We start from the raw sequence: 70,564 nt of genomic DNA, 5'->3' as shown, positions 1-70,564 counted from the left end.
CTAGATACCTTATGGTTGGAGGGATCAGCCAGAGAAGAGGTTCCCCACTTTCTTTTGCTGAGCGCCCCTTCAGAGAATCATGTCCCATGTGTGCTCCCCTCTTTCTAAGAAACAGGGTGCCTGGAACCCCAGGGGCCAGGAACCCACGGGGGGTGGAGGGATACTCACCATGTGGCAGCTGGGGAACCTTCCACTCCCTGCTGCAGTTGGGTGGTCTCAGCTGCTGGGACACTGCTCCCTGCCCACCTTGCTCCCCACTACCATGCAGGGGAAGTGAATGGGGCCACACTGAAAGGGCTGGGGTCAGGAGGGGAACTGTGAGTACTGCCTCCCCTGCTGGGCATGGCCCCCTCCCAACCCTTCAGCAGAGCCCCGACTGCTTTCCCTGCGCAGGCTCTGTCTGGCAGGGGAAGTGGACGGGGCTCCGTGCCCCAGGGCCAGGGTCAGTAGGGGGCTCTGTCTGGTAGTGGGGTCAGTACTCCTGAGCTGCAGCCTCCTGTTCCTGGCTCGCAGAGTCCCACCGGCCTCACCCAGCAGAGGAGGGTAACAGTTGTAACAGCAGTGGGGGAGTGAAAGCAGCAGGAAGCCTGGTCCCAGCAGCCAACACCACCTGCACAGAGCCTCGTCCAGTCCACTTCTCACGCTGGCCAGAGCCCCCTGCTGACCCTGGCCTGTCAGCCTGGTCCTGTCAGGTCCTCACACCCCCTGATAACCTTTTCATGCCCCCCCCAGAGGGGCATGCCCCCCACTTCAAAAACCTCTAAGCTAGAGGCATCATTGGAAAGATTGTGGCCATCTCAAAGTTGGATGCCACACGGGAAGGGGGGTGGGCCTAGTTGCTGGAACTCACTAAGTAATAATCTGCACCAGACGCGCATCTGCCTTCTCAGATGCACTGAAGTGGCATTAAATGAGAAAGGGAAATACCAGGGACTCCTTCAACAGCCTAAATCCAGGGGTGGAACCTCTAAGAGCTCATATTCTCATGGGGCCTCTGATTCAGTGGGGGCTCTTCGGAATGGAAGCAGTGAAATTTAAAGCAGAAGCGGGCAAGGCAGGGGCCACTTCCTGCAGAGAGGGAGCATGGGAGGACAGGCTGGTGGGATTTTGGCTGAAGTAAGCAGCAGTCAGAAGGGTTATGCTGGATTTTTTTATTCAGGCAAAACCCCTTAGCGCCGCAATCTTATTCTACTCCTCCCCTAAGCTCCCTCTAGTGTTCCCAGGTGTACATTGCACCTGTGGGCTCTGCTCTACTCAAGCTAAACAAATTGACCCCTTGCACAAGAGGGTCAGTTGCACGTGTGAAAAGTGCGGTGCACAATGGGGGAATCCTCACATGCTCAATGAAACTGGGGTAGACCGGAGCCAGAGAGCCAAGCCGAGAGTGGCGTGCGAATGCGGTCGCTGTCGCACACCCTTGGGGTGACAGCTGGTGGAATAACTTCCTCCTTCCTTGTCTAATCTCCAGGCACAGCAGCTACTTGAAAATAATAGTAATGATGATTAGCCCCTCCGATAGACAGTCCCTGGTGGTTGGCTGGCTCCAGCACTCCAGACTGCCTGATTTTTAACTTGCCTGGTGATACACAACTGCAGATATGTGTGTTCTGCCCTCCGGCCAGGCCGGCTGTTACCTGTACACCTGCAGGGGTGACCTGCCCTATCTCCAAATCTCACACAACCGCAGGGATGTTCTGTCCTGTCCCCAGGCATGACTAGTACATCCTCAGGGGTTATTTGATCTGACTGCCGGTGCTTTAGGTATCTCCTGAGAAGCCTCCTGCCCTTTCTTCAGCTTCTGCTGATATGTCCACAAGGGTATTCTGCCCTGTCTGGGCACTGCTGATTTATCTACAGTCCCAGTGCTGATACCACAGCCCCAGTGAAGAACACTGATTCCACCTTTCGCCTCACTAGACTTGATGAAAAATGCGAACGCTTACTTACCCCACTATACAGATGGGGAAACTGAGGCCTGTCTTACGTACAGAATTACACCAGTTTAACTAAAGGTGAGATTTTAAACTGGGTTACTTAAACCAGAGCAATTCCCCGTGTGAACACTCTTAAATCAGTTTAAAAGCATCTTAAACCAATATAAGTTATGTTGGTTTGTAATCAGTTTAAGCTAAGTTGATTTAAGGGCTTGTCTGCAGAAGAGTTGTACTGCGTTAACTGCACCTTTATAGCCGCATGTAGTTAATGAAATACAAGGCCCCCTAATGGGGCTATAGTTCCACCAATATAAATGTACTTACACGGGTCTAGCTATTCCTGTGAGGGAAGGGGAATAAGCTATGTCAGTATATGTCTCTAGAGGTTGTATCTGTAAAATGGTACCCGCTTAAAAAAAGTAAAGAAAAATCAGACCTATCAAAATTAGTTCTACTAGTACAAAATCTGTGTGCAGACCTGTCCAAGGCACGTCCACACGGGGGTAGAGGTAGGGGTTGCACTGATCAAACTAAATCAGCTTCTAAATCCATTTAGTTAAATTGGTTCAAACACGTCCACACGGCAATCAGAAGCGTGAGCGCAGCTCAGGCAGGGATACCTGCAACGGCTTGAATGGAGCTAGCCTGGCTAAAAATAGCAGCATCCATGCACTGGCAAGTGCTTCAACAGAGCCTGCACACGCCCACCGGGACCCTGGGCACGTACTTGCGTTGCTAGCCTGTGCTGAAGCCCACGCTACCTTGTCTTTACTGCTAGTTTCAGCCTTGCTAGTTTGATGAAAGCTGGCACGGGTATGTCTCGCCAAGGCGCAATCACTCCACCGCTTGCAGTGTAGACATAGCCACTGTGTGCACACAAGCCCTCAGGGACAGGAGTATCTGGTCCAAGGTGGCAAACCCAGTCTGCAGCCGAGCTGGGAACAGACCCCAAGTCTCTTGACTCCCAGGCTGGTGCCCACGCCACTAGATTACACTGCCTCCCTCTGCAGGTGCCTGTAGACATTTTCCAGCCTTTACCGAGGCACTGCTGCCCTCGCTTTCCTCTGGAAACTCTCGCCCGACCCTTGCTGCCCGCTGTCAGCTCCCCGGCTCTGCTTCAAGCCCGGGGCCGTGCCAGTCTCATATCACCAAGGCCCTTCGGTGAAACCCAGCCCAGTCTGACGTGTAACAGACTAAAGCGACAGACCCATGCGAGGAGCCAGGGCATAAGAAGCTTGAAGCGACAGAGAATTAAATTTCTTTGTCGTCCCTTTGTTTTCACGGCTAAATACCCAGGAGGTCAATCAGCTAAAACACACTTGCGAAGGAGGCTAGCCACAGGGCTGTCTGGGAGTGTGCTAAATATCCCTCTGACATGGGCAGCATGGGAGCACCAGGCTCTGTCCTGGGGCTTATTACTTAATTATATGAGCCGGGCAGAGGAGCAGCTGTTTCAACTGACAGATTGAGCACAGAGCGGGGCTCCGGGCTGGGGAATTTTCTTCCATTATGCAAAGCGGATTTGAATAATTAAAGTTTCAGCGATACTTTCTGCCATTTTTTATGCTGTTGTGGGAGCAGGATCCAGAACAGCAAGCCCCAGTCCCAGGAGAGGGTCAGCAGGGCAGGGCTGTGTCTCTGGGGTAGTGTCCCTCACAGCAGAGAAGGGACGAGACTTGGGTGTTGTCATGGGTGGAGGGTGAACCCCGGGTTTGGGGAGGCTAGCCCCGGCCTGGACCACCCTTTCTACCCAAAGCCCTGCCCCTCTCGCCAGAACCCAGAGTCCTCCCCCTCCCAGTGCAGCAGCCAGCCCCCCCACCCCCCACCCAGGCCGCATGAGTGCTCCCAGACCCGGAAAACCAGGTGGGTGAGTGACCAGTGCTCCCCCTCCCGAGCCCCAGAGCACCGGGTGGGTAAGCAAGTGGGCAGCGCCCCCTCTCCCCCCCAGCCCCATGGAGCGCCAGCTGGGAGAGCAGGCAGTGCAGCCCCCCCTAGCCCTGGAAGGGCTGCAGCATGTCCCCCCCTGGTGTGCTGAGCAAGCAGCGTGGCCTCCCTCCCCCAGCCCTGGAGCGCAGGCCAGCCCCCCGAAGCCCCTCAGCCCCAGCCTGGGGCCCCAGTCACAGGGGGGAAGAGCCCCCTGCTGCAGTACAGCCCGGGAAGCAAGAAGGGGCCTGGGGGCCAAGTGTGAGTGGGGCTAAATAGGAAGAGGTTTCTTTATTGAGGCCTCTGGACTAGGGGAAACCTGGCATCCCATCCTGTACCACTTCATGTCACCACCCAGGGGCTTGTGGAAGGCCCTGCTGACTCCAAGGCAGCTATGTTGATCTCGAGCCCATAGAGGGCCCGCTGGGTATATTTAGTGTTCCAAGTTGATAAGGAAAGAAGAGAATCTGCTAACTGAATTTAAAATCCTAACACATCTCCTAACAGACAGGCTGGAGATTGGCCCTGTTCTGTTTGCCACGAAGATCTCTGGTGATACATAGGTAATATTGGCCAGAAGGACCATTAGGATCATCTCACCTGACCTCCTGCATCACAGGGGCTAGAGAACCTCCTCCCACCCCCATGATTCCTGACTCAAACCCAGATACCAGTGGCTTTTTTTTTTCTTTTTTTAGAAAGACAGCCATTCTCCATGTAAAGCACTGGAGAATCCATCACATCCTGCGGGAAGCTGTTCCAACCAGCTCATTAAGTGTCACTGCTCCCAACACGGGCCTTCGGTCAAACTGGAAATAAGGATTCAAGCCTCTCAGAAATGCAACGGTGCAGTACCCAGAAACCAGGCATCCCCATCCCAAATGACATCCTGTGCAGGGACTAGCCATAACTACTATTAACATGTAAAGCCCTCAGTTATGTTGGACTCCAGTAATTGATGGACAGTCTTTCACCTCCTCCCTCTGTGCACGGGACCCGAGTGCTCACTGATTCTCGTTGATTTCAACACACAGACCCTCAGCGGCTTTTTGATGATGGGCATTGACTCTATTGCGATAAATCTGACTCGTGACAGGAAGTATTTCCAGTGCTTTTGCACGGGGCTGGGAGACGTGGGCTCGTGCCATGGATTCGTTGTGGATTTGAATAAATCACTAATTCACTTCGCTTGCCGTTTCCCCATCTATAAAAAAGGAATACGGTTCCCAAGACCATGGTGTGCTGTAAAGAGTTAATTAATGTTTGTGAGGTGCTTTAAACAGGAAAAGTACTTTGCTTTATTATTACCAGACCCACAGATCCACTCTCGCAGGGTCTCTGTCAAGGCTGTCAAGAGCTGCCGAGTATCACACTGAATTGATTCCAGGCCTGCTTGTGTGTTTACATAACAGACGATGGACAGAAAATGTAACATGCAAATGCAAGGAAATGCACGTTTCGCAGACCTCCTTGCTGTCCATGGGAATCGGGGGGTGGGGCTCTTCTTCTGAAAGGAAGAGACGCAATCGCTCGGCCTTACAATCATAGAACATCAGGGTTGGAAGGGACCTGAGGAGGTCATCTAGTCCAACCCCCTGCTCAAAGCAGGACAGGACCAATCCCCAATTTTTGACCCAGATCCCTAAATGGCCCTCTCAAGGATTGAACTCACAACCCTGGATTTAGCAGGCCAATGCTCAAACCACCGAGCTATCCCTCCCCCCAGTTAAAAATGAAATAGCCTCCTCTGAGAGCCACTGAAATCCACGGACCAGAAAATGGATACAGTGTTTGTGCCATGCTCTGAAATGGAGCTTGCTGGCTTTCTTTGCTGCTGCTGCCCTTATGTTTCAGCACGTTGCTCCTACAAGGGGGTGTAAAACAGAGACACAAAACTCACAGGGAGGCAACAGAACCATCGGAAGTGGCTCGGAAGCTGCCAGGGTCCCGGGGCCGTGATGACTGGAGAGATCAGCCCCCACTGGGATACTGGATGCAAACCCACCTGCCTCTGACACGAAGGGCTCTTGGCGTTCAGAACCAGAGTCCACAGCCTGTCTCTCGTGATACCCAGCTGAAAGTTTACCGAGTGGCTGGAAAGGGTGTGGGAAAGGTCTGTATCCATGGTACTCGCCTCAGCTGCAGATTAACAGTGGATCTGTGGATCCCGGACCCAGGGTTTGTCACCAAAGAGTAGTAGCCAGCAGCGATCCTCACACCAGATTGGCACCTACCAGACCAGACACCGGCGTAGGCTGCAGTCCAGGCCTTAGGAGCAATGGATGATAGCAGAGCGTCTGCGTGGCCTGAGAAGTGCATGAGAGATGGAGCAGAATCAGCCCTGCTTGCTTTGAGGAATGGCCAGCAACAAGATCAGTGATGGGAGGAAGTGAATGGTCTTGCCCTGCCTTCTCCAAGGCACCTTCAGTCCACAGAAGCTGTAAGGTGGGCCAGCCCAGCCCTGCCCACCCAGAGAGCATCTGATGAGAGGCAGCAGCAGAAGGGGGCTGGCCTTGCTCCTTGCAAGAACCTGGTAACCAACACCAGCAGAGGGTTCTGCAGCCCTCTCACCTCGCAGGGCCCTCAAGCTCCAAGCCCGAAGATCAACACTGTAATTAAACCGCCCCTTTGCCCAAGTCCGAGTCAGCTGGCATGGGCCAGCCATGGGTGTCTAATGCAGTGTAGACATACCCTAAAAGGCTTGGGCTGGGAGTGAATGGGGAGTGGGAAGGCACACAGCAAGCTAAAGGCCTAAGTGACCACAGGGGAGCTTTCTGGCTCAGGCTCTCCACTTGCTATAGATGAGCTAATTCTATCCTTGCTTGAGACCTTCCAACACAAAGAAGCCGAGGCATTTTGAAAATCCCATGCGGCATCTGTCTACATCTTTAGCTTTCAAAATCTGCCTCCACCCTCGCGCATGGGCTGTTGCATCAACTTTCTTAGCAGTGATTGGCCCGGGTTGCAAAGTTCAGCTCCCCAGCACTCCGGGCGTTTGGCTCCAGGGTTTTGGTTCAGCTCATGGCACAGACAAAAGCCAGCTGGAAAGTTTAGATTCAGATCAGGCTCTGATATGGAAACAGCTATTTGGGTAGAACAGGATCTGCCACTCAAAGGGCTGCTGGTTTATTATGGCATTTCTTTAGAGTAAACTACAGGCTGGTTATGGTGAAAACGCCTTGGCCACCTGAGCTGGTAATTTAGAATCAGACCACGCCGATGTATCGGCCTCTCACACGCCGTGCCATCACATCGCAGTGTGGTGCGGTCACAGTGCAGCATTAGCTTTCAGAGTCGCAGCCGTGTTCGTCTGTATCCGCAAAAAGAACGAGGAGGACTTGTGGCACCTTAGAGATTAACACATTCATTAGAGCATAAGCTTTCGTGGGCTACAGCCCACTTCATCGGATGCATAGAATGGAACATATAGTTAGAAGATATATATATACATACAGAGAAGGTGGAAGTTGCCATACAAACTGTAAGAGGCTAATTAGTTAAGATGAGCTATTATCAGCAGGAGAAAAAAACTTTTGTAGTGATAATCAAGATGGCCCATTTAGACAGTTGACAAGAAGGTGTGAGGATACTTAACATGGGGAAATAGATTCAATATGGTTAATGACCCAGCCACTCCCAGTCTCTATTCAAACCCAAGTTAATTGTATCTAGTTTGCATATTAATTCAAGCTCAGCAGTTTCTCCTTGGAGTCTGTTTTTGAAGCTTTTCTGTTGCAAAATTGCAACCCTTAAGTCTTTTACTGAGTGGCCAGAGAGGTTGAAGTGTTCTCCTACCGGTTTTTGAATGTTATGATTCTTGACGTCAGATTTGTGTCCATTTATTCTTTTTTGTAGACACTGTCCGGTTTGGCCAATGTACAATGGGGAGGGATAGCTCAGTGGTTTGAGCATTGGCCTGCTAAACCCAGGGTTGTGAGTTCAATTCTTGAGGGGGCCATTTAGGGATCTGGGGCAAAAACTGGGGATTGGTTCTGCTTTGAGCAGGGGTTTGGACTAGATGATCTCCTGAGGTCCCTTCCAACCCTGATATTCTATGATTCTATGGCAGAGAGGTATTATATCACTCGGCCGATTTCTAACAAAAAATAAGAATTAACCTAAACAGAGCTTTCAACCCAGAAAGGATGGTGAGCCAGACGCTGCCTGAAATCCACGAGGGACTCTGCTATTCATTTCACAGGGAAGGTGATCGGCTACCATTGGGATGGACGGCAGTATAAACCCTAAGATAGAAAGAAAGATCAATAGACGCCCACCCACAGTCTCCGGGCACCAATGGTGTGGTGATATAACAATGGTCATCATATGACAGTTTTTTGCTGCAGGCTCAGTGAAGAAATGTAGCACTTCTAGGACTTCCACACATAAACCTTAGCAGGAGTGAGACAAGATTGTGAGAATTGACCCTTGTTGCCACCCCCACCACATGCTTCCCTCCCTCCCACCAGAGGGTTGGAATTCAATATCTGCGCCTCATAAGCTTTATGGTTTCCATCACATGCCCTGTTTTATCTTCATCTTCTGGTTAACAATGTGTTTCATTTGCAGCAAGGAAGGGTGGATCTCAAAGGGGGTTGTGCATTTTGAAAAGGTTCTGTAAATGCTCTGCAAGTGTCTCGTGATTCCCCCACACACAGAGGGCTGCAGGCTTTAAGGCTGAGATCCAATCCTTGGGTAGGGTTGAACCTTTCCCCAAAGCTTGTTCACCTTATTAAAATTAACTGTCATCCCACAACATGCTCTATGATTATCACCGTCTGTTCCACATTTCCTGAGCTGTGTTCTCAGTCGGGGTAACATATGCCTAAAAACCGTATGGAGATAGTCAAACTAACAAGGCATCTGGTGTGAATCTGCACATCCCCCATACACCAATCCCGCTGTTCTCGCCTCCTTCAGATCCAGGTGAGCTGAAAAGGAGCAGGCTGTCTTGAGGCATAATCTCAGAGGGCCTTAACCCTACGCTCCTCCTAGCAGGATCCTGTAGATTTCTAGAGGTAGCTCATTATTGAATGCATTTTCAATGACGAAGGCACCTCCCCCAGGAAGTGGATTGCAGCTTGCAGAAATTGCCACTGAAGTTGTATTCTACTTGATGCATCACTGCCCAGGGTCTGGTTCTGTTACATGGGCATATTTGATGTTGCAGGAGTCTGATGGAGGAAGGTCTTATCGCTGAAGATGATCTCTGGGTGTGGAACCCCTTCATGCAACTGCAGAACACAGGCTGAGTCAGCAATTTTATCTCTGACATGTACCGATGCAGCACAAATCTGAGATTTTGAGTCCCTAAAACACAGAGGATTCTTCTTGGGATGTGGGGGGAGGGGAAGGTTGCACGCTGCCCCTTCTCCAGTCTCCAGAGCAGTCCTGAACGCCCGCAGACCCGTCAGCAAACCAAGATAAACACAACGGGAGTGTACGCGGAGATGGGGAGTCAATGTTATGAATTTGCTGAAGTGTCAGCTAGATTTGACCGCCGACATCTACCAAACTAGGCATGCCAGCTCGAAGTGATTGCCAGCATCTGAATGGAATTAATTATGACGACCCCTTCTATTGAGACGGGGGAACGCTGGCTCCGGCTATGTCTACACAAGAGACCGGACAGTGGCAAGGCTGTACTCACGCCTCTGTGCCACTGTAAGCTAGCTACGTAGCTGCTCTGTGCCGACGAGAGAGAGTTCTCCCGTCGGCATCATTAAACCATCCCCACCGAGTGGCGGTAGCAATCTATGTGCCATTGTAGTGCTTTAATGAAGGCGCTCAAAGCCCGTGGGAGACACCTCTCCCACGAGCTAGTTAAGCCACCTCCCCAGGTGGCAGTACGTGTGTTGACAGGAGAAGCTGTTCCATCGACCTAGCTCCGTCTACGCCCGGGGGTAGGTCAATATAACTACATCGCTATGGGGTGTGGATTTTAACTGAAGTCGCCGTCACTTAGGTCGAGCATGTCTTCACCAGACCCGCTAAATCGACACCACTGCCTTGATCGCAGCAGTGCCAATTTAGCTGGTAGTGTAGACGTGACCTAAGTAATTCTCTGAGGAGTGAGGCTGCTCCTTGTTTTGAAGCATTTTTCAGATTGCAGTCCTTGCTATTCTTAGTGTTTGGTTTGAAAACATCCAAACAACGCTGACTGTTATTCTTTGAGGATCTCAAAGACCAATTTACCTGGGCTGGCAAAGGAGAAACACGCATTTAGCATTACTGGCTTAAAATTCAAAATATGGTTCCTTGGGGGATCTCACTAGAAAGAGCGTAGATTCAACCAGGGCACTTTTAGTTACTTCTATTAAAGAACACAAAGAGAAACGCAATCTCAAAGAAATGAAATCTCAACAGGGCAGCTCTTCTGGATTCTTGAGCTTCCCATATGGTGGTCTCAGTTTTATCACCTGTTTTTAGGGATGGTTAGAGAGGGAAACTCTCTAATTTCCTATTGGACACTTGGAAATCAGCTCTCGGATTTCAGCTCTTGCAGTTTCTTGCCTGCTTCTGTCAATATCTATAGATGTTGTGGGTGTGTCATAAAAGGACTGAAGGTATTTTTTATCAGAGGCTTTTTATGTTTTATTCATTTCAAGGATTGTATTTCTCTATTATCCAGACTAGTAATTGCAATTCCCTGCCTTTTAAAGGGATTTCTTGTCATATTTCAATGTTAGGTGTTTATATCTTTCAATATTCCTTGTCCTGCTGGTGCTATACAATCCACGTCACTTCTAGAGCGCAACCATCATTTGTAGAGAAAACAAAATACCTTATAATTCCTCTACTGTAGTGGACATAGTCCATACATTCTTTGATTATATCCAGTACCTTTCATTGCACGTCGTTCAGCACTTACTATATGCACCAGAGACATCATCCACATATAGAGCGACAGCATGTTTGATTCATAACACAGACAAATGTAGAGTTTCTAATTTGGGGTGAAAACTTGAACTGGACTTGAATCAGGAAACTTAACCCAACTAACACAGCAAGCTATTTCTAACTGGTTTAAGCTTTCCTGCCACCTCTCAAACTTGATTCACTCACAGGATTAAATGGGTCACTCTGCATAGGAAAGCAGGATGTTACTCGATCAACCTTTTGGGGGTTCTCACTGCAGGTGCAGAGAGACACATTTGAGCCGTATGTAAATTGTGAGATTCTTGTCTAAACGACTAACAATCCTTTTATTTAGACATCTCCATTTGTGTTCCTGGGGGAGGAGAAACTTCAAGTTTAGCTAATCTGGGATTCCTTAGACAAAGTGTCTCACACAGAGTGAATTATCTAACGTATCTAATTATCTAGACCATCCCTGACAGGTTTGTGTCTAACCTGCTCTTAAAAATCTCCAGTGATGGAGATTCCACAACCTCCCTAGGCAATTTATTCCAGTGCTTAACCACCCTGATGGTTAGGAAGTTTTTCTTAATGTCCAACCTAAACCACCCTTGCTGCAATTTAAGACCATTGCTTCTTGTCCTATCCCCAGAAGTTAAGAAAAACAATTTTTCTTCTTCTTCCTTGTACATACTTGAAAACTGTTATCATGTCCCCTCTCAGTCTTCTCTTTTCCAGACTAAACAAACCCCTTTTTTTTTCAATCTTCCCTCCTAGGTCATGTTTTCTAGACCTTTAATCATTTTTGTTGCCCTTCTCTGGACTTTCTCTAATTTGTCCACATCCTTCCTGAAACGTGGCGCCCAGAACTGGACACAATTCTCCAGTTGAGGCCTAATCAGTGCGGAGTAGACGGAAGAATTACTTCCCATGTCTTGCTTACAACACTCCTGCTAATACATCTCAGAATGATTGCTTTTTTTGCAACAGCATCACACTGTTGACTCATATTTAGCTTGTGGTCCACTATGACCCGCAGATCCCTTTCCGCCGTACTCCTTCCTAGACAGTCATTTCCCGTTTTGTACGTGTGCAACTGATGGTTCCTTCCTAAGTGGAGTACTTTGAATTTGTCCTTATTGAATTTCATCCTATTTACTTCAGACCATTTCTCCAGTTTGTCCAGATCATTTTGAATTTTAATCCTATCCTCCAAAGCACTTGCAACCCCTCCCAGCTTGGTATCGTCCGCAAACTTTATAAGTGGACTCTCTGTGCCATTCTCTAAATCACTGATGAAGACATTGAACAGAACCGGACCCAGAACCAATCCCTGCCGTAGTAGTAGAGGTCTAGTCACCCGCTGCTGGCTGTTCAGACAATCTCTGCGTTCCTAGCTCTTTTAGCCTTTCCTCGAGTGAGCCACTGCAGTTGATCGTTGATGCTGCTCTGCTGTGAATTCACTCCAGTTCTGCCCCTTCCTCGCTTCCATCGCACCGTACACTTGCTATGCAGCCTGCCTTGCAGCTCTTCCGATGTATCTCAGCCATTAACTTTCCGCCTTCCTGCTGCTCCAAGATGATGCCCCCTCCCCTCACATAACACTGACTTGGCCGCTCTATCGTGGATTTCTAAGGTGCTATCCCCGTGGTAGTGAATCACCGTCACCTGCCCATTCCCACGCTGGGCCTCTCCTTTGAATTCTGACAATCAATGACAAGCGGCAGTTTTGCAGTTTGGGCAAACATGCAGTGTCCTGTAGACAGAGACTGCCAAACTCATTTCGCTTGTGACCCAAGTCACGTTTGTCTTTCTTTCACCAGCGATGACAGGATAGGGACCTGCCCAACTCACAGAACCAAACAGTGGGAAACTGGTTTAGAATCATAGAATATTGGGGTTGGAAGAGACCTCAGGAGGTCATCTAGTCCCACCCCTGCTCAAAGCAGGACCAACACCAACTAAATCACCACTAGGTGCCAAACCTACTTCTGATTGCCCCCTTCACCCCCTGCGCTCACTCTATTTATGACTGAGAGGAAGGTCTGTGTCAGCCCAACCCCTCTGCAGGATGGAGAGAACTAAAGGTACATCCACACGGCAATTAAAATCCCCCGGCTGGCATGACTCGGGCTCACATGGCTCAGGCTAAGGGGCTGTTTAAGTGTAGTGTAGACGTTCAGGCTCAGGCTGGAGCCCTGGCTCTAAGATCCTGCGAGGTGGGAGGGTCCCAGAGCTCAGGCTGCAGCACCAGCCTGGATTAAAACAGCCCCTTAGCCCAAGCCCTGCAAGCCTGAGAACTTGCCAGCTGACATCCTTATAGAAGGTGCCTGTCCTGCAGCCCTCAGGGGAAGTACAAGTTAATGCAGCAGCCATGAGAGGTGTATCTCCTTTCCCTGCAATGGTACGTAATAAGGGCTGCACGCTTCTGAGCTTAGACAGGTGGAGCTCATTGCACACAGCAGGGGCTCCTGGCATCCTGCCATGCCCCCAGCAAGCTGACCGTGTGGCCCCCTCCGATCCTCCTTCCTTTCAGTCCTACTTCCCCAATATCTACCCTGCCAGCCACTCTGTGTCAACCCCCATTCCCATATGGCAAGGGCTCTGTGTTCCCCTGCATTCCTGCCTTTCTTCCACAGCAGGATCTCCCAGTCTCCCCCACACCAGGATTTCTGCGTGCCCTCACCCCTGCTCCTCCTCTATATCATTCTTCTCCCCCATGCCAGGGGCTGTGTGAATGCCCCCCCTTGCCCTCCCTTAATTTCTCCCCCCAACATTTGTATTGATCTGGGAGGAAGGATAAGCCATTCAGGGTGTCAGCATATTAAACTCTATTGGGAGGATGGGCTGAGATGAGACTGGTGTCTCGTTATGCTGGAGGATGTTAAGGGGAGCCACCAACCACCAGTTCTTTGATCCATAGATAACTGTAGAGGAGCTTGACTAAACAGCTGTACTAAACAGATGGCGGCTCCCCGGTTTCTCCCCAGATCAATAGGATTCTGGCCTAGAACGTTCCCTGAAATCCTGGAATTGATCAGATGCGGCATTAAAAAGCTATCACATTACAGACAGACAAACCACAGAAATGCCATCAAGCTTACTAGCTCGGACAGCCATCCTGGATTTGACTGACACACACAGAGTGATTGATTGGCAGTCGGTATTAAGCCACGATCAAGTTAAACAGAAAAATGTCAAGGATAAAAAAAAAGAAATGTATTCCCGTGCAGCTTGTGGGAGGGAACTCAAAAGCAGCAAACAGGAGGCAGAAAAGCAGAAACCAGAGAGGAAAAAAAACCCCACGTTTCCTAAGTAATGTAGGATCTATAAATAAATCAGCTAACAAACACCAGCTTTTGGGGAGATTTTAAATCTGCTGAAAGAGACCCTGTCACTATAAAAGTCAAGCAATTAAATAAAGATTCCTTACTGCTGGCACCAATAATATCACAGAAAATTAAAATGTTAAGTTTTGTGTTCAGATACCACAGAGATAATTGTATGATCATTAGAGACACAAACAGACAGATCGATAGAATTGCTACAATCTTTGGTACTGTACTTTTCACCATTTATGGTGTTTGTTTAATTCTTGCATTTCTCTCAGTTCTGAGGGTAGAACTAGACTGGTTAGTTTCATAGTGGTATATAGTCAGTTTCACTTCCCAGCTCTCAGGGACTACCTAGCACAATGCTGCTGTGGGGAGGTTCATTCATAACCTTTAAGAAGGAGGATGAAGTCACCCTTTCAACCCCCAGGCATTTTCATTAGGTTTAATAACCCCACCCCACTCCAAAAGCAAACACACAAACAAAACCCCACTACATTTTGGACCTGAGTTGGTAGACGCTACAATGTCCCTTTAAACATCCTTACGCTGCAGATAGGATAAAGCACATTCCAAACCAGAGCCCTCACATTAAAAGGAGGAACTTTAGAAACAAAGCCATTTTTGATTATTATTTTGGCTGCTTTTCTTTTATCCTAGTATTCTAGAGCTGCATTGCATTCTTGCTGGTGTCATAGCATATGCTGCCGGAAATGAAAGCAGGAGACTGTGCTTGCCTGGGTGTTATCTGTAGCGTGGGTGGGAATGGGAATGACAACAGTGTGTTTGCATGAATAGTGGATGTGTGTATGCAAATGTGCCATGTATGAATGTGGCATATTTGCATGCAAATGGGGTGCTTGTGTGTATAAACATGGTGTGTATGTATATGGATGGATGTCTGTGTTGGAAGGGGAAAGGGAGAGCAAGCTGCATGCTGGTACTTTATTTATATTGCAATAGTCCTACGCAAATTTCCTGGATTATGTAGCCCCAGGAAATTGGATTTCAACTGGGGAAGAATGCTTTGAAGGACTATCATCTGGAAATATGCAGTACCATGAGTTCCTCAGTGAGTGTTTGGATATGCCAGGCTCCTCTGGCTTATGCAGGAATGGAAACACAGGAACAAAGGCCTTATCCTTTACAGGTTTGGGAGCTCAGGGTGCCCATCAAGTATCCAACCTATTGGTTTTAACGACAATTATTTACACTTTGCTAAAATGGGGGTCTCTCCTTCCCCCCCATCTGAGAAGAGCTCTGCGGGAATGTGCTCTCTGCTCAGCAATATTAACAAGAAAAGGAACCGGAAACCATCAAAGGAGTTCAGGGAACTTACCAAGCAGAAGAACAGGAGAAGCAGTGCCTGGCTATAAAACAGCTTTCTTAAGCCTGCAGCTGGTTGGCTCTGCTGCATTTAAAGGAACAGTCCCTAGAAAAGCATGCTGGGAAAATAGTGCTTACAAGAGGGCAGGCAAGCTGGTCTCAGAAAGACACCAAAGGGATCAGGAAGTTACTATGAAAAGTGCTCTTGAGTTGTACATTTCCCGGCTATACCAAGAGCCCCTTATATGGGGATGCTTCCATCCTTGCTGGGCCCTTCTGTGGGTCAGTGTCTCAGTCCCCTCAGCACATGGTGCTACAAGCTGGGCGGAACCTGACCAATGGGTCCAGGGTTTTTACTGTTAACAAGAGCCAGCAGCTTTTAACCGCTGCTCTTTTAGACCGTATGTTGGACTGGGTTTGAAAGCTGCTTTTTAGAGTCATGTCTCAGAGATGACAAAGATCTGATGGCAGCACCAGCCATAACCAAATCCAGGATGAATTACTTCTGCCTGTAGTTCCCGCGGTTGTACCTAGACCACTTTGCACGGGGGTTTTCTATCCAGTGGTAGTGTGGTCTAGTGGGCTGAGCTCAGGGTTGGCCCATACAGGTGGCAATGAGCACAGTGTAAATGCCTGCATCCTGGGTAACCAGGAGCTCCTGAGTTTGAATCCCATCCCTGCCAATGATTCACTCCATGGTGTTTTGCAAGTCCCTGAGCATTTCTGTTTCCCCAAGTGTACAGTGGGGATGATAATAATGCTTCCCTCCTAGGCAGAGAAGTTTAGTTCATTCATATCTTTGAAAGCCTTGGATAGGAGACACTATGAAAAAGGCAAAGTATCATGGGGAAAAAATCTATGGCATTCAGGACACTGAGATTGTCTTTGTGCTGCACAATCAGATGGTTCGGAACGTTATGGTGACAACGTGGCTAGCAACTCAGAAGCCTCTGCTTCTGGAGAATCTCCGCTACCTGCCAGTAGTACAGGAGACTGACACATAGATGAGCAGTGCTGATTCGAACCAGAAGAAGGCCACGGCACGCTTGCAGCCCAGCAGATTCATTTAGGTTGGTAACCTTAGTTACAGTGTTGTTATTTATTCCTTTCCCTTGGTTATTAATTTCTATGAACTGTCCACTCCTGCTTCTGTCCTGTGGAGACAGTCAGCACAAACCCTGAACATCACTCACATGGGACTTACATTGTGGTAGCCCTGTGCACAGGGCTGGGCTTTTTCACGCTTCCTGTATAACTTCCTACGAAGAAAGGATGTGGGGCACAATGGCCCCACCACTTAGGGGTCAGGGAGGTGGAACGTAGGAAGGAAAATCCACCCCAGAGGCTATCTAGCACCATCCCACTCAGAGGGCTCTCCCTCCAGTCCCACTGATGAGTCAAATTCATCGTCCCTCTTTGAAAGGCCTCCATCCTCCCCGTGAAGGAAGCAGAACAGAGCCAAGCTACGGGCAGCGGGGGTAATTAACGTTGTCTTGCCCCAGGGGTCATCACGCTGCCATGAGTGTCAGGGAGGCATCGAGGCAGGCAGAGAGAAGGGAAGGAAATGGGAGACGTCACTGAATAATGTTCTTTATCCAGGGCTCCTCCAGGGCAGCAGCGCCAGTCACAAGCACCGCTGAGCAGCCCTGATGGTTTGGTGTGAGACACTCATTGCTCGTTAGGGGGCTGCTTCTCACCACCTCCTTCACCTCCCCTAGATCTGATTTGAAGGGATAGCCACAGGCCCTGGCTGGCTGCGCTGCACGTCCCATGAAGGAGCACGTGCCCCCGGTGCCTGTCAGCGTCACCCGGCCCAGATCTCTCATCGGTAATCGCCCCATGGCTGAGGAGAGCTGCTGGGCAATGTTGCTTCATGAAGAAGCAGCGAGCTATGTGCCTTTTCTGTGCGACAGCAAGGGTTTGCAGATTAGCAGCTCTGCCTTGACCGTCCGGCCCTCCCAACCCACCGTCCTTGGGAGGGGCGTGAGGGATGCTTGACACCCACTGAGGTGCTTAGCGAGGACTCAGAAATCCCTTTTCCCCAGACTTTTGTCCTGTTAAAATGCTGCTGTTCCCGGTGTGATGTTTCAAAGGGATTCTTAGGGGGATTATGTCTCAGGCTCGAACCGCAGAGTGAGGCGATGCCTTTGCCCTGTCATCGGGACGATGGAACGAAAGAGAGCTGAAACCTGATAAGCAGAAAGGATCCTGCCAAACTCATCCTGCAGCTCAGAGGCTTATTTCATTATCTGATAGTCCCTCTTTTGCGATCTTCTCCTTTCCGTGAGACGGCTCTGGGGCTGAAATAAACACAGCCTGGAGCAGGCCTGTTTGTGTTACCCATCCTAGCACAGGGTGTGTCAGGCTCCCCCTGCCAAGGGCTCGGCCATTAGAGGATAACAGCCTATTCCTGCTACCAGCTAATGAGGCTTCTCCTTTAAGTCAAGTGGTAAAAGTCTGTGTTGTGGTGCTGAAAATCCAAATTCATCTGATGATTCACGTGGGGTAGGTGGGTTGTCACATTTGCACTGTTCATGTTAAGAATGAGCTCCCAAATTCATAGATTCCAGAGCCAGAAGGGACCGTTGTGACCGTCTAGTCTGAACACAGGCCAGAGATCTTCAAAATAAACTGCTGGGCCCAGAAGCAAAGGAAGTGCTTTCAACTCTACATTCCTTTCCAGCAAATCCAATCCACCTTCCCGTCCCCATTTGCCAGTTCCAGTGAGGTCCTTAATGGCATAGGATAACATCACAGAGGTACTTTATAGGGCAAGCCGCCCCCCAGGCCCAGTGCACATTCTGGCATCAAGTGGAATGCACCAGCCACCGTAAGTGTAGAGGGTGCAGAGTTCCTAACTGCTTTCTCTGATGCTACATTTCTGCTCCTTTCCTCTCCCACCACAAGTACTCTTTTTTCCTTCTTCTTCCTTGAACCACTCTCCCACCTATGACAGGTTTCAGAGTAACAGCCGTGTTAGTCTGTATTCGCAAAAAGAAAAGGAGGACTTGTGGCACCTTAGAGACTAACCAATTTATTTGAGCATGAGCTTTTGTGAGCTACAGCTCACTTCATCGGATGTATACTTCTCCCACCTATGTGCGTCTCTCTACTTTTGAAGATCAATTATCGTTTAGTCCTAAAATGGGTGAAGATTGAATGAGGGAGGAGTGTTGATATTTTATCCAAGCCTTTTTCTTTCTTTCTTTCTTTCTTTCTTTCTTTCTTTCTTTCTTTCTTTTTCTTTCCATTCATCCCACGCTCAGGACAGTGATCTCAGAACCCTATCACCCCGGTACCTGAGCATCTGGGTAGTGCACCCAACCTTACGCTGTCCCTAGACCAGGCTCCTTCCAATAACTACAGGTACCTTGCAGAAAATCAGATGGATTGTCTGAATCCTGTGGAAGGTAAAGCAGGCTCCTGGGCACGGCTCCATTCCTCTGCATCATACCTATGCTTTGTCCATTCCTTCCAGAGCGACCCATCGCAGTAAAGAGAGAAGGAGAGGAAACAATTACTAAGAAAGAAGCAGCTGAATTCCAAAGGCCTGAGGATTTACTGCAGGACTGAAAACTCACGAACAGCTGAGTCTCCTCGGTAAAATGTCCGCCTGGCCCTCCCTCACCTCTGACCATCATCCTGCTAACTCCATTTCTGGTGTTTATGGCGGCAGTAGGATTATGTGGTCATGTTTTAGCACCCTCCTGAAGTGAGGTTACAAATCAAGGAGTCATCTTCACGATGAACAAGCACAGCAGAGCTAATGAATATTAAATCTTAACTTCATTAACGGTGACTTGGCAGGGTCCAGGTGTCTTATTTTTCTAATTAACAGTGTCCAGTCTCCCCCACTGCCAACACAGAGACAGGCCGTTGCCAGGCCTTGGTCAGAGTAGTTCGGGCAGTAGGAAGGCTCAACAGCAGGTGAAAAACCAAGAGGATCAGCGAACGAGGAGCTGCTGCCATGGAAATCTGGGAGTCTGCTCCTAGCGTTAGCACTAGCGAGGGCCAGAGATGGGTCTGACGATTTCTCATGCGACCTCTCATTTAGAGCCCCACTCCAACTGCCCAGCGAAGTCAATGGGAGCCTTTCCACAGTAGCTGCCTGCACACACAGTGAAAGACGGTCCATAGCCTGAAGCGCTTACAACTTAAATGAAGGCAATCTCATTAACTCTATTTTAGAGGAGGAAGCAAGGCACAGAGAAATTAGCTGACTTTCCAAAGGTCACTCAGGGAGTCAGTGGCAGAGGTCAGACTTGTTCTGTGTTTGCACGGAAGGGTCCTGGGGCATGATTGGGGCTCCTAGGCCCTACAGTGATACGAATAATAAATAAGGATAAGACGAATAAAATGTAGACCCCCCCCACCCTCGGTCTCTGGGCACATGGAATGGGAACCCCACTACTTCCCATGAACACAGTGCAAGAGAGAGCTCCGGCCCTTGAGGAGCACAGAAGGCAGGGGACTTTGTGTGTTTAAGAACATGGGTGGGTGTGTCTGCGTGAGAGAGAGAGGAAAGCGATCAGTTTGATTAAAGGCTTGTCTGTGCTCCAGGGCTTACAGTGGCATAGCAATGGGGCTGCAACGGTAACCCCGTGGTGTAGGCTCTACTGGGAAGTTGCTACAATGGAAGCACCCCTGTGGTGAGTGTACTAACTCCAGCTCCCCCAGAGACGGTAGGTAGGCTGGAGGAGGAATGCATCCACCCACCTAGCTGTGTCCACACTGGGGGGTTTTGCTCGGGGTAGCTGCCGTGCTTAGCGGGTGGATTTTCACACACAGCCCCGAATGCCATAGCTATGTCAACCTACGTGTTAAGTGCAAATCAGGCCTCCCCATCAAAGGAGGGCACTGGCATATGTCTGAGGCTACATGTACACGACGGGCTAGGGGTGTGATTCCCAGCTCGCATACATGGACTCGTGCCAGTTTGTTGAGAGCTGGCACCAGTATCACTAGCCATGTAGCCAGGGTAGCACGGCTGAAACACAGACCCCCAGAGGTCAGCTGGGTTTCCCCTGGCACGGCTGAGCCGCCCAGCCACTCTCTGTGGGGCTGTAACCCACACGCCACCTGGGTGTGGAGCTCTGTCCCATCTAGTGGCACCGTGACCACTTCGAGAGCGAGCGAGAAATGAGTCTGCTCTGCAGCCTCAGCTAACGGTGGGCTTTTAGCTCATGCTGGAGAGGCTCGTGCACTAAGCTCCAGAGGTCTGCGGTTCGATCCCGCCGGCCGCTGGCCAGGATCTGTCGGCTACTATTTATACTCGCACTAGTTCTCCTCACGCTAGCACGAGCAGGTGTACGCGAGCTGGGAATCACCCCCCTAGATCACAGTGCAGATTTGGGGGGGAGGGATAGCTCAGTGGTTTGAGCATTGGCCTGCTAAACCCAGGGTTGTGAGTTCAATCCTTGAGGGGGCCATTTAGGGATCTGGGGCAAAAATTGGGGATTGGTTCTGCTTTGAGCAGGGGGTTGGACTAGATGACCTCCTGAGGTCCCTTCCAACCTTGATATTCTATGATTCTATGTAGCCTAAATGTCGTCAGGCAGCAGCTCTCTAGTTGGTTGCAAGGGGTCTTATGGCTCAAATCCAGCAGCCGAACCCATCCTTGCACTCATCCAGGACCACAGCACAGAGAGCTACCAAGCTTAAACTGCAGCTCTGGCTTCCAGCAGGCAATTGTGTGTCAGATGCCTGACTCCCCCACTCACCGTCACACACACGTGCACACAGAGCATGACAGCATCGCCCTCGTAACCGCACACGTCACAGTTCTCAGGAACACTGAGGGCCTGATTCTCATTTACACTTAGGTCCCTTTCAGTGCAAAAGGGCCTTAATGTAAATGAGAATTAGGCCTCGCCAAAGTCTCCTTGCAAGTTCTGATGAAACCTGAATTATTTCTGGAGTGAACAACGTCTGCAATATTTACAAGATGTGCTGGTGGCAAACAATACACTATGTGTACACACAGCCTCCAGCATGGACAGACACAATTCACCTTCACTCTTTCATGTGCACTTGACACACACACACACAGCCATACAGGGGCACGCACACACCTTCTGTAGGTCATCTAGGCTAGCCAACTTTCTAATGGCAGGAAACCAAACACCCTTGCCCCGCCCCTTCCCTGAGACCCCCGCCCCTTCTCTGAGGCCCTGCCCCTTCACCGAGGCCCCAGCCCCCCGCTTACCCCATCCTCCCTCCCTCCGTCGCTCACTCTCCCCCACCCTCACTCACTCGCTCACTTTCACCGGGCTGGGGCAGGAGGTTGGGGTATGGGATGGGGTGAAGGCTCCGGCTGGGGGTGCAGGCTCTGGGGTTGGGCCAGGGATGGGGGGTTTGGGGTGCAGGAGGGGGCACCGGGCTAGGAGGTGAGGCTGAGGGTTTAGGATATGGGAGGAGGCTCCAGGTTGGGGCAGGGGGTTGGGGTTAGGGTGTAGGAGGGGTTGAGGGCTCAGGCTGGGGGTGCAGGCTCTGGGGTGGGGCCAGGGATGAGGTGTTTGGGGTGAAGGAGCGGGCTCCGGACTGGAGGCATGGGGCTGAGGGTTTCAGAGTGTGGGAGGGGGCTCCAGGATGGGGCAGGGAGTTGGGATGTGGAAGGAGGTATGGGCTCTGGGCTGGGGGTGCAGGTTCTGGGGTGGGGCCAGAAATGAGGGTTCAGGGTGCAGGAGGGGGCTCTGGATTGGGGTATGGGAGGGGTGAGGGCTCCAGCTGCATGTGTGGGCTCTGGGGTGGGGCTGGGGATGTGGGGTTTGGGGTGCAGGAGGGGGCTCAAGGCTGGGGCCAAGCACTTCGGAGTGCAGGAGGGGGCTGAGTGCTGGGGCAGAGTTGGGATGTGGGAGGAGGTGCGGGCTTTGGGAGGTCCTTCAGCAGCCCCATTCCCAGAGCGCCTTGCATCACTCGAAGACAGGGATACCTCGAACTCCTGGTGCCGGCAATGGTGTGACCGAGCACAGGGTAGCCGCAGGGGCACACACTGCAGCCGGAGGCCAGCCACAGGAGTGTGAGAAGTGGGCAGCAGTAGGAGCTTCGCATGCCATGGCCCCTCAACAGCCAACTCCAGCTGGAGCGCTCGTGGCCTGACACAGCCAATGGGAGCTGTGCCTGTGGGCGAGGAGCGGGGACAGCACGCGGAGCCCCCCTGGCTGCCCCTCCACCTAGGAGCCGGACATGCCGGCCGCTTCCCAGGAGCCGCGCGGAGCCAGGCAGGGAGCCTGCCAGCCCCGCTGTGCCACCAATCAGACTTCTAATATCCCAGTCCGCAATGCTGACTGGAGCCGCCAGGGTCCCTTTTCGACCTGGTGTGCTGGTCAAAAACCGGACACCGGAAACCCTAATTCCATACTCATCAACAGCCATAAATATTTCATTGAAATAATATTCAGAGGCTATTAGAAACTCACAAGAAGAAAATTACAATTGAGCCAAGATTTATGGTATTCCATGAACTGGGCTAAGAGGCATGATCTGAGCACAGATGGGGGTTAGGAACTCGTGAGTTAATCTCTGATCCTTCTGAGGCCTTGGGCAAGTCATTTCCACCTGCTCTGCCTTAGTTTCCCCATCTGTAAAACAGGATCCTGAAATTTACCTACCCCCTTGGTTTGTTGCGATGATAAATGTTCACCAAGTGCTTCGAAGATGGAGAGCGCTGTGCAAACGATGACACTGGCCTTTGTGCTTTGGAGCTGTGCCAAAAAAAATCAAATTTCTAAACGTGGGTGCCGAGATGCACCTTTAGGCCTGGAATAAGTCACCTGATTTGCGGGTGCTCAGAAGCTCTGGAAACGGGGCCACTTATTTACCTACCTAAATATTGACGCAATTGCCTGTCTTTAAGCACCCATGACATGTTTGCCTCCAGCATCTTTGAAACCAGCACTAGGAAGCTGGTATGAAAATCCCACAGCACTGACCCCGAGTGTACGTGGCAGGGTAAATATTTGTTTTCCCACCGTGGGCTAATTCTAGGTTCTTTTGCTTTGAGTGGACCACAGCACTGGTTTCTCTCTCCACACCCCCCCAAACCCCCTCACACACAGAGGAACCCTGGGCTCTCTAGTACTTAGACACCACAGGCCTGAGCTAAGGTTGCTATGGCAAACGTCCTTGGCATCTCTCTGATTTTGTGAGTGCTCAGAATTGTGAGTGCAAGGAACACACCTCACCCAGTCACATCCCCATGGCCAAAGCAATGTGTAGCCAAGAGCCGGGCGGGCGTCTGCTTGAGAGGCAGCCCCATGGCTGATGGGCATTGCAGAAATGGCCCAGGTGAGGCTGTGGGAAAAGTGGTCTCCCTGTGGGTGAGCTCTGAGCTGGTGTGTGTGTGGGTGAGCTCTGGGCTGATCTCTCTGTGTGTATATGTGTGTGTGTGAGTGAGCAAGCTCTGAGCCACTGTGTGTGTGTGTGTGTGTGTGTGTCCTCTGGGCTGATCTCTGTGTGTGTATATGTGTGTGTGCGCACGTGTGGTGTGTGAGCGAGCTCTGAGCCACTGCGTGTGTGTGTGAGAGACAGAGGCTCTGGGCTGGTGTGTGTGTGTCTATGTGAGAGCTCTGGGCTGCTCTGTGTGTATGGGAGAGACAGAGGCTCTGGGCTGGTGTGTGTGTGTGTCTATGTGAGAGCTCTGGGCTGCTCTGTGTGTATGGGAGAGACAGAGGCTCTGGGCTGGTGTGTGTGTGTGTCTATGTGAGAGCTCTGGGCTGCTCTGTGTGTGTGTCTATGTGAGAGCTCTGGGCTGCTCTGTGTGTGTGGGAGAGACAGAGGCTCTGGGCTGGTGTGTGTGTGTGTCTATGTGAGAGCTCTGGGCTGCTGTGTGCGTGTGTGGCTGCATGTGTGCGCGCCGTGGGCTGATGGAGCCGCCCGGGAGGGGGAGCAGCACACGCACCGGCAGGGGATGAATCCCCGCATCCTCTCCTCAGTGCTGTCAGGGCAGGAGAAGCCGCGGGACCGGGAGCCGCAGCCCGCAGCGGGACAGGGCGATCGGGATCGGCGCATCTCCCTCCAGCAGCAGTGGGGTAAAAACAGCGGGACAGGGGCACCCGCCCAGATGCAGGAGAGTGGGCGGGCGTGGGGGGGAAGGGCTGAGAGAGGGGCAAATCCATCCATTTGCAGTGGGGCAGGGCAGAGGGAGGGGCACTCCCAGCAATCTGCAGGGGGGTAGGGACGGGGCATCTCCAGGAGGTGCCGTAGGGTAGGGACCGGGGCCATTCCAAGCGGTGCAGTGGGGTAGGGACGGGGCATCTCCAGGCGGTGCAGTGGGGTAGGGACCGGGGCCATTCCAGGCGGTGCAGTGGGGTAGGGACGGGGCATCTCCAGGCGGTGCAGTGGGGTAGGGACCGGGGCATCTCCAGGCGGTGCAGTGGGGTAGGGACCGGGGCCATTCCAAGCGGTGCAGTGGGGTAGGGACGGGGCATCTCCAGGCGGTGCAGTGGGGTAGGGACCGGGGCCATTCCAGGCGGTGCAGTGGGGTAGGGACCCGGACATCTCCCGGAGGGGGTGGGGCGGAACAATGGCTCGGGGAGGAGCCGCGGGATCGGGGCCCCTCCCGGTGGGCTCGGAGGAAAGCCCCTTCCCTGCGCCGGGGGAAGGCAGCGATTGCCGGCCAGGACCGGGTCCCGCTGCCTCTCCAGCCTCTTACCCTCCCCCTTGCAGAGCCGCGATGCTGCCCTGGCGCAGGAACAAATTCGTGCTGGTGGAAGCGGAGCGCCGGGGCAAAGCGAAGAGCCTGGGCCCGGGGCTGAGCTACGCCTCCCTGCTCTCCAGCTTCCTGCGCTCCTGCCCGGACCTGCTGCCCGAGTGCCCGCTGGAGCGGCTGGGCAGCGTGTTCCGCAGCCGGCGGCACAAGGTGGAGCTGAACCAGGAGGACCCCACCTACACGGCCTGGTACCTGGGCAACGCGGTCACGCTGCAGGCCAAGGGCGAGGGCTGCACGGACGAGGCGGTGGGCAAGATCTGGGCCAAGAGCGACGGCGGGGCCAGCGGCACCAAGGTGAAGCTGACGCTGGGGGCGCACGGCATCCGCCTGGCCCCCTGCGAGGCGCGGGGCGGCGCCGGCGGGCGGCGGCCGGGCCACGCCTACCTGCTGCCCCGCATCACCCACTGCGCGGCCGACGGCCGGCACCCCAAGCTCTTGGCCTGGGTCTACCGGCACCAGGTGAAGAACAAGGCCGTGGTGCTGCGCTGCCACGCCGCGCTGCTGGCCAAGGCGGAGACGGCGCGGGCCCTGGCGCGGCTGCTCCACCAGACGGCCAGCGCCGCCTTCGGCGACTTCAAGCGCCTGCAGAGGCTCAACGACTCCCGGCGCCTCCAGCGCCAGCGCCTGGGCGACGCCGTCGTGCCGCGGGTGCCCGCCCGCAAGCTGCTCCACGGGCAGTGCCCCTACCGGCCCCGCGCCGACCGCAGCCGCGGCGCCCGCCGGCTCAGCTCCATCCTGGAGGAGGAGGAGGGCGGCGGCGAGGAGAACCTGGGCGGCTCCCGCAGCCCGGCGCCCTCCGGCGGCGGCGAGCCTGCGGCTGCGGGCGCCAGCGCCCCGCAGCGCCGGGAGCGGGCCGAGGTGCTGACGTTAGCCCGGGAGATGAGGGGCTGGAGCCTCCGTTCCCCGGCGCCCTGGAAGCCCGCTCGGGAGGGACCCTGCTGGTCGGGCTGCTGAGGCCCGGAGGCTAGAGACAGCCCCGCTGCCTTGGCGGAAGGGCCCGCCTGGCTGGGGTGAGGCTGGGCAGAAGGAGGCTGGAAACGCCACCGGCAGCTGGGCCCCTGCCCGGTGCCCCTGGCTGCTGCCTTTGCAGCCGGGGAGAGGCAGATCGCCGGAAGCGGACAGCAGTCAGCGGGCCCCGCGGGCTGGCGGGGCTCGCACACAGATAGACTGACCTACCCTGCCTGCCCTTAACACTGCTTCACTCCTGCCATCCGAGTACGGGCACCGGCTCCGGCCTGGCCCTTTCCCCTGATCTTCTTCTGAGCGGACACTGAAATGATCTCGACCGGTTGGTGCATATATCTCCATCTCTTACACACACACACACACACAGAGAGAGAGACACTTGCTAACCGGCTGGGAGAAAGACTGCCCTGACTCTAATGACTGGCATCAAAGCCATGGGCTGGCTCCTGCTAAACTGAGACATGCCCGCACGTTCTGGAAGGGGGAAGAGTTCCCTGAATGGGCAGCTGGCAGGGAGCAACTCTTGTGTGTATTTTGTACTTCCAGTGATTTCAAGAGAAAGAGAGAGAGAGACACACACACAAACTGCGGGTGGGGGATTATATTTCCATTTCAGCAGAGGGAAGCAGAAGCTGGTCCAGCTGAAGTGACTTTTACTACTTGATCTAAACTAAAATTTATATATTTAAAAAAAAGCCATCTATTTACAGAGAGATGCCCTTAGATTTCACTTCTATTACAACATGCAATTTTTCTGTACAGTTTTGTACATGTCACATAGGACAGGTGCCTGTATGTGTCTGACACTGGGGAGGGGATGTGGTTTGGGGACGGCATGTACAGCACTATGGGGCTGAGGGTTTGATTTTCAAAGGTGCTGGGCCCCCACAGCTCTCCAGAAGGGGTTGTGTGAGTGCTCCAGAGCTCTGCAAATCAGGACACAGTTACATGGCTAAAGATAAGTGTCTAAATTCATATTTAGGTACCTAAATAAGCATCCTGATTTTCAGTGATGCTGAGCACCAGTTGTCTTTGATGGGATTTGGAGAAGTTCAGCACCTCTGAAAATCAGCCCTCTTTGGTTTAGGTAGCTAAAGGAGGGTTTAGCTGTCTACAGTTTGGCACCCAAGTTTGGAAAATTTGGCCCTGGGGTGCCTAGCTGTGTCTTAAGGAGATGGGCTATAGAACACCCAGGAGCCAAATTCTTCATCTTGCTTTGGCTTCAACGGGGTTACATCGCGGAAAGATTTGGCCCACATGTGTGCGACTCTGGGGATGAGATGCAGAGCATCACACAGAGAGCACACACACACGCATATAATGTGGTAATTGTAATAAAGTTTCTCTGCGCGTTCTGCAATATGATTACTGTGCTTTATCTTTTGTAAACATTTAGCTGCCATTGTATCTCAAGAGCAGTAGTAGCTGGAACACAAACCAGCTCAGTGCTGGGTGAGGAATCGGGCTTCTATCTATTGATCTATTTCAGAGTTTTATACCGCTGCCCTTCACAGTAGTATCTGAGTGCCTTCCTGTCAAATTAATAGTGGTATCAACATTCCTAGTGGTCTTCATGGAGACTCTGGCACCTCTCCCTTTATGGGGTCCAGTCTAGGTTCTGGACCAGGAGGGTCATTTGGCTAGATTGCGTACCAAGCACTGATTATAAATGAGGGATTTTACTGCTCTGTTGGGATGGTGATGATGACGTTTGCGTGGGTGTGTATGTGGGCGAAGATTTGTTTGCTAAAAGGGGGTTGTGTGTGATTATTTGGGGAGGGTGCATGTGCATATGAATCTGTGTGATTGTGTCTCTCGGTGTGTGCCTATGCGTGTATCTTTTCCAAATGTGTACTCACACTTTGTGTGCATTTCGTGTGTCTGCCATGTGCACATGTAGGAATATAGCTATACATTTGGCTTCAAACTGGGGAGCTGTAGCAGGATGCCCAAAGCCCACATGCTGACGTTCAAATTAGCATGTACCGCCAGTAAATTACCTGCAAGTGCATAAATACCTCCTCTAAGTGCCAATTTCGATGACCAAATGTGGGATGTGGCTGTCCCATTCAGGCACTTGTTTGACAACACAGCCCTGTATTTCTCTGTGTGCTGTATGCAGGGTAGATTGTAGACATGAAAGCATCTCACCCTTTTTGTGTGGCGCTCTCTGGAGATCAGCCCCTAGCAACCAATTTCCAGAAAAGAGAGAAACTCTGGAATGATTCTGTGCCCTAACATGGAGGAACGTACCGGAGTGTATTGCAGAAGGAGGAGAAAGCGGGCAGGGGTAAGCAGTTTTGCAAGCAGACAGCTGCCTTATTCCCTTTCATCTTCCCCGGGGCTGCCACCCCCACGCTTCCGTGGCATTTATCTCTGCTCTTGGGAGGAACAAACAGCTCCTGAAAAAACAAAACCGAGGAAAAGTCGTGACATGCTTTTAAAAATCCACATTCCCTCCTGACGGCAACGGAAGTTCTAGAAATGATGTCAAATAAGCAGCCGTTTCCAGTGGCCATGGCAACCGGCATTTTTAAAATCATGAGGCAAATGCCTCTGTGGCTTAACTCCACCCTCTGCGAGGAGCTTCCACCAGGGAGGGACTGGTCACATTTAAGCTAAGAAGATTGTTTTCCTCTTTCCCTTTATTCCTCTGCCTTTGAGGCATGTGGGTTTTATTAAAAGCTTATTTGCTTTGTGCTGAGTGACGGGGCTGAGAATCGGATGTTAGCCTTTCACTGGGATTCAGGCTCACATCCCCAAAGCAGGGGAAAGGCCTGGGGGACATTATTATTCCTCTAGTGCTGGTGACATGCCCTCCACTGTTGTTGAATACACAGACAAAGACACATAGCTGCCCCGAGGAGCTTACAAGGTGGATGTGTGGCCAAAGTCCAGCCCGAGGTGTATTGGTACCCTAAGAACTTGGGGGAGAGGGGCTAACCCACCAGTTAACAAAGCAGCCCCCTGTCCCATTTTTGTCCCGACCCAGTGGTATCGGGAACTGGGTTATTGGCCAGCTGGTCTCTCCACCTGACCTAAACATGATGGGATGGTCAGGGCTGTATTCTTGGGGAGTTGGATGCGAGGGGGGGAATCTGGCTGCATCGCTCCATGGGGGCCCACTCCAAGTAGCAACCAAGAGGCCTGTCTGCTGCTGCCAGACAGCTCCCCTGCATTCTCCACATTGGTTCCAGGCTGAGGCAGAGGAGGAGAGGATGGAAAGTAACTGAAGGCAGAATCCATGCAAAATCCCCAGCTCTGTGTGGCTGGTACCTTGAGCCTGGAACTCAGTATGAAAGTAGCATAGTTCCCATCCCCACCTAATTCAAGACTTACAGACCCTTTCTCTGTTGTAGGCAGTGTTGCTGAAGTCATGTGTGGGTCCCAGAATATTAGAGAGACAAGGTGGGGGAGGTCATATCTTTGATTGACCCAACTTCTGTTGGTGTCAGAGACAAGCTTTCGAGCTACACAGAGCTCTTCCTCAGGTCTGGGAAAGGTGCTCCGAGCATCCCTTAGAATATGTGCTAACTCCTTAGATTAAACAATCTGTTCCACCTTGCTGAGCTGTGACCCTCGGCGTACCTCCCCGGACCTGAAGAAGAGCTCTGCATGGCTCAAAAGCTGGTCTCTCTCACCAACAGAAGTTGGGCCAATCAAAGATATGACCTCCCCGACCTTATCTCTCTAGTATCCTGAGACCCACACACGATAAATTGACCCCTGAGCGCTCTCCCGTCAACTCCTGTACTCTGGCGCCACGAAAGGCGCAGGCGGAGTCGATGGGGGAGTGGCAGCAGTCGACTCCCTCCTGTGGAGGCACCAGGGTAAGCCGATCTAGTACGTCGACTTCAGCTACGTTATTCACGTAACTGATGTCGCGTAACTTAGATCGATCGTCTCCAGTGTAGACCAGGGCTAAGACCCCCTCCTCTCACAGAGAGGAGAAGCATTCTCAGCTGGCTGACTATCCTGTCTGTGCCTAGCCTAGCCCTGCGTTTGGGCCTGGCCTGACCAGAAGTGGAAGGTATTTAGCTCCCAACTAGACACAATAGGAACATGGAAGGTACATGTTTAACTTGTAACCCTTTCCTTGGTGCAGACACCTAAGGCCATTAACTCATCACATGCTCGTGCCTAGCAAAAGGAATCTTAACCCCTTTGAATGCTTCCTGATTTCCAGGTGGGTGACATCTGGCCAGGGGGTGCATGCCTTGAGAGCAGGTAGAAGGAGGATTCTGGTGGCTGGTACAATAGGGGGCTAGGAGGATCTGGATTTGGAAGTGAAGTGTGGTCTTGCCTTGAGGAGGGGCATTTGGTGGCAGGTTAGACAGCTAATGCAGAGTCAGGGTACCTCTCTGGATAAGTCAGGCCTGCACACGTAAGTGATCGTTCTGGCAGCTGGGAGGAGGGAACCTGGGTGGATGTCCAGGATTTTAGAAAGAGGGTTAAGGCAGCTGGTTAGAAGATCAAGGACCGCATTACAGGAAGGATTTGGCAGTTTGTTGCCAGGAGGTGTGGGTGGGGGATCATGGTGGGATCCAGCAGCTGCATGAACTTACAGATGAATTTGCAGACTCATCCCCAGCATCCTAAGGTTAAGATTCCTTTAAAAGTAGAAACTTTGCTAGGGCTAAAGCAGCCCTGATCGCTGCACGTGGCTTAGAAATCACACTCCAGCTCTCACCTCCTAGAGATTTAATCAGCTAGAGGCAAGTCAGTGCAGCAGCCATGGCAAGCGTCAGTCAGACAGGAACACATCCCTGAAGGATGCGAAGCAATCAGAGGCAAAGGAGAACTCCCGGATACATTGCTTGAGAACATTCTCCTTCCATTAGTAGATTGCTGCTTGTCCCTGGAGAGCTTAGAAGAATCTCATGTGCCATAGAACTTCAGCTGCTTTGACTTGTCAGAGACATGGCCACGGGGTGTGACCCTAACACATCTGAAAGCTGAATATGGTTAGGTTAGACCAGAACTAGGACAGGAGATCTGCAAGGGCCACCTCGCTGTTTTAAGGTGGGGCTGGTGACTCATGAAGTGCTACTTTTCCGTCTGGGCTGATATTGCACTGACATCCCATCGTGGTGTTAGGGGATGCTGTCCTGCTGGAGGTATCTATCAGTTTCAGACCAAATGAGTACAGCAGGTGGAGAACAGCTGTATGGCCCAGGTGCAGCTGGGCAGAATGCACCTACCTGCTGAGTGCTCTTGGCATTCCATTCATTTCTGATTTATTGGCATTTCTGTTAGCACACTGTTAGCACAAATGTGATCGTCATAGATAATGACCAGTGAGATGAAGGATGAGCAGTGAAAGGGTTAAAGGTTCGCTTGGGGGATCCCACTCTAGAGAGCGTTGGCCCCCAGTGGTTTCTGAGTGGGCCAGTCCAGAGGGAGCACAAGTGGATGGAATACAGCAGCTCTAAGGCTGGCTGCTCCCCACGGTTTAGCACAGTGGAAGGACGTGCTTGTGTTATCACAACAAGAATATACTTGATATGAGTGAAAATCCAAGTGTGACTTGTTCTGTGGCAATGCTTGGGCCCAGCCCTTGTCTCAGTTGCTGGCATGACCCACGGGTCCTGGATGAGAGAGTAACTCTGTTCATGCTGATCTCTCTCCAGCTGGCAGGGATATGTGCAGCTGGTGTCAGCTCAAGCCCTTTCTGCCTTCTGGCTATAGAATGAGCTCACCCGGGGACACCGGCGCCTGTCCCCAGGGAGATTGGAAAGAAAAGGGGTTCCTGAGTGGCCATTCTCAGCTCTCTGTAAGCTGTGCTGCTGATTCTATTGGCCAAGCAAAGTGAGGTCTCACACACAACTCAGTGGCATTTCTGTCTGTCAACGCCATATCTGATTCATTTCACCATTTCAGTGAATGTTCTAGGTATCACTGGCCACTGAAGGACACGCAGGGCCCCTTATATCTGGTTAGCAGACTCAGGTGCTTTAACCAGGTCTGTAATTGCCTACCTATCAAAGAACTGGTTGAGGGCAGCCATGAACACCTTTCAGCACAACACCACCCCCCATTGTCTCAATACAGTTTAAACATGTTGGTGCCCTAAATGACTTCTCTCCCAGACAGAAAGAAATGAGTGGTGGGAGGGAAGGAGGCAATGGAGAGGTAATGGCCAGAAAAGGGGTGCACACAGAGCCTTGGGCATGGGGGAGAATGGAGGATCCTGGCATGTGGGGGGAAAGGAGGAATGGGGTCACACAGAACCCCTGGCATGGAGGGAGCGAGAGGTGGGGTTGCAGGGAATCTGTGAACTAGGAAGGATAGCATATAGGGAGCTCGTGCAGTGTATCAGAGCGATGCCAGGAGCAGGGGTGAGTAGGGTGACCAGATGTCCCGATTTTATAGGGACAGTCCAGATATTTGGGGCTTTTTTTTCCCATGGGTGCCTATTACCCCCCCCCCCCCCCCGTCCCGATTTTTCACACTTGCTATCTGGTCACCCTAGTGATGGGTGCAATGAACTTAGCCTACAGAAGACACAAAGTGTGTGTCCCCAGTTTTTATAGCCAGTGGGGACAGCTGACAGCACAGGGCTTCATGCACAGAGACATCCTTTCCTGAGCTCAGAAGGGCATTTAGACCACTGGCCTCAGCACGGTTTAGGCTCCCATAAACCTTCTCTTCTCTTCTGCCTTTCTCCTCCATCTTTCCTTTCTTTCTCTTCCCACTCCTCCTGCTTCCCCTTGCTTTTCCTATCTCCCCACTATGCCATTGTGGAGCTTTCTTTAAAGTGCAACGCTCATCTCTCATTAAAGCTGCAGCTCCTGGATGGAAGGAGCTAGATGGCTTTATACCTGGGCTCCTGCCTCCTCCTGCCACAGGGATCCAGATGCTTCTGGACTGTGCCCCTGGATGTCTGTCATCCATAACCAAAGGGGGAATTGAAATGATTAGCTCCCTGAAGCACAGTACAGTTACCAAACTGTCATGGGAAGTAAAGGGAAGAATCTTTACCATGCCTTGTATCACAGCATTGCTCAAGGATTTGCAGACGTGCCCCCTACAGGAGGTGTGTAAATGATGCAGTCACTGGGTGGATGCTGCAGCACTATTGGTAAATTAAAGTTAACTGGGTATTTGGTAGCATAGGGCAGGGACTGTGGAATTCTTTCCTTTGCCATTCTCAGGAAGCTTCCTCTTTCTCCTCCTCCAGCTGTGCCCGTCCAACCAGGGTGAGGTGGAGAACAGATGTTGCATTGGTGGCAGTACCAGGCTCCCACAAATCAGATCAGAGCCTGGTCAGTGGCACTGCATGGTTTCCTACCTGCTCCAATCCTGATCTGGAGGGACTACCGCTAGGGAGAAAGGTAGCTCAGCCCAAGTCTACATTACGAGTGCTACAGTGGCACACCACTATGCTGCTGTCCTGCCACAGTATAAATGCCTTCTACGGCGATGGAAGGGGTTTTTCCAAGGATATTGATAAACCATCTCCCCGAGCAGTGGCAGGTAGGTCGACAAAAGCATTGATTCTTCCATATACCTAGCCTCTTCTACACTGGGGGCTAGGTCAGCTTAACTACACGGCTCCGGGGTATACATTTTTCAGATCTTGGAGTGCCGTAGCTGTGTCAACCTAACTTTTAAGTGCAGATCAGGCCTAAGTGTCGAAGACACATTCAGTGCTTGACTTCTCCAATGAGTTAGTGCTCTTTGTTTTGGGTGTTGTTGTGTGGACATCTGTTCACCTGGGAACGTGCTGAGCACTGACAAACACATCTAGATGTATAGAGTTTAAGGCCAGAAGGGACCATTATGGTCATCTAGTCGGGCCTCCTGTGTAACACAGGCCATAGTTGTCAGCTAGTAATTCAGCCGCTGTGAGCCTGGTAACTTGTGGTTGAACTGGAGCCTCTCTCTTTTAAACGAGGTCCACTGTGGATGTAAAGACTCCAAGTGAGGTAAAAGCTCTTGCTCAAGTATTGGTTAATGGTTAATTACCCCCACTGTTAACAATGTGTGCCCTCTTTCCACTTCATTTGCGTCACTTTCTTCTGTGTTTCAAATCTTGTCTGGGAGCTGGACGTGGGGTGTGTAATTCTCAGAGAAACCTTTCAAACCCAGTTGCAACCTTCAGTCCAAACAGACCTGTTGAAGATGATGGGAGAGGAGAATGAAGATGTGGGAGGAAGGGAGGGGGGTCAGTTTTCCATACAAATTGGTGCGTGGTTGTGGACAGGGCATGGAACGGGAATTTAGGATTTTCGGCCAGCTTTGTGACTCATTTGCTATGAAACCTTGGATAAGTCACTAAGGGCCAGATTTGTAAAGGTATTTAGGCATGTAAAGGTGCAGATAGGTGCCTATGGGATTTAGGCACCTAATCTGCTTAAGTGGCTTTTGAAAATCCACTAGGGATCTCTCTGCATCTTTAAAAGAAAAGGAGTACTTGTGGCACCTTAGAGACTAACCAATTTATTTGAGCATAAGCTTTCATGAGTTACAGCTCACTTCATCGGATGCATACTGTGGAAAGTATAGAAGATCTTTTTATATACACAAAGCATGAAAAAATGGGTGTTTACCACTACAAAAGGTTTTCTCTCCCCCCACCCCACTCTCCTGCTGGTAATAGCTTATCTAAAGTGATCACTCTCCTTACAATGTGTATGATAATCAAGTTGGGCCATTTCCAGCACAAATGCAGGTTTTCTCCCCTTTTGTAGTGGTAAACACCCATTTTTTTCATGCTTTGTGTGTATAAAAAGATCTTCTATACTTTCCACAGTATGCATCCGATGAAGTGAGCTGTAGCTCACGAAAGCTTATGCTCAAATAAATTGGTTAGTCTCCAAGGTGCCCCAGTACTCCTTTTCTTTTTGCGAATACAGACTAACACGGCTGTTACTCTGAAATCTGCATCTTTAGGTACCCAAATACCTTTAAAAATCTGGCCCTTAGTCTCTCTATACCTCATTTCCCCTCTCTTAATTAAAAGGGCTAACTGTGACTTCCCCTCCTTTGAGATCGACTCATAAAAAGTACTCCATAGGCAGTTTGTATTATCAGCAGTGGAAACATCTCAGGGCAGTCCTCCTATAGTGACAGGCTGAGACAACAGGAACCTTAGCACTGGGACTGGCTCTCTCTGAGAATGCAAGTGAAGTGCTTGATGACATCTAGCGGCCAGTTACATTACATGGATATTCTCTTTGGAGATCCAAGAAGCTCAGCGGTACCATAGCTGATTATATTCATCCTAGGAGTATCTCAGTAGCTCAGATACTACGGTGATGGGTGCGCTATAAGAAGCTCATTAGCAGAGAACTGAATATTATCTATATGCATATCCCAAGGAATCTGTCCCAGGTCTCATTTCCTACTTGAAGGAATTAGAGAAACTGGCTAGGTTCATTGCTACTAACATTACTTTAGACATGATCTACACTTAAAACTTATTCCGGTATAGCTAAGTCCATCCCACAGTATTCTTGTCAGCAAGTTAAGGAAGTATGGGCTGGATGAATACACTATAGGGTGGGTAGAAAGCTGGCTAGATTGTCGGGCTCAACGGGTAGTGATCAATGGCTCCATGTCTAGTTGGCAGCCGGTGTCAAGTGGAGTGCCCCAGGGGTCGGTCCTGGGGCCGGTTTTGTTCAATATCTTCATAAATGATCTGGAGGATGGTGTGGATTGCACTCTCAGCAAATTTGCGGACGATACTAAACTGGGAGGAGTGGTAGATACGCTGGAGGGGAGGGATAGGATACAGAAGGACCTAAACAAATTGGAGGATTGGGCCAAAAGAAATCTGATGAGGTTCAATAAGGATAAGTGCAGGGTCCTGCACTTAGGACGGAAGAATCCAATGCACCGCTACAGACTAGGGACCGAATGGCTAGGCAGCAGTTCTGCGGAAAAGGACCTAGGGGTGACAGTGGACGAGAAGCTGGATATGAGTCAGCAGTGTGCCCTTGTTGCCAAGAAGGCCAATGGCATTTTGGGATGTATAAGTAGGGGCATAGCGAGCAGATCGAGGGACGTGATCGTCCCCCTCTATTCGACATTGGTGAGGCCTCATCTGGAGTACTGTGTCCAGTTTTGGGCCCCACACTACAAGAAGGATGTGGATAAATTGGAGAGAGTCCAGCGAAGGGCAACAAAAATGATTAGGGGTCTAGAACACATGACTTATGAGGAGAGGCTGAGGGAGCTGGGATTGTTTAGCCTGCAGAAGAGAAGAATGAGGGGGGATTTGATAGCTGCTTTCAACTACCTGAAAGGGGGTTCCAAAGAGGATGGCTCTAGACTGTTCTCAATGGTAGCAGATGACAGAACGAGGAGTAATGGTCTCAAGTTGCAGTGGGGGAGGTTTAGATTGGATATTAGGAAAAACTTTTTCACTAAGAGGGTGGTGAAACACTGGAATGCGTTGCCTAGGGAGGTGGTGGAATCTCCTTCCTTGGAAGTTTTTAAGGTCAGGCTTGACAAAGCCCTGGCTGGGATGATTTAACTGGGAATTGGTCCTGCTTCGAGCAGGGGGTTGGACTAGATGACCTTCAGGGGTCCCTTCCAACCCTGATATTCTATGATTCTATGATTCTATGATCAGGAGCGTGAAGAAGCCTCACTCCTGACTATGCCAACAAAACAGCCAGTGTGGATGCAGCTGTGCCAACAGAAGAGGGCTTTTATTGGCAGAGCTAACATTGTTCAGGAAGATGGTATTCCTTCACTAGCAGAAAAACTCCTTCTGTTGGCATATACTGTGTCTACACTTGGGGGCTATGCTGGCATAGGCTCTGTAGCCTAGACATAGTTTTTGCTCTTATACAATCCTTTTTAGCTTCAGAGCACTGAATAAAATATTAATTAGCACCATCATTCTCTGCTGGTGCTCAGCAAAAGAAATTTTCAGAATAGTTTTCTATTTTGTAATTAATTTGTTTGGTAAAATCATCTGAAGAAAAACTGGAAACAACACCCATGGCCTGGTCCCTTTTGATATAATAGCGACTGGTGCAAGTGTGCAAGTTCCTTCTAGTGGAAAGCAATGGCCATGAGCCTTTTGGAAGTACCCCCGACCTCCCACACTTCCCTCCTAGGACTGGCCATTCCCCTAAACATTAACTACTGAATGCAGTGAAGCCATCCTATCTTAGAAAACACACCCCATCCTTTCCACCACTAGCTTTTTTAACGTTAAAGCCAGATCCTGCTTTCGCTATCAATGTGAGTGTCTCACCATCTAGTGGACAGAAAGAAAGCAACATGGAAAAGAACTGAATCAGCCTTGGCAATATTACATTTAATGGGACACATTTTTTTCTTGATGAGCCCCTGAAACTTCTCCTATCAACCATACCTATGGCACTGATGGGAACAAGGAAGAGATGCCGGTGTGATGAATGTGGTATAATTACATAGACAAGGTAGGTGAGGTTATATCTTTCATTGGACCAACTTTTCTCAGTGAAAGAGACAAGCTCTCAAGCTTACACAAAACTCTTCTTCAAGTATAATTACATATATAGTTATAGATAAATAGATCTCCAAAATGAAATCTCTCTGTCTTAAGTGAGGGTGACCTCCTCCCCAATAATGCATTCAGACCAAGTGTTTCAAACTTGTGTGCCTAAATCCACATATGGACATCTGAGTAAGTGGCTTGATTTTCAAAGTTGTTGAGCACCCACAACTCCTATAGACTTCAGACTCCTTCCACAGGAGTTGTGTGTAATGTTTCAGAAAATTAAGCCACATACTTAAGTGCTTAAATATGGATTACTTAGGTGTCTAGCTGTTACCCCCACCGCATCTGAAAATTTGGCCCCAGCCAATTGTGCCGTGCTGTGCTGAATTCCACCCCAAAGGCCTCTGCTCTTCAACAGTGGGTGAAGACTGCGCTAGGCATAAGTAGAATAAGCAATTGTTTAAGGTCCCAAGCAGCTCAAGGGCCCCCCACTTTAGTATTACCCCCCAAAATACCGTTCATCTTATTTAACATGGGCTTTTTAACAAGTGTATTTGTATGTGTTGTGTTGGCATATATTTTGGTTTGTGGAAATAATGCAATTTGTATATTTAGGGGAGTGGATGTGGGGTAAGTAGGGCTCAGGCTATTCCTGCTTAAGGCCCCCACTGGGCTAGTACTGCCTCTCAGTGAAATGATTCCTGGTTGCCAAGCTCTGGAATTAGAGTACATAAATGTATAAAGCAGTGTGGCCTAACAGAGAGAGCACCAGACTGGGCTGAAGAGACCTGGGTTCTATTCCCAGCTCTGCCACCAGCCTGCTGGGTGACCTTAGGCAAGTCACTTCCCCCCTGCATGCCTCAGTTTCCCCAGCTGTAAAGTGCTGTGAGCGCTACCTATGGGAAGGGCTAGCTAAGAGGCAGGGATCATGGTGGCGCCAGGTCGCGCGCACAGGTGAGGGGCAGAGCTGGGAAGAGAAGCCCTAACCCTGGCTCCCATCCCCAGAGGCAGGCACTGGGCGAGCTGGGGCCATGCAGAAGACGGGGCGGGGGGCTCTAGCCCTAGAGGAAAGCAGGGAGGACTCCGTCTCAGAGGCACGGGGGAGTGGAGGACCCTGCGTGTCTCCTCTAGCCCTACTCTCTATGACCCCGCTTCATCTCGCTGCTGCTCGCGGATAGAGTGTAGGCGCAGACGTCATCAGGCCGCGCCGGAAGGGACAGGGACAGGGACAGGGACAGGCTTGGCAGGGCGGGGTGGGGTGAGTGTCCTTCCTTGGCACACAGCGGGAGGAGGCAGCGGCCGGGGGCGTCCTGTGGGGGGCAGGCCCTGGAAGGGGTTCGCCCCCTTCCCCCACGGGCTGCGGGGGACACGCGCTGTGTGTGCTGGGGGCGTTAGGAGACGACGCTGGAGGCGGGGTGAGGGATGGGGAAGGGAAAGTAAGGGGGGGGAGCGTGGATCCAGGGGGGTGTAGGGGCAAGTAGGGCTACCGGGGCGGGGGGCGTCGGGGAGAGTAGGGCTACCAGGGGTGTGTTTGGGGCGAGGAGGGGAGTTCTTGGGGGTGGGACAGGTAGGATGGGGGTGGGGGCCTGCCCGCCCCATTGGTCACATTTGGGTTTCCCAGAGGCTAGCGCTCAACACTGACTGCTCTCCTCGCCCTCCTGCCACTATCCCTATAAAGTAAATAGCTGACATCAGCCCTGCTTTTGCTTATGCTTATACAGTGCACACCAGCTGACTCTCCCTTGCTGCCAGGAGCTATCAGCGTCTAAATTATTCTTGTTGCTTCCTGAACTGCTATCCTTGTTGCTTTCCTGAACTTACCTCTCTTGCTCTCCTCCTCGCCCCCCTCTTTGCCCCTCTCAGATGGCTCAGTGCTTCTGGCTCAGATTGAGACCACTGTAAATCCTTTTTATCAATGAGGTCTGTTCCTCCTCTCAAAAGCATGGTGACAGAAAAGCAGTTTCCACAGGAAAGCCTCTTAATAACTTGATCATTATTGAAAAGGAGTACTTGTGGCACCTTAGAGACTAACAAATTTATTTGAGCATAAGCTTTCGTGAGCTACAGCTCACTTCACGAAAGCTTATGCTCAAATAAATTTGTTAGTCTCTAAGGTGCCACAAGTACTCCTTTTCTTTTTGCGGATACAGACTAACGCGGCTGCTACTCTGAAACTTGATCATTGTTGTAACCTTTTGTTTTTTTTAAATATGTTTGAACTAGATCTAAATTGCAATGATGGAAAGTGGGGGGCGGCCTTCAACTGGCCAACTTATACTGCTGGCCACCAGTTCGGCTGTCACAGCAATTCTGTACTCCATTTACAGGCAGAAATCTAAAGTTGCTCACAGCCTCAAGGTCAGTTGTGTGATATATTTATTTTATTATTGAAAAGTACTAACTTTACAATTTGGTGTGTAACACTGTAGCACAATCGTAGGTTAGAAACTCCGTATAAAAGAATAGTGTTCCAATGACTGAATATTTAGTTCATTTGGAGATGTTTTTCTCTTAATTGAATATTTCATGTCTTTATTTGGCTGTAGAGTGTGTTATTAATTCTCCATTTGTTTGAAGGTGCAGTATTTATCCTGTTCCTAGGAGTGCTCCCCCTTTATATATATTTTTTCAATATTTTAAAACTGGTTCAGGGATTGCTTCATTGTAATAGCTTAAACTAACTAGTATAATAAGTGTGTTTGGAGGTGTTTTATTAGATTAACATGTTTATGTCTGCTACACTTACGATAGCAAGTAATTTCCACTGATGATTTAAGATAGAACACTAGACTGGGACTCGGGTGACCTGGCTTCTGTTCCTAACTCTGCTACTGACGGGCTGAGTGATGTTGGGCAAGTCAGTTTACCGGTCTGTGCTTTAGTTTTTCCATATGTAAAATGGGGTAATGGTACGGACATTCTTTGTAAAGTGTCTTGAAGTCTACTGAGGAAAAACACTAGATAAAAGTCAAGTTTTCCTATTAAAACTAGGGAGGAAAAAGAGTTAATATAGTTAAGCTTGGCAGAATTCTATTTTTATATTTTGACAGATAATATTGATTATTTAATTTAATTTTTTTAATTTTTATCAATTTAAATGTTCACAGTTGTGGGAAATTGTGGAGGGGCCAGGCAACAATTATTTAATGACAGTAGACATTGAGATTCAAAAAGTTACAGCTTTGTAACTTAAAACACACATTGTCAACATCACATGCCAAAATATACAAAGTAAATATCCTTAAATCAAACTCTTATAAGTTCTCAAACAGCATTTTTCAATGGAAATATATTTTTTTGTCGATTTGTATGTGTATTGTGAAATGGACATTTACCAATAAAAATCTAACCCTCCCAAGCCTAAATATAGTGCTTATTGTAAATTAGCACTGAACTGACCCCCTATTCCTCAAAACCCTCCTTTCCCCACCCCCAAGTTTATCTGCACAACACAGTCTTTAGAAATTAGTCATAAGCGAGAAGTCTCTTTTACATCTGTTTCATAACACACATTTAGTCTATAACTACTGATACATATGGCTCTTTTTGTATATAGGGAGCAAAAAAAGTGAATCTAGATCAAGACTTGAAGAACATTCTTATGGAAGCACCTGGAAAATGTGTCCCGTATGCGGTTATTGAAGGTATTGTGCATAAGTGCCTGGATCACTAGAGGGTTCTAATAGCTTCCAATCTTTTCCATTTCACCTTCCCTTCTTCTAAGAAAATAACTTTTCTCCAGCATCTCTGATTCTGGTCCAGGTATCTAAAGCAGAGGTTGTTCGAGAAAACATTGAACAATCCAGCAAAACTCACAAGGATAATGAAGTTCTATTTCAAGCAGTAGGCTCAGCACATACATATATAAAATAATTCCTAATGTTTCCTGTGGATCCTGTCTAAGCCCAAACTAGTCCTTACATTAAATGACCTCCATTAGAATAGAAAGTCAGGCAGTCTCCCTAGAATAGTGTGTCTGTTTCCTTGTCTAGCCTATATCCACCTCCTGACCCTCTAGACCTTATTCTAGTTCTTCATCTGGGACAGTTGCTGACAATTAAAAGCACTAATTCTCTTCTTATATTTTTAGCCTGTCTGTACCATAGTCTTCTGTTGTTGCATAACAGGGTTAACTCTGGCATTACTAATTTTATATGTAATAAAAATGATATGTATAATAAATAATGGTTAACGAATATGTAGCCTTTACAATTCTTGGTAAAATGGTTCTGTATCTTTCAGGTGTTGTGCGGTCTGTTAAGGAAACTCTCAACAGCCAATTTGTGGACAGTTGCAAGGGGGTAGTTCAGAGGCTGACACTACGGGAACATAAAATGGTGTGGAATCGAACAACCCATATCTGGTATGTCTACTTCTCTTCTTGGAAAGATCCAGACATATATGCTCCCCCTGTTGGCTTTATGATGAAGACAGCTGCCAAAAAAAAGTAATTGGATATTGAATTTGGTGAGGTAATTCAGTGGTGTGATTTCATTTGGTCATGAAGTCTACTGAATAATGCAGGAGTTTGGCAGTGAACTAGATTTTGTAGCTCAGTTTACTTGTTAGGAGAGGCAACTATAAGGCAATTCCTTCTGTATAAAATAGCCTGTAAACCAAGGTTACTTAGTAACTAGCTGGCTGGGTATTTTGGTTTCCATGAATTATGGATGCTGTTTCAAAACCAGACAAATAGTGCATTGGATTTAAATGGACATGTGAGTCATTCAACAATTAAAATGGTCTAGTCAGTATTTGGATGGGTTACTGATCAATTTTGAACCAAGGCTCCAGGGTGGATTGTCAGACTATTTTTTGCTGCTGGTAATGCTGTCATTCGGATCAAATCTTAACCACTTGGTTACTGGAGGTCAAATGACATTTTTCGTGAGAAGTAATATTGCTAACCTTGGTGTCCTAGCCAAATGCCATTTATTTTGGCTCCTTAAATTCTTTCTGCTGTGAAAAAGTGGCTGTGATGGTAAGTGAAACTGGTGCGTATGGTTGCTGTGCAGTTTTAAGTTGCTGCTGCGATCGACCTCGGGGGTGAATGCCTTTCAGTGTGGGACGAAGTCATTCCTATATATAAAGTTTGTAAATCCCTTAAAGTGTGTATGTATTGAAGGTGCATGTACATGTCATGGATACTTTTTAATAAGATTTAACATCTTCCATCCCATTCCCCATATTACGTCCTTCTTTAGGAGCTGAAAACTTTTCTCTCTCAAACCCATTTTCTATTTCTTTTTTTCTCTTTTTTTCTCTTGAGGTGAGCAGGGTAATTGGTGGTGGTAATTGGGAAGGAAGACACCTGTAAACACTCATGTTCTTCACAAATTGATGTACGTAGGTCAGATTTTTCGGCCCTACCAGCTTTATTTGTTCCCTTTAACGGCTACTGCAGGGGCAATTTACACTGTTTTTTGAGGTTTTTCAACATAATCTATGACGCATTTGTTCTTAATTCCTTGGCAATCGAGTGGTGGGAATGGCAGAGCCTTAAAGTAGCGTGGATTATTATGAGCAGTGGCAACAACAACAATCTGAGCCTCACAGTGCATTCCTCACCAAGTCTGAATGCTGTTCAATAAAATCATAAAAAAAATCAGTGATGGTAAACTGAAGTGTGCAGCAAACAGTCACTTACTTAACCTACTTTTGAACTCTATTGCTGTTGTTTACAGCGGGGAGGGTATTTCACTCTGTAAGCATGAGGAGAGTCATTATTACAAGCCCTTAGTCCCCACCCCAAAGTTTCAAGATTGAGTGATTTCACATAACTAGCCTACTCAGAGAATGCAAGAAACTATTGGGTGTAGGAAGTAGAAGTGTCATTTGGGGTGGGAGGTGTTCTCCCAAAAGCCTTATAAATGAAAATTACTGCAGAATTTATGGAGGAGCCTGCATAAAGATTTCAAGACCAGGATGTGTTGTGACTCTCATGTACCTGGAAAATAGGGAATTACGCTAATCCAACCTAGCTAGTTTAAGAGCATTTGTCAACAGCTGTAAATTGTTCATATTGAACAATGGTCACAACCTGGCAATATGCCCCAGATGTTAAAATGAGTTCTTAATAATAGACCTACAGCACAATTCAAATGATAAATCTGGTGAGAACATGATTCCTTGACTCAGAGAAGGAATCGGAAGTCGCATTGTCAAATGAACCTGCTGAAACCGGATCATTGCTCCACTCTCTGAGCCTAAACAAAGCCTCCGTTAATTGAGTTACACTTATTAAAATTGCTTATGTGCCATGCAGTGCTTCTTGCCACACAACAATTTGTCAAAGTTGGAAACCCATTTGGAAGATTAGATGGAATTAGATATGTCTGAATGTCATCTTCTTGCCAGGGGAAGTCCAGCGTCTGCTTCCGTATAAGGAGCTAAGCAGAAGTGTGAGAATGCAAAAGCAGGGCCTAATACAGACTCCCAGGCAACTCTGCTACAGAAAGAAACAGCTTTACAGTTATTTTGACCAAGAGAAACTTTTGCTAGGACATGTAAAAACAGGATTCAAATAGTACCCGGGCTTTTCCCAGAAGCCAAGTTATGGCACACGAACGTAAAGGAGGGCATTCTCAAGAGGATCAGACGCTGCAGAAAGTTTCAATGGCTCCAGCAGCGTGAAGGTACTTGTTCCAGGGGAATTAATGTAATATTTTGTTCTTTGGCACTTTTTGTCTACTGACCTCAAAGTGCTTTGCAAGCATTAATTAGCTGGCCCTTACAACACTGTACTATGCTACTGTCAAGTATGTGAGAGGAAGGATGCGTTGTTGATTTAATTTATGTAGGATTAGATGCTGATAAAGATTTTTCTTTCCTAGCTGTGGATACACTGAAAGTTGACTAATTTTATCTTTTGAAGATTTTTTAACCTCATAGAAGACTAGAGGGCTTGAAGATGGTGTGTTTACAACAAAGCAGATTAAACACCTATTTCACGGCTAGTCGTTAATTAGGGGAAAGTGGCTTGTGTTTTTGCTTGTCACATGTTCCAGCTGATGGCAAAACGGTTATGCCTGCATTTGCTTTATTTCTCACTCACTTATCCTCCACCAGGAATGACTGTGAAAAGATCATCCACCAGAGAACCAATGCAACGCCCTTTGACTTGGTGCCGCACGAGGATGGTGCCAACGTCACAGTACGAGTGGTAAAGCCCCTGGATTCTGCAGAACTCAGCTTGGAGACAGTGTACGAAAAGTTCCATCCCTCTGTTCAATCCTTCACGGATGTGATTGGCCATTACATTAGCGGCGAACGTCCCAAAGGCATCCAAGAAACTGAAGAGATGCTGAAGGTTGGAGCAATGTTAACGGGAGTGGGAGAGTTGGTCCTAGACAACAACACTATCAAGCTGCAGCCGCCCAAGCAAGGGTTGCAGTATTATCTGAGCAACCTGGATTTTGACTCCTTGCTGAAGAAGCAAGAATCAAATGTCAAACTCTGGAAAATCCTGACAGTCATTTTCGGCTTTGCAACCTGCGCCACACTCTTCTTCATTCTGAGGAAGCAGTACCGGGAGTTTCGGGAAAAGCAGCGCCTGAAACAAATGCAAGATGAATTCAGGCAGACTCAGGAGCAGCTAAGGCATGACATGAAAACTGAGGGTGGGGACACTGTAAAAAATGTCTGTGTCGTCTGTCTGAGTAACATTAAGTCTTGTGTGTTTCTGGAGTGCGGGCACGTCTGTTCATGTGACGAGTGCTACCAGGCACTTCCAGACCCAAAGAAATGCCCTATTTGTAGGCAGGCGATTGCTAGGGTGGTTCCCTTATACAACAGCTAAACGATTGTGGCTTTGGAGCAATTTGCAAAAACATTTCCCCTCTTAAGGGGTTTTCTCAAGTCCTCCAGCTGGTTGGCCTGTCTGGCAACTTGGGCAGGTGCTGTTCCTGGGGGGTGAAATTTGTTGGGAGAAGAGTGAGCAGGTGAGACTGCCTTGTGATCCAAAACGCAAAAGTGGAAATTTTACTGCAGAGGCAGAACTGATGTAAAGGTTATAACTTAATCAAAGAACTAGTCCTAAAGGGAGCAAATCCACCTAATGAGTGCATTGAGTTTCCTTTAGACTGTCCCCAATAGACTTTGAGGATGGTTTATGCAATCTCCAGAAATGAAGTTTTTATTAGGCTGGTGAGTTAATATGTTTCTCTTTCTGCACTTCCAATCCCTTGTGTTTATTACCGTCGGTATTTACATATCTTTTGATTTTTGTACTTTGTGTTACTGGTTTATTGTAACTGGATCTGCAATCACTGTAGATTTGGTTTGATCCCACTTGATTTCAGCATCTGAAATATCTGGGCTAGAAAAAGCTTTAGTCTGAGGTGGCCTGTAGACTGCAGGATTAAAGTGATGCTGTCAAGTAGTTCTAGGGCTGAATTTAGCGTTAGGGATTTTTTAAGGGCTTTTACAAAGCCTCATATGAATGGAAATATTTTCATGAAAGACTTTATTTAATTAGAGTGAGCAATTATGTCCATATTGTCCTCTCCTTGTTCTCCTACCACCACCACAAAACATATGGGGTTGGTTGTTAAACCTTTCTCTGCAGCATTGGAAATCTATATACAACTGCGTCATGCTAGCACACAAAAACCAGACAGTGAAATTCACCTGTCTGGCTTCATTGTCCAAGCTTGAGTTGGATGCAAAAAGGAAAGGGCATCAATAGTGAAGAGTAAATTTGACTTAGATTATTAAAACTAAACAAATCTTAAAGTGGGTGGTAGAGCAGGCAAGAAATTTCCTTTCTCATGAGTTTTTATTTAGACAATGTCCCTTATTTTAGTAGGTGAGGCTGGTAGTGATGTCAATTAGGCTAGGAACTGGAATGGAGATGACGGATGGGATTGTTATTTGGGCTTTTGGAATCTGACTCTAAAAGTTTCTGTCTCTGTCCATGAGTTCAGACTAAACGTTGCTACTTCCCAGCAATAGAGCAGTAAGTGATACGAGAACAGCACTCCTCTGGAGTCTTGTGTTATGCTGTATGTATTTCTTTTGCTTTCTGTTTGTTCTGACACATACACAAATTGGCCAAGCAGCATCATGACAATAGACAGTGTATGGTTATAAAGTAAAATCTTGAGTGGGATTAGATTTTTTTTTTTAAATGTACTTTATAATACACCATTTTGCCTTCTTTCTTTCATTGATTTAACGTTCTGATTTCATGAGTGGTGGTGAACCACAGAGTGCTGGTCACCCTCAGTACTATTTCACAACATTTGTGAAACAAAGGGGTGCATTGCATATTTGTGCATTGACCACAACATAAAACAAAGCTTCGTTGATACTCCGGTACTCCTCTTTATTTCATACCATGTATATTACAAATAAACATTTATCTGCAAAAAGAAAGCACAAATCTCTTTCATTTCCCAAATTTCGTATTAAATAATAGATGGAAACTATTCGTGAATGGAATATAAAGACTTCCTGAACAGGGTGACATTAAGGTCAATATTTATATTGGAGGACATCAAATCTTCTTATTCAGTAAACACGAAGTCGCTGGATGTATTGTGTTTTTTGTACATTCAAAATATTTGAGATATTTCTAGTGTATTCAACTTCTGTTATGGCCATGAATTTTGAAAGGGTGACTTTGAAACTCATTCTGAAGAGGGGATTTCACTACATCCCTGGAAAATAAACTACTGGCTTGGAGCTCACAGCCAATAACGTTGCACTCATTTATATAACGTGTTCGGATTGGCTAACATTACTGCATACCTCTGAGGAGGTATGTAGAAAGTCGCTGGCTCATCAAGGACAGATTCTAGCAATTGGGCCAGGATTTTTCTCATCTATACGGGAGTAAACATTCCAGAGGATGGAGGAGATGGATTAGGGTGGCAACTCCAGTGGAAGTTGATGGGTTAAAAGTAATTTGGCACAAAAGGGAATTGTGCTGGAGCTTGGATGGCTTTTCAGGCCTGTCTTTTTCTTTTTTTTTTTTTTTTTAATTGGAGGTCTTGATATTTTGACCATTTGTGTTTTAGTAGCTGTGACAGTTCTAGAGACCCTGATAGGCACAACTGGAAAATTGGAGTTCAGAGAAGATGTCAGGTCTCCATTTAGTGCCAGTAGAACTAAGACAGTTAAACCATGTAAGGCTCAATAGTCATTGGCCCTACATTGGCCAGTGTAATGATAAGGGAGACAGTCTCCATCAGTCTCAGTATTCCTTCTGTCCGAGTGGAGCAGAGCTTAATGTGTTGCAGTATGGCTCCCCACTCCGAATAAGCAATACTGTCATCAAGGATCTGGCTGGGAGTTGGGGCTCCTGTATTGGAACAAGAGCCTGAGGGAGGGTCTGTATCTTTACAAATGGGTAATCTCAAACAACTGCATGAGGTACATATCCGCATTTAACAAATGGGATAATGAAGACCTGGAGAGTTGAAACTTGTCCAAAGCCTTGGGGTTTTTGGCTGCTGGTCTTGTACGTAATTTGCTCAAAGCACTTTGCATTTCCCATTCTGCTGCTATTGGGCACTGGAAGTCTGCCAAGCCCTTGCTTTTTAGGCACAAGATGTACAAAATGGGTTGTCATCCTTTTTCTCTTCCCTCTTCTGCCCCTGCACTGGCCTGTTCCTCATCACCTTCTCTGGAGAAATGGTAGATGCTCACCCCCGGTGAGTATGGCACAAACAGGTCAAGGGACTATTGGTTAGAGAATCAGTCAAAGGAGGAGCACTCCAAACCGCTGATGTGATTTAGCAGCAGGCCAGTTTGTCTGTAACTTCACTTTAATGATTTTGCCCTTTTTCATGTCGCCACGTTCTCCCAACTAACCATGATAGAAGAATGGGGATTCTCTAAAGGAGCAAGGGGAGACTATCAGATGTTTTCTTTGTTTATGCTCGTATCCTAGTTCCTGATGTTTTGTTACCCGATGCCTTGTGTAGAGGCCCTTCCGTCAGACTGACTAGGAAGGAGTTGCTTTGATAAGTGAAATTACCTGTTACCTCATTTCCACATAGACTAAGTACCTCTTCTTGCAACTGCCCTTGTCACTGAAATCCAGCATGTAGTTTGGATCTGTGTGGCTCTTTAAGCTGGCGGGGCAAAAGGTTTCTGACAGATCTGTGTGTGTTTGTTTATATTCTTGTATCCTAAGCCAGTCCAGCATATGCCAGAAAAAGAGAGTAAGATGCTTTGAGAGATACCGCACCTACCCCAGAGCCACTCCATGTCCTCATTACACCGCTCACAGTGACACCTTCAGACTTGTCATCATACCCTCACCTGTGTTAACAAGCATCTCTCTCTCTGACACACATTGTGCCCAACACGTCCTGTGCCCTGGCTTGTCTGCCCTGGTACATTAATCCTCTGTTGTGTGAGGTACCAAGGATTGTGAAGGTTATTGGAGGTTGTGGGGGATTTGGGACAATGGCTTTTTTTCTTCCTCTCTGATCACAGTGTATTCTTCATTTATCAGTAGAATGGTTTGGTGTAGTTGTCATGGAAATAGAATACATTACCGGTGCCTGCCTTGCAAGATGAGCTTGCTGTACTGTGGTGTGTTTCATTATGACATTTAATCCAGGATTTTTGGCTGAAATGGGCCAGGAGGAGCAGAACCGCACTTTATTTTGAAGTGGGTTGAGCTACTTTATCAATCTTGGACAAAAAATTTTCCATTTTATTGCCTCCAAAAATCCCTCACGGCTCCCAGATGTGCTTATTAGTCACTTCCTGTACAGCTGTTTCATTGTTATTTTACTCCCTGATACACATTGTGCTAGAATGATGGCTGCACTGTGCACATTAAACTGACACCATTAAAGGTCATATCATGCACAGCACAACTGTCACACTTTTTGCTGCTGTCAGTGAACTTGAACAGGAATTTCAGCCTTTTATAATCCTCACTTTGGGACTCCCTTTGCTCTGAGAGCTCAGAGCTGTTTTTGTTTTGTTTTGTTTTGTTTTAAATGAAAACAGCTTCCTCTTTGACACACACTCCTTTTGTCAGCCGCTAGAATAAAGGGTGAATTACGTGCTTTGTTTCTTTGTTAAATGCTAACAAGGTTAAACCGAAAGATCTTTGTGTCCCAGCGTCCAGGATTATGTCAGCTCTGGGACTAGTATGAGCTGCTTCTGCAAAATTGGGACAGAGAGCACGGGCCATTGCCCTTTGGGGTTCTCACAAAAACAATGGGTAGTTAGATTTAATTGCAGACATAGACAGGTGAGTTTCCCCTAAGAGAACTGTTTCCAGAGCTGAACGGAGTCTTTTTAAAAGGTAAATTCTCTATATTAGTTTTACAACGAAACAATCCAAGGCATGTTTATGAAACAGGATATGTATCAAGCAGTTGCTGGTATCCTGCAGTGAAACTGCAGAGCTCTGCATTGAGGCCCTAGTGCGGCCCAGTTACTCTGCCCATAACTTGAGAGAGCAGGCTTGTGGGGATTAGAGGGGATGCCACTCAGGCCTACGACTCAGTGCTTGAGACATCTAAATGGTGGTAAGAGACCAGTGGAGACTCGCTGCTCTCCTTTCCTGTATCCCTCTGCCAACCAGACTGGCATTCTGACAAAGAGCATCTTCACTGCAGTCTAGTTTCCCTGCCTGTGGCCAAGTAAAAAGACCACTCAGTCCCTGCAGTGATGAGATGGATGTCTCATTGACGGGCTTGTCCACAAGGGCAAGCTGGGTTGAAAAGGGAAGAAATAACGGCTTAATATATTATGCATGTCTTTTAAAAAATAGAAATGGGAAACTCTAAGTTACAATGTTGGCTCTTCTGTGAGAGTCTCTTTATGGTCGGATTCACATTTAACTAAGAGTTATTAATGGAAGTTCATGGGGCTTTGTTTCTTCCTGATACGCCAGTTGTCCTGCATTAGTCTGGAGTTTCTCTAATTTAAGGAGTTAACTTTCATAGGCTTGGTCTGAAAGTAGATCCCTGGAGGGTTAGTAATCAGGTAGTGAATCAAGAAACTCCCCACAGGCAGAATGAAACTGACCTTTCTGCCTCTTGCCGTTTTTGATGCTATTCCCGATGATTCATTTATCATCTTCTTACCAAAACAAAGACAACACTTTTGCAGCAGTGAGACTAACTGCATAATCAACTTTCGGAAGCAGTTGGACCATAACATGTTCCTAAACCGGACACGTTTCATCTGTAACAGAATGTTCAGAAGCTTTCAATCTGCAGAGTTTGAAGCTGTAGGTTTTCCACAGGTTTTTAGCCGTGTCCAGTCCTGTCTGTACTTTAGATGGCGCAATAGAACCATGATATACAGTACATGGCGCTTTTGCTATCTCACCACTGTGCTTTCTTGAAAATACTAGTTCTAGCAAAAACTGCAGTAAAACTGCAGTGCCAGTCCCCGTATCTGTTAACAGGCTGCCTCTTTCTCCTAGAAATGGTGGGGTCAGGCAGAGGAGGAGAGACCTAGGGGTGGGAGGATGCAATAATGAAGAGCAGTAGTGAAGAGGGAACTGCCACTCAAGGCTATTTCTGTTTCGCCACTCGGCGCTTTCACTCCCACTCCTGTGATAGCATTGTACCTGTCAATGCACTTCAGATGAGGGTTTATTTTCCACTTCCCCAGCCACCTGTTTCAGTCGAGCAATGCAGTAGAATTGATCAGAGCTGAGGAGGAGAAGGATGCTAATGGGGATTGATGTAATGAATCCTATAATACTGAGCTTCTCATGTCTTGGTCACATTTCCTAAATCTCTCCTTGCCTCTCCCTCACAGATTTGCTCAGAAAAAGGTGTTTCCCCTCACTTTCTGTCTTGAACTCTTGCATTGCTGTTAAACCGCTGTCATGCCCCACCCCCAGAGGTGGCTGCAGTTCAGTGCTGACTGAAATGATCCCTATCCTGTGTATAGTTTGTAAAACACTAAATTTTTTAAGTGTTTTGAGATCCTTCATGATGAAAATCGCTATAACCATGCATGTTGTTGTTAATATGGTCACTCCTTGTTCTGTGGCTCTCTGTATATCATGACCATTGTATTTCGTTCCAATGTGAACTATAATTTCTCTCTCCATGAGGTTCACTCCTCAATTGGGAATAAGGAAAGGGAGACAACAGGATTTGGTATGAAATAGAGACTGCCACTCAATGCTCACTGACCATTTTAATTAAACATCTACAAGCCAGGGGACAAAAGATGGTCTTGTGATTGAGGAATTGGACTGGGACTCTTGAGGCCTTGGTTCAGTAACTGGTTCTGCTACAGACTGTGACCTTGGGCAAATTACTTAATCTCTTTATGCCTCCATTTTCTTTGTCCACTGGAGATACGAATACTTCCGTGTTCTGTCTTGTCTATTTGGGCTGTAAACTCTTTGGGGCTGGGACTCTCTCTTACTTTGTGTATATACAGTGTCAAGCATAATGAGGCCCTCATCTCATTTAAGACTTCTAGGCATTATTGCAAAGGAAAATAAGTAAGCCCAAACTGGTGCTTTAGTCTGTATTACAATTCCTTCTCATTCTATGTTCCTGTCTCTTTTTTCCCTCCCTTTCATTTATTTGCTTCTCATTCTCTTGTGGGAAAGGTGGTTTCCTTTCTTTTTATCTTGCATTCTCTTTGTTTTTCTCCCTGGTTACGTTTTCTAAATGTCTTTTAATTTTCAGTGTCTCTTTACAGCAGTTTATCTTCTTGTAAAGCACTTTCCTTGCATTTTATGATGTCATAAAAATGATCTCTTGGGTAGCTCAAAGTGCCCGTCTCTTTTGAAAAGCCGCTGTGGAAAAACAACTCCCTCTTACTCAACAGGTCTGCTCCTTGTTTGTATTGGGAATCAGATTGGCTGATTTTACTGTCCAAAATAAGTTTTTACTCCCATTAGGTCTGCAGAGCTAAAGAGAAGTGAGCTGGGTTCTATTCAGGCCTCAGCAGAATTATGTAGTAAGTTCCAATCGATTAACATGTGCCAACCCACTGATAGCAATGGAAGTACATGTAGGCCACAGTGTGTAGACAAGGAGGTCGCTCAATGGCCATGGATGGTGATGCAGCAGAAGAGAATAACTCCATATGACTCTCAGATCCCAAACTGAATATGAAGGGATAACTGGGGGCTAGAGAGGAGGAAAAAGCCCCATAATTTACTTGTAAACTTACTTTGTTATTAAAATGATTAAGACAAGCAGGTGACGCAATGATGCCATATTAATACTCACTTTTCTGACCAGAAAAGCTCTTTCAGTTGTTGGAGGATTGCCAATAAGCAGCCTGGCCTCACTTGATTAGTCCCCTCTTTTCAGGATCTGGGGGATTCTGAACCTTTGCCAATTTAATTGCCATCCGTTTATGTCCTTAGTTGATAGAATTAATAGCAACGCACCAGTAAACAGCAGAATCTGTCAAGATCTCAGCTCTTAGCTGCAGCTGTCTCCAGGGACAGAATTCAGAGAGAGAGCTTGATCAACTTGCTAGATGTTGAATATCTAAAGAAACAAATTGGTGCATCTGTTGTTTTCGATACAGTGACAACTCTGTGTGTGTGTTTTCCCCTCATGTTCGCTTTTTCCATGGTTTCGAGCTCTTTACATTCTCTGCCATCCTTTTAATGATGGATTGTTTTTATATCTTAAGGGGGAGGCACTATAGTCCAGTGGATTGTGCCCCGGTCTGAGAGTAAAGAGACTGAGGTTCTGTCCCTAGTGCTACTAGACCAATGATACTCAGAGTGAGGGCTGCAAGTAGCTCTTCAACATGTTTGCTGCAGCTCTTGACAGCACATAATATTAAAACGCTGTGTGATTTAATTATTAACCAATCTAAGTTATTAACCAGTCAGGATACTTTTATTAACCCATTAAGTTATCAACTTGCACTAAGTTATTAACTTATTTGCTGTGAGAAGAATTCTATATATAAAGTATATAGTACTATAGTAAATGAAACAATGAATTCACACTACTATGGCTCTTTTGGATAATGTTGATTGCTAATTTGGCTCCTGAATCACTGAGGTCAGAGTATCATTGTCCTAGACCATCCCTGTGACCATGGGCAAGTCACTTCCCCTCTCTCTGCCTGTAGTTTTGCCAGCTGCCGGACAAGGTTAATGATACCGGCCGTCCTTTGTAAAGCATGATAGCAGAGCTAAGATTCCCATTATGTCTCCGACATGCACAGTCACATAGGTAATCCCCTCCTTCTCCTGCCCCACCTTGTCTTGCTGGCTTTCAGCCAGACTCTTCATGAAGAAATAGAAAATAGTGCATGGGAATTTAGTACTCGTGAAATGTATCCTACCCACGCAACAGCCACAACCTGAGCAGCATGGACTGATAATAAGAACGACAGTATCAAGGCAGGGGAACCTCTGTGACAGGCTCTGAATGAGCATATGTGCCTTGTTACCCACCATGTTGCTCAAATGAGAGACCCATTCTAACAAACTATTCATTTCCTCCTGCCAGCTGCTTCTGTGCCTTCACTCAGGGACACACAGTGACCCCTTGCACCCTTTAGCGTGTGGTTATTAGCATGAGTATTCCACTGAAATCAACAGACCTGTGCATGAGAATGACTATTGATGGCGAAGCTCTTACTCCCCTCTGTCCTTCAGTGATGGGATTCCCCTCCCCAGGGCAAGTTGTGCATGGTGGAGATTTCCTTCCTCAGACAAACTCTTCCTTCAGCAGGGGATTGCCTACCACGGTCCAGATAGCGCCTCTAAGTCACTTCCTCCGATGGAGTGGGACCAAGCCAATGCAATATCAAGAGCCTGCAGTGGCAGCAAAATAATCAGCAGCCACATGGTATCTACATGTAGGACTTGGCAGCTTGGTGGCATTCATCCAACATCAGCTCTGCTGCATGATCTGAGCATCTGCAGTGAGTGGTAGAAGAGCCTTAGAGCAATCAGTAAAATACGTACAGTTATAAAATAGGTATTTTATTTAGCTAACATGCAGCTTCTGCAGAATCCATCCTAAAAGCAGTGGCCTTGGAAACGTTACTACTGACCTTAATCAAGACACACTCTCATGCAGCAGAACAATTACAGTGCAGAAGATGCTGCCTCTCGGCTTCATTCCCGTTCCCCTCCTCTTTTCAAAAAATCTCTCCAGGTGCTAGATTAGAAACGATAGGCTGCTTTATACAACTGATCAGATGACCAGTGCCAGCACAAGTGAAAACTGAACCAGCAAGCAACTCTCCCCACTCCTGGAACCCACCAAGAACGTTTCAAGGCCAGAGAAAGTTGTATACCTTATTAATAAACCATGGTGTTCTGAGATGCTTCTGTTGGACCTCTCTGTGGCAGGCAGTGCTGCTAACTTCACTAAGGACCTCACACCGGTTGGTGGGATGTTCAGATATTTTGGGTGTGTTTCGCAGCAATGAAGAGCATGCTGGTGTGATATCCCTAGTCGGTTTGGTGGACAGGCCTTGTTTTGGGTCTGGTGAGCCCACAAACCCAGGTGCATTTAAGTGTTGCAGTGAAAATTTAGCCCCTAAAATCTGAGGCTACTGAGGAACCTTTAAAAAGCCCCTTTTCCTTTATCAGGTAACAACTCAGTACTTTTCATTTTCAAAGCACTCTGCTAACATGAATTATTCTTCTATCTCTGTGAAGCAGATAGGGAAGCATTGCTAGCCCCATTTAGATGGGGAGCAGCAGAGTGGTTAAGTGACTTGTCCAAGGCTACAAAGGGAATCGGTGGCAGAGACGTGCTTAAGCTTTAAATGCTTCTGGTCCTTGTTCCTGTGTTCAGTCCTCAGGGCCACGCTGCCTGCACAGTATAGGAGGCCTGTGGTTAACAAAAGGAGAAACCCCCATTCTGGAGGCAGGGAAATTATCCACAAGCCATGCTCAATTAGTGCAGGCTTTTATGCCCAGCTGCTTGACCTATTACTGTCTATTATTTCCTTTGCTGTATCATTTTTCCTCTGCTGAGCGATGGGCTGCACAAAACAGAGGGTCAGGGTTGCTTCCCATGAAGCCTGTTTGTCTGTTTTAATCAGAGACTTTGGCACAAGTGATACTTCCTTCTCCAGACCAGACTTAGCCTTTCAGGCAGCAGCCACACCATTGCTCTGTTATCTCTGTTGCCAAGTGATTTCCAGGGGGAAAAGAAGGTAGCCATGCAAATACAACTGTTTAAACACATCTCCTGTGCACTGGGACCAGCGACTCTGCAGGCAAAGCCTGAAATAGGCTTATTCATTACAGAAACATCAGAAAGAGAGGCTTTGGGGAGCTGACAGCCAGCGTCTCCTTGCAAGGCTGGGCAGGATTGAGAGAATCAGGTTTCGAGTTCCTGGGTGGGTTGGTTCTTGGAAGACACTACCAAAGAGCTCTTAATTTACACTTAATCCATTTTGGAGCTCTTAAACCTCTTGGGAGTGGAAAGTGCTTGTTTACCTGCTCATCCGCTGCTGAAGCACTTTATAGATTACAGACAACGGCCCCTTCAGATGTTGTGATTTTGCCACAGTCACTAGCCACAGTGCCCTCCAGCTCCCACTCTGACGTACTGTCACAAAACACACACACCGGAGTCCCTCAGCCCAGCCTGCCAATGATCGGTGCCACCTGGGCTCCCGGGCCCAGGGCCAGGGGAGGGATTTCCATTTTTTACATTGAATTCAGTAGTGGTGGAAGGTTTGAGGCTGAAGTTCTGTATCCACTGAACAAGTACGTCGTGGGGAACAACAGTGCACGTTATCCTACCCTGCTTTTCTTGATCTGCCTCCCCCCCCCCCACACACGCACACATCTTTAAAGGGAGAGGGTAGCTCTGTCTCTAAACCCATCAACCCTAGGTTGCTGGATCTCAGCCGAGACTGCCAGCAGGAATGTTAATTAGTGCTGAGACTCACGTGCACATCTGTTCACTAGGAAGTGCCTTGAGACCACCAGTTTATTTCAGAGAGGGCATGGAACAGCTGTTGAGTGGCCATAACATTCAGTCACAGACAGCTGGAGCTGGAGTCGGATCAGTACCCCAGAAACGAAAGGTTCCGTAGCTCAATCTCATGAGCTCTCCGAACCCTTGATTCCTGAAATGCTTGCGAAGCATTAAATGCTTCAAGATGGCAATTTGTTATTAGTTGGGAATGCTACAAAGAATATTATTTATCACAGAACTTTTATAATAGGGGCGGTGAACTTGGTAATAGGATAGCCCAAGCCTTTTGCTTCTAGCTCAGTGGCTCAAATTCAACTCAGGAAGGACAGAAGCGTTGTTGCCCCCTGACGGTGGCGCAGTGAGCAGGCAGTATCAGTCCAGGTAACGTCTCAAAACCACTGGGATGGGCACTAACTGGGAACTTTCCTGGCAGCCTCAGCAGAGAGCCTAAGGCTTAAGTGGGCAGACTAGCCATTGATAGGATAATTCAGTCACCTCTAGCGTGAGGCCCTCCATTCATGGTTCAAAGCATGCTTGACAGGCTTCTACTCCTGTTACCTCAATGGGAGAGAAGGAGCAGAGCCCCTACCCATCCCCACGCCTTCTCTGTAAGCTGCCGCTGCCTGTGCTCGTACCTGTTCTCTGCATAAACCAGAAGATTTTAGTCTTCAGGGCTGTCAGTCTGGCACCTTTTGCCAGCACTACAATTCACACCCATCTCCGTGTCCTGAATAAATCTGCACAAGACGAGGATCGAAATTAACGCTAAATACCAAGGGAATTGCTGCAGGATCAACACGTTACCCCCCGAACAAAAGAGGTTTGCTCAAAGAGAAGAACAGACTCCAAAAAATGCCTGTAAGAATCAGCAGGGACTCATGAACTCTGCTAATGATGCCCTCCTTTCCCTTAAAAGGGTGTACACTGGAGCGGCGTGTTATGGGTGCTGGGATGGAATGGTACATGGTTTTCCTAGTCACTGTCACATAACCTTGCTTGTGTTGCTTCAGTATGTATATGTGGTTCCAGCCTCATTCTGCTGCAGTGGGCATCACGATGCTTAAATCGCCAAATCAGAAGACCATTTTATCATACTGCACTGGTTTAGGTGTTCGTATCAGATGACACTGCAAGGCACTCTGCTGCAGTGGCCCATCTCCCTCTGTTGCATTGGGTTACACGGGTCCTGCAGCATTGCATAATCCCACGTTCCCTTGGGCCATGCTGTTATTCTAGCATCACTTTGGTTTGCAGAGTGGTTGCCATGTGTCATAGGACTGCTTTAATGTGGCACCCTTTGCATTGCTGTGGGTCGTGCAGCCCTGCAGTTTCACAGCCGTTTGTGTTGGATTGGGACAACAGGGAACCACAGATTTAGACTAAAAATTTCACAGCTCATGTTTTTTTGTAGCATGACCTTTGTGTTGGGGTAGGATTCTCCTGCTTCCCCTTGTTTGCTTCCCCAGTTGCAGAAGTCACATCCTCCTGGTCAAAAAAGGCTCATTTGTTTGCCATCTAGCAGTAGGAAGTTACAGGGTATCAGGTTGCCCAGGCATTGCTTCAGACACACTGCACCAGGGTTATGCCATGTTACATGGGAGTACACCAGTGTTTCCGGGAGGCATTCACACCTTATCACGTTACATCACCTCCCATTCAGTACAGCAGGGACTGCTGGGAGGAGGTAGTGGCAGAAACATGCATCTGAGAGCGGGCCAGGAGAGATGACCACAGTGCTTGTTTCACGTACCGCATCCTGAGTAATGACATGAGAGGGCGCCATGTTTCTAGAACTAAATTAAATCTTTATTAAGAGAACTGTTCACAGGGGTGCTGCAGTGGCAGCTAGCATTCCAGCCATTTGCACACAGACTGACTTCCCAGCGCCTCCTCCAAACGCTTCCGTCCTGCAACCTGTGCTCCTCCCTCCAGGTTCCATGTAGGTTGCTACAGTGTTGGCTGTGTGGAGAGCCGGGTATGTGGAGCACATAGATACCACATGGCAGTCTTCACCATATATTCCAACTCCATAAGCAGGCCACATCCCGCATCCGCTGCCATCTACACCCCCTTGTGAGTGAATCCTTCCTTTCCATCTACACTGAGGACTGGTTATGGAAGCAAAGCACGCATTAGGAAACAGGGCCATTTACAGAGTAAAGCTGCCAGCAGTGTAGAAGATTTTATCTCCCTGGCCTTAAGGCTTCATCACAAGGAAGATGGGAATGGCCTCAGCCCAAACCTCACAAATGCTCCACCCGCTGCATTGGTGCCATTATTGCCGTGCTGCTGCTCTGAGGCTAAAGAAAATTGGGCTTTGCCGTCCCTTTCCCCACGGCTGTACTTAATCAGGGGATCAACATTCAGGCTTCCTTTCCCAGGAGGTGCTGGGAAAATCCACTTGACTGGGATTCCTGGAAGGGGTGAGGGAGAAAAAAGATAATTACCTTGATGCCAGAGATAGACTATAAATGGGATTGTTGCCGGAGGGCACTGCTCGCTCAGGAGTGATGAGCTGAGGTAGTCTATAAGGCTCAGATAGGCATGTACTATACAATTAGTTCCCTAGGACTGGGAAGAGCATGGGCATTGGGGGACACTGGTCCCTTCCCCATTTGATGAGCAGTCCAAATACCTGGCTAGATCAGGTTAGATTATCTAGGTCCCTTCTTTCAGTGTTTCTCTGATGTTAATCTCAGTACTGAGGCTTTTGGTCAGAAGCTGTTCAAAATGCTCCTTAGATTTTTAAAGGGAGCCAATGAAACATCGACCTGCCCCTTTATCAAGGAGACTGACCCAGACCAGAATACTCAGAGGGAGAAAGGTAGTTGTCACACCCTTTCTTGGAGATCACAGCAGCAAGGGGTGTTGGGGGGGGGGGGGGAGATTTCCTCCAAAATAATGAACAATGATAATACATTGACTAAAGCAGCAGCCCTTGCCTTTTCAGCAGAGCATCTGGCAGCTTGCTGGCTCTGTACCTTCCACTCCATCTTGTTGCTGAAAGCACCCCTCCTCCACTCTGCTGCAAGAGGGGTGCTCCAAGAAATCAAGGGAGCACGGGGATGTGCACCAGAAAAACAAGAATGCTGCAGTGTATGGGGGGTGGGGGGGGGGGTTAGAGGCAGAAGCAGAGACAGTGCCCTGCTGCTGAAAACCAGAGAGACAAGCTGGTGGAGGAGAGGAAGGGTGGCCTTGCCCAGGGGGTTTGGGAGCAGTGCTTAATTTGTAATGAAAGAGGTGGCGGGGCTCAAGTAATATTTATTTCTTTTCTTACATTCATAACTGATGAGCCAGGCCCAGAGGGTCCCCCGTTAAGCCCTGCCTGGCAGGCGGGAGGCCGGGCTCTGTTTCTCCCTGGAGGAGGGAGGAAGGATCAGTGGTGAGAGCACAGGGCGGGGGCGGGGTGAGGGGAGGCTTCGGGCAGGGAAGGGCAAAGCCGGGCAGCCAGCAGCCGGCCCGAGCCCTCGGGCGCCCAGCGGGGAAAGCACCCGGGCGGGGGAGGCGGAGCCCGGCGAGCCTGGGGCGGGGGCTGCAGAGGGAGGGGCGAGCCCCCCCCCCCCCCCGGGGGAGAGCCCATCCCGCGCGCGCGGCAGCCGGGCTCTGCCCTCGGTGACGTTGCTCCTCTTCCCGGGATCTCTCTGCCCCCCCCCCCCCCCAGCCTGCCGGAGCCCCCAGCAGCGGCGCGGGGAAGGACTCCGGACTCCCGCCCCCCGCCCCCGGCTCCCCCCCCCCCCCGCCCCGCTTCGCTCCAGCCGCCGCCGCCTCCTCTCGCCCGGCAGCCGGGCGGCCACTCTCGCGCCGCCGCCGGAGGATGTGGCTGGGGCCGGGCCGCTGCTGCTGAGCCCAGTCGGGAGAAGGGAGCCGCCTCGCTCCGCCGCTTCCCCTGCCGGGCCGGGGCTGCCGGGCCAGCGGCGACCCTGTCTGCCGGCTGCGAGCCAGCAGGAGCGGGCGGAGGACCGGGGGCAGCGGACCCGCCCGGCCAGACCATGTCGGAGGTGCTGCCCTACGGCGAGGACAAGCTGGGGCATTACGGGGACGGCGGGGAGGTGGGGCAGATCTCCTTCACCTGCCGCCTGCAGGACACCAGCAACTTCTTCGCCGGGGGGCAGAGTAAGAGGCCCCCCAAGCTGGGGCAGATCGGCAGGAGCAAGAGAGGTAAGTCCCCGATCGTCCCGTCCCGTCCCCCCCCGTCCCCTTTCCTAAAGCCTTGCAGCCCCCAGCTGTGGGGTGGGGGGTCTCCCCCGAGCCCGCCCCGCTCCCTTCCCCGCGGCTGTTCGGAATCGGAGTCACTTCGCCCCGAGTCCTGATGGTTTCCATCCCGTTCGCAGCGCCGAACCCTCCCTGGGAGTCCCGTCCCCCCCCCCCCCCCTTGGCCTCCAGGTTTCACACCTGCTTGGCCAGGAGCCTGCCCCATACAGCGCCGTGCAAAGCGTAGGTGCCCCCCCGGGGCAGGGAGCCAGGCAGGCGTCCCGAGGTGGGGCTGCGGGGAGAGGGGGGATCCGAAGCCGGGCGGCGGCGGCCACTGGAGCCTGGCTGGGGGAGAACAAGGCTGCGGGGTTGGAAGGGCTTTTCCGCAGCGCTGAACGGGTCGACGTGCTGAGTAAGGGGTCAGGCTCTCCAGCCTGCTGGGGGGGATCCCAGGGCAGCGTGGACCGGGCACGAGTGTAGTTCCGTTTGCCCCTGTGTGCCTGCTCTGGGCACAGGAGTGATCAATATGGTGTGTCGGGGGAATAAATGCGGCTTGGGATCTGCTCACTTAGCCGTGTAAACCGGTGGGTCTTTTTTACCCCACAGCTTAGGTGAGCAGATCCAAAGCGATTCCCCTCCTCTTTGCCACTCACAGCACACTCAGCACCTCCCCGGCAGCATTTTCACGTCTTTAGAGACCTGAACACATCCCTGTAGTTAAAAAAAAATTGTGTGTACTTGAGTGGGGGGGGGGGAGGGCGATGTAGTTCTCTGCCTAGTTTAAATGTACCAAATCCAAGTCTGAGTCTTGGTCGCAGAATTCCTTCTTGCAAGTCGAAATGCTGTTGGGGAGGTGTTGAGTCTGCATGGAGTGGCAAAGAGGAGTGGAAAAAACTGCAGCAGATCCTGTAGGTACTCATGGGAGAGAGGGAAGGTCATCTGGCAGCTAAAAAGATGTTTTCTTCTCTCTCCTTCTCCACATTGCATGTTTATTATAGAAACCCTAAAGAGTCCTAAACCCCTGTCCCTATTGGAGACAAAGAAATCTCAGGTGATCTCAATAGTCGCAACATAGCTAACCTGGAAGTGTCTCTTGACATCTAGAGAGCTGAGAGATCTTGCAACTCATTTCAGAGGGGATGAGTGCCATTCAGCTACAACTTAGCCCAGTCGATTTAAAAAATACACTATCAGTTGTTTTAGACAACCTAACCCTAGCGGCCAAGTGTTTGGTGACCTTGAAAACACTGGGTTAAGTGTGTAACATTATCCACTGCATTTAATTCTTTGCAATGGTATCACTTTTCTTTAAATAGCAGGAAATTGCTGAATGGACATACTCTTTTCTCTGTGAAACTCATGTTTCCCTGACTTTGATGTTATTTAAACAAAATCATTTGCAATAACCATATGTGCGTGTGTATTGGAATTCAGTGTTGCCTTGGACGTTAGGTAGAGAGACTCTGTAGAACCATACATGTTTCGGGGGGGCAAATTGCAGTACCAGGGGAATTCATGCAACGGCGCGGGGGACAGACGGACAAGGGAAGCTACAATGTATTCATCATTTTGTTTTTCTGCTTTACAGTTGTCATTGAAGATGATAGAATTGATGATGTGCTGAAAAATCTTTCAGAAAAGGCACCTCCTGGTGTTTAATTCCCTCCCAGAGACACTGAGTAAAGGGGAAAAATAATTTACAATGTAACACATTATTGGCAACAAACAAAAAAAGCACTCTGAAATCCTTCATTACCAGCCTGCGATCCGCAATGCACATCAGCAAATTGTATCTTAACATCAGGCTTGGAGACAGAAGAGGTGCAAAAAGGAAGAAGGTTTAAGTAATGTGCAAAACAAAACAAAAATCCACAAAAAAGAAACACAAACAATAAAAGAAATCCTAAACCCAACCCACAAACAGTAATAAATCAAAGTGTATCAGTTGCAGCTATGTTGTTTAAATTACTAGTCGTTTCTTTTTTCTATATGATGAATATTGCACAATTCTAGATCTGGGTTTTAAAGTACTTCGAACAATGCAGCAAAACACAGTGTTTTCAGACCGTGGTACCTTTTGCTGGTCATGGTGGTTCCAAATGAGCACCTTGTTTACATTATTTAATCTTGCAAAAATGATTCCGTGCACTTGGATGTAACATGCTATCAGTTTCCATTGGGTTTTTTTATGTTGATGTCCTTGGATGTTTAAAAAAATTCTATATAAATTATATATATATATATTTCATTTTAGTCACATTTTAACGTATCGATGGAATGTGTGAAAAAACTTTTATAAGGAATGAACTATAGGAAGAATTATTGTTTTATTTTTTAAAGCTTGTATTACTTTGTTGCTGTGAGCAACTGCTCAAGTTAGCGCAAATGGACAAATTTTATATGTAAAACAGATAAAAATGCTCAGCTTTTTCTAACTACCATGCAGTCTGTAGTGTGGGCAGTCTCTGGTTTTTCCCTATATTGTGGCAGTTTATTCTCTTTAATAGACTGTGTTAAGAAAATGGAACGAAAAAAATCCAATGTAATCACAAGAGTGCCAAATATCTTGAGATGCCAAATGGCAGTCTATTTTCCTTTCTTATTTAGTGCTCTTTGAGTCTATGTAAAGTAGCACTTTTGGTGTCTTTTCTGTTCTTTATATAGGGCTCTCTACTGGATTTTACTGATATCTAGACATCTATATATATAGAAAAATATCTTCTGAGTTTTCTTTTACTTTTTTTTTTTTTTTTGCATGATATGTGCAAAAAAAATAGCCTCTTGTGTGAGGGAATATTTTACTGTTTTTGTTTGCAACTTTGAAAGACAGACCTCAAGAAGGGTTTTATTTTTTTTCTTTTCTTAAATATTGTGTATGTTGCACTTTTATCCACGACACAGGGCTATTTCTGCAATGTACAATAAAAAACAAAACAGTCCATTCCTGTGTCTGATCACTATCTCTTGTCTTGTTTTTGTGCCTCTAGCATCCAGTGAGATCTGTTTCAGCCCGAACGCTAAGGCTGCATATGTCTGTCTCAGAATGAGGTGTTAGGTGGTCACTGGGGGAATGTCAAGGAAAGAAGAAATTAACGAAATGTCAAGCTGGCCCATGCTGGAAGTACTTTCTGCTCATACTGAGGCTAACAGGGAATTGGGCATATGGAGGACTTGTGATTATTGCTCCCTAGGGGAAAGTTAAATGGACCCTGATGGGTTGGGTGTGTTGGTTTGGTAGTCGTCACTGATTCATTTCAACACACACACACACAAATCTCCATCTTTGTGCCAGTCTCTTCTTGGATGGCATTACACAACAGCAAATCCACCAGCCATTCCTGCCTGCTTAGAACTGCCTGCCTGATGTATTGAAAAACAAACAAACGAAAACTCACTACTGGCAAGGAGGAGGATTTACTTGAAAGACCAAAAAAAAAACCAAAACAAAACAACCCCTCAGGATCCTTGTGCTTATTCCCCCTGTCCCCTTCACTGCAGAGGAAACCTGACCATGCTTTAACTTGGTATCCCTAACTTCCAACAGTTGCCAAGTGGGTCGAACAATAAAATGCCTGCTGCTGGAACCTCTATCGATGGTGAAGGAGGAAGGGCTGGGGGATGTAGGAAGAGAATGTTTGTTTGGATTATTACTAGAGCTGGGCCAAAGCAGAGCCATAAACCAGTTCCTCTTCCCTGACCTTGGGCTGAGGGAAGGGAGGGGGCTCAGATTAAATGGCACCTGGATCCAAACTGTTCCTGCTTTTGGTTTTGCAAAACCAACACAACTTCTCTTCCCAGCTTTGCCAGCAAGAGGCTTTCCTGGATTATTACCAGAACTCACAATCCATTGCTTCAGGGAGCATTGCTGGGTCTGTTGGTAAGACTCTTGAGATCTGGTGTCATAACATTGAATGCAGTGAGATGAGGGCTGTGAGTGACCCAGACAGATGTAACAGCCAGGGCAAAAGGGCCAAGGAGGGTAACTCAGGAGTGTCAGTCACTGAACAATGGCAATTGATACTAAGAAGCATAATTCTAGAATAATAACAATAGTAATACAAAGGTGCATGGGTCTGACTCGCACATGTGAATTGAGTAGTTATTTGCAATGGTTCCTGATAAGTTTGTATACCACCTAATGCAGTGGGGCTCCACTCTAGTTGGCTACTAGGCCCTACCACTATATAAATAATAAAACATGAAGATGCCTACAAATGGGTCATTATTGTAGTGGCTGCTGCCAGAGGATTAGCACCCTGATATCAATGGAGGAAAAGCACTCTGACAGCTAGGTTGTGGTGTTAATAAGAATTCGTATTTACTGAGGTTGGGGGTTTTGTGTGTGTGTGTAATGCCATGTTTGAGATTCCTCCTTTCACCAAAGAACTGCCCCAGCTAGGAAGCGAAATTTACGGAGGGTGGTGTTAAGAAAATTGTAATTTCAACAAGAAGAGCTAAGAGGGGCATCTCTCAATCTGACTGTGGGATGCAACATGTGAGCGAGGCCCCAAATGAGGGACACAAAATAATTGATGCAAAAAACTTTCCATGCCAAGGAATTCATCGCTTCAGTGTAACAAACTCTTTCTACAGCCTCAGCTTTGCAATTAAAAAACAAACAAAAAAAAAAACCCAAGGTAAATAACTTTCAAGACTAAAAGAGAGGACATGGCTGATCTGTGCAGCTGTAGGTACCTTTAGACTTAATATGAGTGGCCTCCTTCAAAACAGGGACATTTGAGAGGTAGGGGCAGGGTGGGAACAATACAGAGGGAAAAAATATTATCCTGCCTCCAAAACTGTACTGATCACAGCAAAGTGTCTCTTTCTTTTTATATGTTTGAAAAACATATTTTCTTAATTCTATTTATTCCCTCTCCCCTTTTTTTTCTTTCTTTTTTCCCCCCCTCTCTCTTTAACAATTGTGTGAGCGGTTTCTGTTGTGTAGCCTTTTTTCATTGTGGACAATACACTGTGAGAGGATTATGCAGAGGGGATGGCTGTGAAACGGGAACAAAGAGCTCCTATTCTCAAGACAAGTAGGCTTGTCAATTGGTGGTTGAAAGGCTCTGATGGTTTTTCAGGAGATGGCATTAAAATATTACTATAATAGCACAAAAGCAATTGTGTCAGTGGTGAGGAGGCCGTGTCAGCTCATTTTGTGGACACTTCCGTGTCACAGGCATCTTTAAATGGAAAATGTGAATGTAAACATCTGTAAAAGATGCACTTTGGAATCTGGAAGCATGTTAATTGGCAGGAAATTATGCCAAGTGTAGAACATATTGTGAAAATATGTCTGAGCAACAGTAAATATAGAAAGGGAGGATATTAAGCTCTAAAGATGATGAGAGAATCTATAATCCTCTCTTATTGATTGAGCGTCAAGGGCTGCATTATTCAAACACAATTAATTGAATATTTGCACAAATGTAAATCTTGGTGGATTCTGTGCCCCAGCGGGGCTGACAACTTAAAAGACACCCTCACCCCCAGCCTTGCTTCTAATGGGAATTCTTTACAAACTCTTGTAAATTATTGATTTAAAAAAAAAAGAGAGAGAGAGACAGAAATGAAAGAAGCAGCTGCAGAGAGAATGAAAAGAGAGAGGGGGAGAAAACGACTTCCTGGCACACACAGCACAAGTCAGGCCCAATCAGACCTAAGAATAATAGAGCCCAATCCTGCACCCACTGAAAGACGTGAACTGTAGACACAATCCTATAATGAACTCCGTGCAGGTGGACCTCCGTGCCCATGTGAAGCCCATTACAGGATCAGGCTATCTATCACATTTGCCTTTCATCTGAGGATCTCAGAGTACTTGGCAAACATGAAGGGCCCAATCCTGCAAAGTCTCATTCTCACTGATGCGAGCAATTCCATTGATTTTAGTAGGACAACACACATCATCAGTAAAGCTTATTCACACAAATAAGGGTGTGCAGGATTGGGCCCTAGCTTAAGCCTCACAGCAGGCTTGTGAGTTAGTCAGTTATCTAAAATAACATGTCATCCAGCACTGAAACGTAGCCATGTCTGGGGTGCAGCACAGCTGTTGTGGAATAGCTCAGACTAGCAATGCACAGTTGTTCGTGGGAAGTTAAATTAATTATTAGTCTATAAATATAATTATTAGTCACAAAATATTTCTCTTAGATCAGAGACCTCAAAGTGTAGCTCTTGGGTGAAACACTTCTGGTGGGGTTCTGCAGCTGCCCTTTCCATACAGTGTGAAGACAAAACCAGTCACCTGCAGTTTGTGTGTAGCAGCCGCTGAACTAAAACATCAAGTAGTCTCCGTTCACCTGCCAGCAACGCTATAAATATTATGGTGGCGTGTGGATTTTTTAAAGTTAAATAGATGTAAATTTACATGCAAATGAGGTGCTGTCCAAGGGCTGCTGGCTAATTGCCAACACATCCCTCGGTGTCATAAAGTTTGGATGCTTCTGCCTTACGCTTATGACCATAAAAATTAATCACACCTTGAGAAGTGTATTTCGCACACCACAAAAGAACCACATCCATTGGCACAGCTCACAGTGTTAAAAATAATAATTATTATTGCTACTACTGATTAGTTGTAAAGAGGCCAACAGTGGTGCTTGGCACTTTGTAAACGGCCATTGCTTTGTGCAGTGTCTGTGGTAGCCTAGGTTCTGCAAAAGGCATGATGGATGCTTTCAAAAAAATATTTTATTAAAAGCAACTTCCTGCTGAGTAGAGCTGTCATCTCAGACTGGAGACTGTACAGTCCCTTCTCCTCTCACCCTTGGAACAGCTGCGCTGGTTTATAAAACCTGCCTGTTTGGGAAGGGGAAAAAAAAAAAAAACATTGTAAAAACTATCCCAAAACCTGCTGTGTGGAATAAGGCAATGTTAATGACAGCGCATCCTAGCACAGGGGACTTGCACCTGGCTGCAGAGTTTCTCTGGTAAAAGCAAGTGAAATCTCTCATCTGCAGTTCTGAGATAGCTGCTGTCAAATGGTGCAATTGCAGGCAAACATAGGGTCTGAGCCTGCACCCCGGGCAGCCGATGGCAAAACCTGTTTGGCCACTTGCAGAGGTAATGCGGAAGGGGCTGTAAGTTATGCTTCAGGCAGTGGGTATGAGAGAGTCTAATGTGGCCAAATTCATCCCTGGTGCAACTTCAGTCTTCGCTTGAGTTAGCCAGGGACGAATTTAGTCTATGGAGTCTAAGGTGGTGTAAGTTACACACACAGGGACCCATTGGGTCTGCCCCTTTTTTATTCAGGGTTGGACTCAGGGATACTAATTCCTACCTCTCATACGGCACTTATCATCAGTAGATCTCAGAGTGCTTCAGGACAGGATCTATAATATATGTATCCTCACAACACACCTGTGAGTCGGCCTGGATTAACCAATGTGCACTCAGCGCATTTGCCCAGGGCCCCCATCTCAGGGGGGCCCCCGACCACCAGAAAAAAAGCAAAAAAGTGGCACTGTGACCCAGCTTGCCAGGCTGCAAGCTTATGCCCAAATAAATCTGTTAGTCTTTGAGGTGCCACCGGTCTCCTTGTTTTTTCAGGCTGCAACACCACTCAAATTTGGCCTGCCTGCCCCTCTGTCATGAACGAGGGGTGACCAGACCCCACCTGAGTGGCACTGTGACCCCCACATGCCAGGTCACAGCATCACGAGTCTGGTGTGTGCGGGGGCAGTTTCCATAGAGCACACGGCCCCAGAATTCTTTAATCCGGCAGCACTGCTTATGAGGCAGGGCAGTGCTATTACCTCATGGTATAGATGGGGAACTGAGGCACAAAGAGGCTTGTGCCTCACACAGGAGGTCTATGGTAGGTCAGGGAACTTAAACTAGGGCTCCCAAGCACTAGTCTAGTGCCCTAATCACAGAACCATCCTTTCTCCATTGGTAAGCTGCTCTCACTTGTGTCTTAGCTGCAATGAGCTACTGTGACACCTGAGAACAGCTGAGGTCTAGGAATGTCCTTGGGCATGCCTCCTCGGTCCTCTGACATGTCCCCTCTGGCATGTCCCCTAACATCCCAGCTTTATGTCTGCCAGGGAGGCCTCCTATGCCAGAAGTGTTGAACGGGGAGGCAATATGGCTGCTTTGCAGTCCCTTAGTACCAGTCTAGCCTCAGAGTAGGGGTACTTTCCCTCCCCCTGCAACTCAGTTTGACCTCCGGTCAGTGGAGAAATGAGAGGAAGTCAAATGGAGTCACCCACAAGGAACTGAGTCTGGTATTAGGCCCTGAGGAGGTGTGAAGGAGGTATAAATTATACCAGACTCTCTAGATCCCCTGCCCCTCAACATTTGGTTTCAGAATGAAAACTGGGAGATGCTGTGCCCCAGAAAGAGCCAACGGGGTGGTGGACATGTCTCTGGGTGGGAAGGAAAGGAAGGAGAGTAGATATAACAAGATCCAGGACAGAAGAGCAATTGCAGAGAGATTTCAGGGGATGTTTGGCAGTTGTGTGAGGAGGACTTTGGCCACAGGTGCAAGAAGTTGCCATGGTGATTTTGGGCAGGGCATAGGTGCAGGAAGTCGCCATGGTGATTTTGGAGGGGTCACTGATGCAGGAAATTGCTGAGGTGATGTGTCGGGGGAGTGTTCAGTGCAGACCTACAGGGCAAAGCTGTGCACTAAATACTAGTGAAAGGGGAGGGTAGGTGTAAGGGCTGCTGGGAGTCAGAGAGAGAGTGGAGACAAAGGGGGTTGTCCAGGAGCATCTCAGTGGATGGTGATGTAGCTGTGGGAAGTTGCCCGTGGTAGCTGGGAAGAGGCAGTCACAGAACGTTGTCAGTGAGTCTTAGGTGAGCATAAGGACAAGAACATGCTTATAGGCAACAGGTGTGGAAGTTGCCACTTAGAAGTAGAGAGGGGCATGTAGGTGCCAGATGCTACCAATGAGATACCAGCAGAACTTAGCTATTGTAGTAAGCAGGTGCTATAGAAACATCCAAAAGGGGCTGACTCACTGTCTGAGGAGCCCACAGACAGCAGGCTGTTAAAAAGAATTAGAAGGAGAAGCATTTATAAATGTCTTTTAACCATTTTAAAAAAAAAGAAAACCAGGGAGCAATAAACTGCTGAAAATAGCTGCAGCTGGAAAAGCTGGTAAGGGGACTATCTGGAGAAGGTGTGAATGTCAAACCAACAGGTCACGGAGTGAGTGGGGAAGGAGCTAATGAGCTTGCTATGCTGCTCTTGCTGAATATTTCTGGGAAAGGATGGAGAATGGAGGCGATAGGAGAGGACTAAAGAGAAGTAAACATGCCACTGAGTGCCTAGAAAGGAGAGAGGACTCAATCTTGCCAGTTAGCCTATGGTAAGCCTAACTTCCTTCCCTAGTAAAATAATGGAGCAAATATTAAGACTGTTTCATTAAAAGCCTAAATGTCCAGAGGGAGACTGGTAACCATGTGCAATAAGCAGTAGAGTAAAGAGCATATTAATCAGCTTTGCTGATGTTCCTGAACTGGGAGGTCTTGCAAACATTGAGGCCAGAGACCTTAGCGATATGAGAAGGAAACAACAGATTTATCTTGGGTTAGAGGGAATGGGGGGGTGGGAGAATGCAAGCTACTACATTTGTGGGGGGGACCCTCTGAAATACCGACATCTTAGGAAGGAGAATCATGGGAAGCTGTGTGCTAGAAGAGCCTGAAGTCTGTAGGAGGTGGGCACAGGCAAAGGAACCTGTGCGAATGGGACTTACTGGATGGGACAGCAACCGGGGTAAGGAGGAACATGGTCAGCTGGAGTCTCTGGGAGGCACAGGAGACTTGGAAGGCAGTGCCTCTTTGGGGGTGTGGAGGGGTAAGGAGAAGTGGTCAGCAGCAGTCTCTCCTTAGTGGGGTTTATGGGGAATGTGGTGGACTGAGTCTCTGGGGGGAATGTGATACGCAGCAGTGTTTCTACAAGGAGGGGTGTGCGCAGTGCCCGGGGGTGGGGAAGGCAGTGCAGGTTTGCAGAGAGATGAAGTCAGTGGAATTCTCTGTAGGGGGCACACGTCAGGGGA

General features: G+C 48.3%; 3 protein-coding genes across 4 annotated transcripts; all 3 read left to right on the top strand.

Moving 5' to 3' along the window:
* The first annotated feature begins 25,046 nt into the window (after positions 1 to 25,046).
* On the top strand, positions 25,047 to 27,368 carry FAM43B (family with sequence similarity 43 member B). The gene has a single exon (XM_077837208.1). The coding sequence runs from the start codon at positions 25,047 to 25,049 to the stop codon at positions 26,034 to 26,036; it is 990 nt and encodes a 329-aa protein (XP_077693334.1). The 3' UTR covers positions 26,037 to 27,368.
* An 11,359-nt stretch (positions 27,369 to 38,727) lies between these two features.
* On the top strand, positions 38,728 to 46,857 carry MUL1 (mitochondrial E3 ubiquitin protein ligase 1). Of its 2 annotated transcripts, none has more exons than XM_077837237.1 (5): positions 38,728 to 38,746; positions 39,712 to 39,846; positions 41,045 to 41,132; positions 41,731 to 41,851; positions 44,557 to 46,857. In XM_077837237.1, the coding sequence occupies exons 2-5, from the start codon at positions 39,724 to 39,726 to the stop codon at positions 45,284 to 45,286; spliced, it is 1,062 nt and encodes a 353-aa protein (XP_077693363.1). In that variant the 5' UTR covers positions 38,728 to 38,746; positions 39,712 to 39,723; the 3' UTR covers positions 45,287 to 46,857. The 2 variants fall into 2 exon arrangements, with proteins under 2 accessions (XP_077693363.1, XP_077693362.1); XM_077837236.1 differs by lacking the exon at positions 38,728 to 38,746 and adding an exon at positions 38,762 to 38,903.
* A 13,295-nt stretch (positions 46,858 to 60,152) lies between these two features.
* CAMK2N1 (calcium/calmodulin dependent protein kinase II inhibitor 1) lies at positions 60,153 to 63,508 on the top strand. Its single transcript, XM_077837238.1, has 2 exons — positions 60,153 to 60,515; positions 62,137 to 63,508. Exons 1-2 carry the CDS (start codon positions 60,347 to 60,349, stop codon positions 62,205 to 62,207), a joined length of 240 nt encoding a protein of 79 aa, XP_077693364.1. The 5' UTR covers positions 60,153 to 60,346; the 3' UTR covers positions 62,208 to 63,508.
* The last annotated feature ends 7,056 nt before the right edge of the window (positions 63,509 to 70,564 follow it).

The sequence above is a fragment of the Eretmochelys imbricata genome, chromosome 18 (genome assembly GCF_965152235.1).
Source record: "Eretmochelys imbricata isolate rEreImb1 chromosome 18, rEreImb1.hap1, whole genome shotgun sequence".
In the NCBI taxonomy this organism is placed as follows: Eukaryota; Metazoa; Chordata; order Testudines; family Cheloniidae; genus Eretmochelys; species Eretmochelys imbricata.
This window is presented reverse-complemented; position numbering and strand designations above follow the sequence as displayed.

Bases quoted from the DNA above. Each gene is read 5' to 3' on its own strand.
- CAMK2N1 (XM_077837238.1), top strand. From the start codon at position 60,347: ATGTCGGAGGTGCTGCCCTACGGCGAGGACAAGCTGGGGCATTACGGG. The intron at 60,516-62,136 runs GTAAGTCCCCGA...TCTGCTTTACAG, and splicing joins GATCGGCAGGAGCAAGAGAG to TTGTCATTGAAGATGATAGA.
- FAM43B (XM_077837208.1), top strand. From the start codon at position 25,047: ATGCTGCCCTGGCGCAGGAACAAATTCGTGCTGGTGGAAGCGGAGCGC.
- MUL1 (XM_077837237.1), top strand. From the start codon at position 39,724: ATGATGGAAAGTGGGGGGCGGCCTTCAACTGGCCAACTTATACTGCTG. The intron at 39,847-41,044 runs GTCAGTTGTGTG...TTTTGTATATAG, and splicing joins AAGTTGCTCACAGCCTCAAG to GGAGCAAAAAAAGTGAATCT. The intron at 41,852-44,556 runs GTATGTCTACTT...ATCCTCCACCAG, and splicing joins AATCGAACAACCCATATCTG to GAATGACTGTGAAAAGATCA.